The sequence below is a fragment of the Pelophylax lessonae genome, assembly GCF_965119305.1.
Source record: "Pelophylax lessonae genome assembly, chromosome: 4".
Taxonomy (NCBI): Eukaryota; Metazoa; Chordata; class Amphibia; order Anura; family Ranidae; genus Pelophylax; species Pelophylax lessonae.
This window is the reverse complement of record NC_138771.1, coordinates 672826466-672898554: the sequence shown is the minus strand read 5'-3', so window position 1 is coordinate 672898554 and position 72089 is coordinate 672826466. Positions and strand designations below refer to the sequence as shown.

Here is a 72089-nt window from a genome sequence, read left to right as displayed (position 1 = left end):
CTCCCCTGCAGTTCACCTATCCTTCTCACTCCCCTCCTCTGCAGTGCACCTCTCCTTCTCACTCCCATCCCCTGCAGTGCACCTATCCTTCTCACTCCCCTCCTCTGCAGTGTACCTATCATTCTCACTCCCATCCCCTGCAGTGTACCTATCCTTCTCACTCCCATCCCCTGCAGTGTACCTATCCTTCTCACTCCCCTCCCCTGCAGTTCACCTATCCTTCTCACTCCCCTCCTCTGCAGTGCACCTCTCCTTCTCACTCCCATCCCCTGCAGTGCACCTCTCCTCACTCCCATCCCTTGCAGTGCACCTATCCTTTTCACTCCCATCCCCTGCAGTGCACCTATCCTTCTCACTCCCACCCCCTGCAGTGCACCTATTCTTCTCACTCCCCTCCTCTGCAGTGCACCTATCCTCACTCCCCTCCTCTGCATTGCACCTATCCTTCTCACTCCCCTCCTCTGCATTGCACCTATCCTTCTCACTCCCCTCCCCTGCAGTGCACCTATCCTTCTCACTCCCCTCCCCTGCAGTGCACCTATCCTCACTCCCCTCCTCTGCAGTGCACCTATCCTTCTCACTCCCCTCCCCTGCAGTGCACCTATCTTTCTCACTCCCCTCCCCACCAGTGTGCCTATCCTTCTCACTCCCCTCCCCACCAGTGCACCAATCCCTCTCAGAACCTTCCCCATGCAGTAGACCTATTCTTTTCAGAACCCTCCCATGCAGTGCACCCATCCTCCTCACTCTCATCCCTTGCAGTACATCCATCATCCTCCGTCTCCTCCCCTGAAGTGTCCCCATCCTTCTCTCTCCCCTCCTCTGAAGTGTCCCTATCCTCCTCAGAACCCTCCTCTGCAGTGGACCTATCCTTCTCAGAACCCTCCTTTGCAGTGCACCTATCCTTCTCAGTACCCTCCCCTGCAGTGCACATATCCTTCTCACTCCCCTCCCCTGCAGTGCACCCATTGTATTTGATTTCCTCCTTTGCAGTGCTCCTATCTTACTTAGGTCCTCTCCTTCAGTGCACCTCATGGCAGGACAAGGTAATCACAGTGCCCAGGGTGAAAACTGTGCATCCCCCTTCCCCAGGAGGAGTTGGGAGAGGGGAATAGAGAAGCATAAGCAGCAATGAAATGTATGTAGCAATTGTGGCTGCAATATTACAACCTTATTATGGAGTATGAATTGATTTAGACTTAGTTTACACTTGTGGTGGGCAGGCAGTAAAAACAGGTGGTTGAGAAGCATATTTACCCCCCCCCACCCCACAACTACCCCCTAAGTTGCAAAAGCAGCTTTATGGTGGTGTACAGTACACATTACACGGTTTGGATGCTTGCCATTGTAACTTGGAAAAAATAAACCCCATTGGCTTCAGGAGCTGATAGGTCCTCCTGGAAACTAGCATTCAATCTAATGATCCACTTCTGTTGAGCAGAAAGAGCTACACACAAATCTAAATTTGGCCAGTTCCTGCTGAGACCCAGAAAAATTTCGGCATGTACGAGGCCAGGACAAAGGATGGGCAAAAGGGACTCTTGCAATGGGTGCATTTTTATTATGTGGGGGGGCGCGCATCGGTAACTTGCTGCACTGCCCCTTCAGTCTCCCCACTGGATCCTCCAAATGTCGCCTTGCCCAGGTCATGGGATCAGTCCTGCTTTTACAGGTCAGTTTGTGCCCCCCCCCCCCTGCTTTTACAGGTCAGTCTGTGCTGCTGGCTTCTCCTCTTCTTTCCTCCCATCAGCTTCATGTGCTGCAGCGGAGTCGCAGAGGGATTTAGAGATCCAAACAGATTCTCTCTGCTGTTCTGACCTCCACTGAACTGTCAACCTACCCTCATCAATCCCCCGCCTTACCGGCAGCGCTGCAGGTTGCTTTACTCCTCCCCCCAGCCCACTGCCTTTAGATGCTACTTGGGTGGGACATATTGTCAGGATGGAGAGTGGGTGGGGGCTGGTAAACTTGTTATGTTTACCAGCCTCTTCCTGAATGAATACAATGAATGATCGGTACCAGTGTTCATTTACCACTGAAGCATAGTAAACTGTTTGTGAATGAATACAAAGACTCAGCACAGAGCATTTCCTTTCCATTCATCTCCAGTGCAGTTGAGGCTGCAGAGAAATGGAAAAAGGAATCTGTATCCTCAGTCCGATTCTCTGTCTCAAAAAAGAGAAAACAGGGGTCTGTTTAGACCCCTGATTTTTCAACAAAGCACCCCCCACCGCCCAAAAAAGTAAAAGATTGTAAAACTAAAATTGTAAAGAAAGAAAAATTTAATTAAAAACATAGTAAGGCATCTTGCACACTGGGCATACAAAAAGCATGTGATGTCGTGTTTACCTACAAAGGGATGCAAAGCTGTACCGGGCATCTCCAGGCAGGCAGTCCCATTCATGACATTTGTTTATGTGCGTTAATAAGGATTTTAGTGTATTTTTAGCAACAATAGCAATTTGATAAACCTCTGCACAACTATTGTGGGGTCTAAAAAATCAGATCTGTGCTTTAAGACAATTTCTGGTCTGGAAGGTCTTTTACAAACTCTGAAAGCTGAAAGGAAAAAATACTAACCTTCAGATTTTTAGACTAATTGATTATTTACACTTTTGTGCACCTTCATTGTTCACCATTTCACAAAAAAATCTGCAACTTAAAAATATTTGTTATTTATTAACCACTTAAGACCCGGAAGATTTTACCCCCTTCATGACCAGGCCCTATTTTGCGATTCAGCACTGCGTGACTTTAACATACAATTGCACGGTTGTGCGACGCTGTACCCAAATAAAATTGACGTCCTTTTTTTCCCACAAACAGAGCTTTCTTTTGGTGGTATTTGATCACCTGTGCGATTTTTTTATCATGCACTATAAACATAAAAAGCGGGACAATTTTGCAAAAATAACAATATTTTTCACATTTTTTTTTTATATGAAATTCCCCCCCAAAAAATGTAAAAATCTAAATTTTTCAACATTTTAAGCCAATTTGTTTTCTGCTACATATGTTTGGTAAAAAAAATCGCAATAAGCGTATTTTGATTGGTTTGCACAAAAGTTATTGCGTTTACTAACTAAGGGAAAGATTTTTGTCATTTTTATTGTTTTTTTTTTGTTAACGTGTAATAGCGGCGATCTGCGTTTTTTTTTTTTTCTTGCGGGACTGCGACATTGCGGCGGACAGATCGGACCCCTGACTAACATTTTTGACACTTTTGGGGGTACCAGTGACATTACTGCAGTAATCAGTGCTATACATATGCACTGTTACTGTAAAAATGACACTGGCAGGGAAGGGGTTAACTTTATTGGAGAAGGAGGGGTTAAGTGTGTCCCTAGGGGCGTGCTTCTAACTGTTATGGGATGTGGCCATTTGTGTAACTACAGAGATATGCAATCCTACATAACAGGACCGTATGATCTCTGCACTTACACAGGGGAGAATGACAGGCAGCTTTGTTTACATTAGCCGCCTGCCTTTCTCCCTCTGTACCGGACGATCGCCGGTCACACGCGCAGGGAGCACAGTAAACGAGCAGGGGGAGGGAGCGCGCTCGCCCCCTATTGGCTCGCAGGTGAGTGACGTACCCATACGTCACTTCGCCTGCACGGGGCTGACCGCCGCAGTATATGTACTTGCGGCGGTCGGCAAGTGGTTAACTCAATACAGATTTAGCTTTTTTATTTAGTGGGAATTTTGCAGGAATTTTGTACATTTTGCTGTGTTTTGTCTGCTAGTAATGATGTTAGTGTATTTATAATGAAAATATATGTTTTGATAAACATTTATGCAGATATCACGGGGCTTAAAAAAAAAATCAGTAGCACCTTTTTTTTATTCTACTGGTCAGAAAATATATGGTTTGGGGGGTCTTTTACAAACTCTAAAAGCTGTAAGTGAAAAATAACACAATAAAAAATGAAAAAAAAATGTAAAAATGGTCCAGCCAAAGTGGAGTGCAGGGCCTGGCAGGGAAAGGGTTAATAAACTAGTTTGTGCCAGCTCCCCTGGTGCTAATGGTTCCTCAGCCATTCCTAACTTTGTATGTTTTGAAAAGAAAAAAAGGACTCCTCCTTTACCATGCCTGGACAATGCAGATTCTCCCCACCCCCTTAACCTCACCTCTCCCCACATTTTTCTGCAGGACAGAATGTTCATTGTGCTATAAAACTCACTGTGGTGCACCACAACCATTGGCGCTATTTTAGTGCATGCCCCAACCACTGTATGCATTTCATCTCAGCCCTGAATTCTGGGGGAGGGGTGCAGTTTGATATTTTTGCCCTGGGCACTGGATGACCTTGTCCCACCACTGGTCGCTATAGTAGGTTGTATACAGCGTACAGATGGGACACATCTCAAGCAGGGTCACCTGCACCCCCCATGCATAATATTTAATGGAATATTGCATTTTTTACTTTAAGCATTAATAAAATCATCACTCCTCGCCAAACTGAATTTTATTTATTTTTTCTTTCATACATGTTTCCCAGTGCGGGGCTCATGCTCTTTATTTGACAATCTTTCACCTTTTAAAAAAGATTTTTTAAATATTGTGCCTGGGGGGGGGGGGGGGGTCCCCTAGTGTGCCTGTAAAGTGGTACATCTGTAGCATGTATAGATCTTGCTACAGCAAAAGAAAAAAGGAAGCAGTCGACTTGTTTAAAACAACTTGCGGTTACAATTGTTACTATTAAAAAATTAAAGAAGAAATTGGCATGGGGGTCCCCCCAAGTCTATACCAGGCCCTTATCCAGACACGCAGCCTGGAAGGTCAGGAAAGGGGAGGGGATGATCGAGTGCCCCTCCCCCATTAACCATACCAGGCCACAGGCCCTCAACATAGGGGGGGGCTCTGGTTTTCGGGGTCTGCAGAAGGGGGGCTTATCAGAATTTGAAAGCCCCCTCTAACAAGGTGGCCCCCAGATCCTGCCCCCCCCCATGTGAATGGGTATGGGGTACATCATACACAGGAGTATTGCTAGGTAGGAAAAAGACCAGGGGCTTCAGCCCGAAGGTAAATTTTGATCCCACGACGCCCCTTTCCGACATCAGAAGGGGGCGTGAAGCTCAGCACCAGGGAGCTTTGCTCGGCGCTGGATTAAAGGTGAGTGTAACCCCAATTAGAGCATTTTGATGGGGCAACACCTCTGGAGCCCTTTACATTACACAGCCCCCCACACCTCTGGAGCCCTTTACATTACACAGGGCCCTCCCACACCTCTGGACCCCTTTACATTACACAGCGCCCCCCCCACACCTCTGGACCCCTTTTGCATTACATAGCCCCCCCACACCTCTCGACCCCTTTTGCAGTACATAGCCCCCCCACACCTTTGGACCCCTTTACATTACACAACCCCCCTCCAACAGCCCTGGACCCCTTTACATTACACAGCCACCACCATACACCTCTGAACCTCTCTTGCATTACACAGCCCCCCCCCCCACACCTCTGGACCCCTTTAGCATTTCACAGCCCCCACACCTCTGGACTCCTTTTGCATTACACAGCCCCCCCCACACACACACACACCTCTGGACCCCTTTTTCATTACACAGCCCCCCCCCCCACACACCTCTGGACCTCTCTTGCATTAAACAGCCGCTCCATACCTCTGTACCCCTTTAGCATTACACAACCCACCACACCTGTGGACTCCTTTTGCATTGCACAGCCCCCTCCACACCTGTGGACCCCTTTTGCATTACACAGCCCCCTCCCCATAACTCTGGACCCCTTTTGCATTACACAGCCCCCCCCCCACAGCTCTGCCCTTTCCTACCTGATTCAGGCATGCAGAGGGGGAGACACAGGAGAGTTGAAGCAGGGTGCAGTACAGAGGCAGAACTAGAGAGAGAAACACCAGAGTTGAATAAACAGCGGGAGCTGCTGGAGTTAACTTTCCTCTATTCAGCGCTCGTTTTCAAACTGCATACTGTAGCCCCATACCTCCCAACTTTTTAACTTCAGAATGAGGGACACTTGAGAGAGGTAGGGTGCAAGGTTCAGGAGCGTGTTGTACAGAGTGCAAGGTTTAGGAATGCGTTGTACAGAGTGCAAGGTTCAGAAGTGTGTTGTACAGAGTGCAAGGTTCAGGAGTGTGTTGTACAGAGTGCAAGGTTCATAAGTGTGTTGTACAGAGTGCAAGGTTCAGGAGTGTGTTGTACAGAGTGCAAGGTTCAGGAGTGTGTTGTACAGAGTGCAAGGTTCAGAAGTGTGTTGTACAGAGTGCAAGGTTCAGAAGTGTGTTGTACAGAGTGCAAGGTTCATAAGTGTGTTGTACAGAGTGCAAGGTTCAGGAGTGCGTTGTACAGAGTGCAAGGTTCAGGAATTAGATAAACCACAAAGACACCAATTAGTTACAGTAAATATTGCACACTTGTCTTAAAATCTAGATTAGCAGCAAACAGGAGCCGAGGTAAGAATGGCGGCATCAGGTGGAACATAAATGAGTTCAGCCTATAGCAGGACATGCAGCAGTGTATCATCTATCTGATATGCGGGGCTTTGCTCCTTTGTCCCGACAAACAGCTGGCATCGGCGGCGTTTATACATTTCTGGCCTGGAAGGAAGGTGGCAGGGGGTGGGACCAATTGTAACTAATGTATGGGCACCCGCAGTGGTGTATAATTCAGGTTTATTATACACCACTGTGGGTGCACATATGGTAGTTACAATTGGTCCTACCCCCCTGCCACATTCCTCCCCGGCCAGCGGCTGTTTGTCTATGCATGGGACAAAGGGGTGGAGCCCCACATATGGGCCCCGCCCATCCCAACATCAGTGCTTCAATTTAACAGCTCCAATAACTCTCATTGTGGCCGACTCCGGCGTGCCCAATGTAACGGAAACCACAACCCACACTGTACTTGTGGACTTCCATCAGTATATGTGGAAAGAAGGAGGAAGTGCTTGGCGCTGCCAATGTGTGCGTGAAATGGTAAACGTGCTTCACTCAATAGTGGGAGATAATAAGTGTAAATATCACAAATGTTATACACAGATAAGAAATGCAGTAGATATATAAATAAATGAGTTAATTCCCAAATGTTCAAAAGGTAAAAATGCAATGGTGTAGTATAAAACTTATATTCTAAAAGCCAATATTAAGTGTATATAAAAGCTTAATGGTGACATAAAATATCATAAATACACTGTGGTAAAAAGTAGTGCCCTTCAAGTGAGGGTGAGGTAGTGACGTTGGAAAATATATATACTGTAAGTTCAAAGTGCAGTGAATGGATGGTATAATAAAATAACAATAAATAATGATAGAATTAATGATTAAAAAAAAATATGTATTGATTAGAGTGACTTAGGTGGCCGAAGAGTGACGTGCTCAAAGAAAAAGTCTCAATCCCGAAAAAGGGGGGAGAGAGTGCCCAGTGGGGTCCCCCAAAACACAATGGGGTGAACCAAAAAAGTGAAAAGATGAAGAGACATTTCTCCTACTAGCACGCTTTTGTTTTGGAGATATTTTTTACAACAGACACCCAGTCACCATTTTTGTATCACATTTTTTGTATCCGTCTCTTCATCTTTTCACTTTTTTGGTTCACCCCACTGTGTTTTGGGGGACCCCACTGGGCACTCTCTCCCCCCTTTTTCGGGATTGAGACTTTTTCTTTGAGCACGTCATTCTTCGGCCACTTAAGTCACTCTAATCAATACATATTTTTTTTTAATCATAAATTCTATCATTATTTATTGTTCTTTTATTATACCAACCATTCACTGCACTTTGAACTTATATATATTTTCCAACGTCACTACCTCACCCTCACTTGAAGGGCACTACTTTTTACCACAGTGTATTTATGATATTTTATGTCAACATTAAGCTTTTATATACACTTAATATTGGCTTTTAGAATATAAGTTTTATACTACACCATTGCATTTTTACCTTTTGAACATTTGGGAATTAACTCATTTATTTATATATCTACTGCATTTCTTATCTGTGTATAACATTTGTGATATTTACGCTTATTATCTCCCACTATCGACTGAAGCACCTTTACCATTTCACGCACACATTGGCAGCGCCAAGCACTTCCTCCTTCTTTCCACATATCTAGTATAATCTCTAGCAGGTTATATTCCGGAGTGGGCTGCAGCCAATTGGATTTTATTTTATTGTATTTTATTTTTTCCCTACCATCTCCCCCCTCTCTTATCCTAAGCGAGGATTTTCCTTTACCCTTTACTCTTCCATCAGTATACGGCTTTCTCACAGTCATGAACATAGATATCAGATTTTCCAGCCGCCCCCTTACTTAGCTTGTATACGTTTTGGAACCTTCCAGAATAAGAACTGTTTATTCAAACACAGGCACAAAGTGATATACACTGTGGGACAACCCCCCCCCCCCCTTAGCAGCCAATCCACATACACATATACATTCCATAATCAGTGGTGTATTTAGGTTTTGTGCTGCCCTAGGCCTGACTAAACTCGTGCACCCCCTAATTTAAATATGACCCACCCCTTCCTGTCAAGGCGACACCCCTTTCTGTCTATGACCCATCCTGACATTTTCAAGTGGGTACACTTGTTCTGAGGGCCTTGTGGGGGGGGGGGGGGGGGCAAGCGATTCCCTTAAATTGCAGAGATTTAATCACACATCCTGTTTGGCTATGGGGCAGGAAATGAAGGGAAATCTCTGCAATGGGACAGGGATGGCGAAAAATAAACTCAGGACCCATAACACCATAATAGGTTGATCTGAAGGCAGACAAAAACAATAGAACAATGGGATACAGGCACTTACCAATAACAAACCCCACCCCACCTCACTATCTAGCAAGGGTCTATGAGAGACTCCAACAATATTCAAGAAATCTGCAAAGTCAAATTGTTTATCTTTATACGTATATTTTTTGAGGGATATTGTTCAGAAATATTATTGTCCCAAGTGAAAGAGCCCCTTCATTCTTTAACCACTTTAACACCGGAAGGATTTGCCCCCTTTCTGATCAGGCCCTATTTTGTGATTCGGCACTGCGTTATTTTAACTGACAATTGCGCAGCCATGTGACGCTGTACCCAAAATAAATTGATGTCCTTTTTTCCCCCACAAACAGAGCTTTCTTTTGGTGGTATTTGATCACCTCTGCGATTTTTATTTTTTGCTCTATAAACAAAAAAAGAGCGACAATTTAAAAAATAAAAAAAAAAAAAAACAATATTTTTCACATTCTTCAATATGACATTCTCAAAAAACAAAAATAAAATCAAAATCAATTTTTTTTACATTTTAGGCCAATTTGTTTTCTGCTACATATTTTTGGTAAAAAAAAAAAATTGCAGTAAGCGTATTTTGATTGGTTTTTGCAAAAGTTATTGCGTCTACTAACAACGGGAAAGATTTATGTCATTTTTATTGTTTTTTTTTTTACTAGTAATGGCGGCGATCTGCGATTTTTTGCGGGACTGCGACATTGCGGTGGACAGATCAGACCCCTGACTGACATTTTTGACACTTTTGGGAGGTCCAGTGACATTACTGCTATAAATATGCACTGTCACTGTACTAATGACACTGACAGGGAAGGGGTTAACATTATGGGTGATTAAGGGGTTAAATGTGAGCCTAGGGGAGTGATTCTAACTGTGGGGGGGCGTGGCTTCTAAAATGACCATAGAGACATGCGTTCCTCTATAGAAGGATCACATGGGCTCTGTGATCATCTCAGGGAGAAGAACGGTCAGCTGTGTTTACAACATCCGACCGTCCTTCTCTCTCAGCGGAGAACGATCGCGGGTGACAGGCGGCAATCAGAGCCGTCTGATCTGTGCATCGTAGTCTCCGCTGAGGAGTGGGGGTGGGAGAGCGTCGGCGGCGGCGCATGCTCGTTCCCCAGCCTCCAGCGAGTAAGCGACGTACAGCTACGGTGATTCACCTAGGAGCGGCTGCCTGACACCGTATAACTGCGGCGGGCGGGCGTAAACAGGTTAAACACAAACCACACATATAGAACCCAGGATAACCGGGTGACAGGAAATGCTGAGTCCGGTGTGGTTGTACAGCGAGTCTGATTAGTGCAGACCCAACTGGGGTTCTTGGTCACCCTGTACCCCTAATAGACACAGGGTGACTTACATATGGGAGTTGGCTGGGGAAGCTGGACAAGGAGTTTCCCGAACTCTCTATAGTAATCTGGGTTCCACGAGCCCCCCCAACCAAAGTGACTCCCGTCACACCCACCAAATCCCTGGATGCGCTGTATAAATGTTACACTACTGAGGGATGTATCCCCGAGTTCTCTGCCAACCCCAGGCCTAATTTTAAATGAGCAATACCAGACCCGGGGCTTTTTTTGGGGCCAACTCGGGGCTATAGCCCCAGTCAGTCCTCCCCTCCCGACATCACTGATCATACTTCTACCCATTCACCAAAAAAGTGTACAAAAAAAAACACGAGACAGTTTTTGACAAGTCCTTTATTAAAAGATAAAAATAAAAACATAACGCCCTCCAATGTGAATCCATTGTCAATCACGCCTCCCCGAAGAAAAAAAAAAGCTCCGCTCTCGCCAAACGCTTCCTGCGGTCTGCCTATTCGCGGTTTGACAGTTCTTATATAGGGAATTGGCGAGGCCACACTGGTGATGTCACCGGGTGGTCCTGTCCTATGTGACATCACGGACTGGTGCATGCTGGGTCGGTGCACCCCATGCCGTTTTTTTTCCTTAAATTTTATAATAGCCGAGTGTTGCAATTGTAACAGCGAGTCGTTTTTAAACACATAAGGACCGCTCACCTTGCTGCTACTGCTATTGGGTCTACGTTGCTGGATTCCTCCTTGTCTCGGCAGCACGCGCGCGCCGCCAGAGGCTCGCTCCCGCTGTATTCGGGCAGGAGGAGGAGAGGTGGTGATCACTGCTGCCCTTCCCCGATTGTCGGGGATCGAGTGAGAAGATCCGCCCACTTGTGTAAACAAAGCGGGTGGATCTCCTCTGTGACAGGCAGGGACAGATCACAGGATTCAGCATAGCTGAACCTGCAATCTGTGTCTGTGTCACACAGTCCCCTCCCCCCACACACGTCAGTAAGCATGAGGCACACATTTAACCCCTTTATCACCAACAGTGTTAACCCCTTGCCTGCCAGTGTCATTATTACAGTAACAGTACATATGTATAGCACTGATTACTGTAGTAATGTCACTGGACCCCCCAAAAGTGTCAAAAATGTCAGTTAGGGGTCCGATCTGTCCGCTGCAATGTCGCAGTCCTGCAAAAAAAATTGCAGATCGCCGCCATTACTAGTAAAAAAAAAAGAAAACAATAAAAATGACATAAATCTTTCCCGTAGTTAGTAACTTTTGCGCAAACCAATCAAAATACGCTTATTGCGATTTTTTTTTTTTAATATGTAACAGAAAACAAATTGGACTAAAATGTTAAAAACATTTTGATTTGTAAATTTGGGGGAATGTTATATATCAGAATGTGAAAAATATTGTTTTTTTTTTTTTTTTTTTTTCAAAATTGTCGCTTTTTTTTCAATATGTAGCAGAATACAAATTGGCATAAAGGCATGAAAAAAATAGATTTTTCTTTTCTTTTTCTTTTTGGGAATGTTATATAGCAGAAAGTGAAAAAATGTAAGTTTTTTTTTTTTTTTTTCAGAATTGCTGCTCTTTTTTTGTTTATAGCGCAAAAATTAAAAAACGCACAGATGATCAAATACCACCAAAAGAAAGCTCTATTAGTGGGGAAAAAAAGGATATAAATTTAATTTGGGTTACAGTGTTGCACGACTGCGTAATTGTCTTTTAAAGTAACGCAGTACAGAATCGCAAAATATAGCCTGGTCAGGAAGGGGGTAAAATCTTCCGGTCTTAAAGTGGTTAAAAATACACTCATTGGGAATTTGTTTGTCAAAGACATGTAGCTAAATACATTTTGGCCTAAATATATGACAAAAATTGAATATATTGGATATTTTTTAACTGTAAAGTAGAAAATGCCAATTTTTTGCAAAATGTTTGCTCTTTTTTTATTAATATCGCAAAAAATGAAAAGCATGGAGGTGATCAAATACCACCAAAAGAAAGCTCTGTTTGTGGGGAAAAAAAGGACGTAAATTTTGTTTGGGTACGGCGTTGCATGACTTCGCAATTGTCAGTTAAATTCGCACAGTGCCAAGTTGAAAAGAGTGGCCTGGTCATTAAGCAGCCAAATCCTCCAGGGCTGAAGTGGTTAATGTGATTTGAATCGTTTTTTTTTTCTTTAGAATTGTCATGCTGCAGAATGTTTAATGCAAGCCACAGATGTGCCACTTAACAGGCACATTAGGGGACCCCCCTTCAGGCACTCTGTTTTTTGCCCAATCAGGGCGCAGCATTGCAGGGTGTTAGTCGAGTAACTCATTCTTGGGCTGAACGGTTCGCCCATCCCTAGTTGTGAATACTACATTTGTCCTTAGATGGAATGATCCAGAACTTCAGGACGGCTCTGCAGCATTTCACACCTGTTTATCCACTTGCCGACCGCCCGCCACATATATACTGCTGCAGGCTGGCTCGGCTGCGTGAATTACCGTATCTGTACAGCGGTTCGCGGGAGCGGTCCTGGGGGCGAGCGTGCTAGGCAGCACGGATGCTGATCCATGGGACCGGCGGCACCGATTGCCGCCTGGCACCCTCCATCCATTTCAGCTGAGAGAAAACGACGGTCTGCTGTTGTAAACACAGCTGACCGTTCTTCTCTCTGAAATGATCACAGAGCACATGTGGTTCTTCTATATAGGATCACAGGTCTCTATGATAATTTCACAAGTCCCTCCCCCATACAGTTAGAAAACACCCCCTAGGCTCACACTTAACCCTTTGATCGCCCCTGAGTTAACTCCTTCCCTGCCATTGTCATTATTACAGTAACAGTGCATATTTTTAGCACTGGTTTGTCACTGGTCCCCCCAAAAGTGTCAAAAACATCAGTTAGGGGTCCGATCTGTCCGCTGAAATGTCACAGTCCCACTAAAATTCGCTGATCACCGCCATTACTAGTAAAAAAAAAAAAATGTAAACAATGTCATAAATCTTTCCCCTAGTTTGTAGATGCGATAACATTTGCGCAAACCAATCAAAGTACGCTTATTGGGATATTTACCAATAGGTAGCAGAATACAAATTGGCATAAAGGCATGAAAAAAATAGATTTTAATTTTTTTTTTTGGGGGGGGAATGTTAAATAGCAGAAAGTGAAAAATGTAGCTTTTTTTCAAAATTGCTGCTCTTTTTTTGTGTATAGCGCAAAAAATAAAAATCGCAGAGGTGATCAAAATCACAACACTGATCATGTGACCATCCTATACTTCACAACACTGATCATGTGACCATCCTATACTTCACAACACTGATCATGTGACCGTCCTATACTTCACAACACTGATCATGTGACCGTCCTATACTTCACAACACTGATCATGTGACCATCCTATACTTCACAACACTGATCATGTGACCATCCTATACTTCACAACACTGATCATGTGACCGTCCTATACTTCACAACACTGATCATGTGACCGTCCTATACTTCACAACACTGATCATGTGACCGTCCTATACTTCACAACACTGATCATGTGACCGTCCTATACTTCACAACACTGATCATGTGACCGTCCTATACTTCACAACACTGATCATGTGACCATCCTATACTTCACAACACTGATCATGTGACCGTCCTATACTTCACAACACTGATCATGTGACCGTCCTATACTTCACAACACTGATCATGTGACCGTCCTATACTTCACAACACTGATCATGTGACCGTCCTATACTTCACAACACTGATCATGTGACCGTCCTATACTTCACAACACTGATCATGTGACAGTCCTATACTTCACAACACTGATCATGTGACCGTCCTATACTTCACAACACTGATCATGTGACCGTCCTATACTTCACAACACTGATCATGTGACCGTCCTATACTTCACAACACTGATCATGTGACCATCCTATACTTCACAACACTGATCATGTGACCGTCCTATACTTCACAACACTGATCATGTGACCGTCCTATACTTCACAACACTGATCATGTGACCGTCCTATACTTCACAACACTGATCATGTGACAGTCCTATACTTCACAACACTGATCATGTGACCGTCCTATACTTCACAACACTGATCATGTGACCGTCCTATACTTCACAACACTGATCATGTGACCGTCCTATACTTCACAACACTGATCATGTGACCGTCCTATACTTCACAACACTGATCATGTGACAGTCCTATACTTCACAACACTGATCATGTGACCGTCCTATACTTCACAACACTGATCATGTGACCGTCCTATACTTCACAACACTGATCATGTGACCGTCCTATACTTCACAACACTGATCATGTGACCATCCTATACTTCACAACACTGATCATGTGACCGTCCTATACTTCACAACACTGATCATGTGACCGTCCTATACTTCACAACACTGATCATGTGACCGTCCTATACTTCACAACACTGATCATGTGACCATCCTATACTTCACAACACTGATCATGTGACCGTCCTATACTTCACAACACTGATCATGTGACCGTCCTATACTTCACAACACTGATCATGTGACCATCCTATACTTCACAACACTGATCATGTGACCGTCCTATACTTCACAACACTGATCATGTGACCGTCCTATACTTCACAATACTGATCATGTGACCGTCCTATACTTCACAACACTGATCATGTGACCGTCCTATACTTCACAACACTGATCATGTGACCGTCCTATACTTCACAACACTGATCATGTGACCGTCCTATACTTCACAACACTGATCATGTGACCGTCCTATACTTCACAACACTGATCATGTGACCGGTGTCAGACTGGTGTTACACATTATAAAGACTGACTTCCTCCCCCCCCCCCCCCCTTCACATTGCACAACAAGACATTCCAAGGACAGGAAACCACAGTTTATACTTATAACACATTTCTGCAAAGTCTTTCTAGCACAATAACCTGAAATTATATAAACAAGATAAAAATAAAATAATACAGAAAATCATAGTTAAAGGGAGAAGCGGAACAAGGAGTTAATAATAGTGGAATAGGGTAAAGAGAGAGTTAATAATGGTTTAACAAGAAACAAATGTTAAAAGGCAAGTACGTTTTTTTTTTATTATTTTTTTTGTAATTGTACTTACCTAGGTGGTGCAGCATTGATGAGATGCTGAATCTGTCCCCTGCGGCTTCTAAGAGAACTCACTGTGAGTCACCGCCTCTCTGCTTTGCCCCTCCAGCACTTAGTGGAGCGCCTGACTGTGGAGGGGGGCGGGAGTGGCTGGCTCAAGCTCTTAGCGGGAAGTGGCTTTGTATCTCTATATCTGATCAATGTTTATAAACAATGTCACTTTGTATCTCTCTATCTCCTGTCTGGTCAATGTTTATAAACAATGTTACTTTGTATCTCTCTATCTCCTGTCTGGTCAATGTTTATAAACAATGTTACTTTGTATATATATTCCATCTGATCAATGTTTATAAACAATGTCACTTTGTATCTCTCTATCTCCTGTCTGATCAATGTTTATAAACAATGTCACTTTGTATCTCTCAATCTCCTGTCTGGTCAATGTTTATAAACAATGTTACTTTGTATCTCTATATCTTTCTATCTGATCAATGTTTATAAACAATGTTATTTTGTATCTCTCTATCTCTCATCCTATCAATGTTTATAAACAGTGTTACTTTGTATCTCTCTATCTCCTGTCTGATCAATGTTTATAAACAATGTTACTTTGTATCTCTCTATCTCCTGTCTGATCAATGTTTATAAACAATGTTACTTTGTATCTCTCTATCTCCTGTCTGATCAATGTTTATAAACAATGTTACTTTGTATCTCTCTATCTCCTGTCTGATCAATGTTTATAAACAATGTTACTTTGTATCTCTCTATCTCCTGTCTGATCAATGTTTATAAACAATGTTACTTTGTATCTCTCTATCTCCTGTCTGATCAATGTTTATAAACAATGTTACTTTGTATCTCTCTATCTCCTGTCTGATCAATGTTTCTAAACAATGTTACTTTGTATCTCTCTATCTCCTGTCTGATCAATGTTTCTAAACAATGTTACTTTGTATCTCTCTATCTCCTGTCTGATCAATGTTTATAAACAATGTTACTTTGTATCTCTCTATCTCCTGTCTGATCAATGTTTATAAACAATGTTACTTTGTATCTCTCAATCTCCTGTCTGATCAATGTTTATAAACAATGTTACTTTGTATATCTCTATTTCCTATCTGATCAATGTTTATAAACAATGTTATTTTGGAACTATCCATCCTCTGAGCAATTCTTTGAGCAGTGATTGTATCTCTCTTCATCTGCAATTCTCAGTATCTGTCCTTATTCTGTATGTATGGACTCTGCACAGTACCACTTCTCCTGTCCTGTATGCCGGGTGTAATTCTCGGTATCTGTTCTTATTCTGTATGTATGGACTCTGCACAGTACTACTTCTCCTGTCCTGTATGCTGGGTGTAATTCTCAGTATCTGTTCTTATTCTCTATGTATGGACTCTGCACAGTACTACTTCTCCTGTCCTGTATGCCGGGTGTCATTCTCAGTATCTGTTCTTATTCTCTATGTATGGACTCTGCACAGTACTACTTCTCCTGTCCTGTATGCCGGGGGTCATTCTCGGTATCTGTTCTTATTCTCTATGTATGGACTCTGCACAGTACCACTTCTCCTGTCCTGTATGCCGGGTGTAATTCTCGGTATCTGTTCTTATTCTGTATGTATGGACTCTGCACAGTACTACTTCTCCTGTCCTGTATGCCGGGTGTCATTCTCAGTATCTGTTCTTATTCTCTATGTATGGACTCTGCACAGTACCACTTCCCCTGTCCTGTAAGCTGGGTGTAATTCTCAGTATCTGTTCTTATTCTGTATGTATGGACTCTGCACAGTACTACTTCTCCTGTCCTGTATGCCGGGTGTAATTCTCGGTATCTGTTCTTATTCTCTATGTATGGACTCTGCACAGTACTACTTCTCCTGTCCTGTATGCCGGGTGTAATTCTCAGTATCTGTTCTTATTCTGTATGTATGGACTCTGCACAGTACTACTTCTCCTGATCTGTATGCCGGGTGTCATTCTCAGTATCTGTTCTTATTCTCTATGTATGGACTCTGCACAGTACTACTTCTCCTGTCCTGTATGCCGGGGGTCATTCTCGGTATCTGTTCTTATTCTGTATGTATGGACTCTGCACAGTACTACTTCTCCTGTCCTGTATGCCGGGTGTAATTCTCAGTATCTGTTCTTATTCTGTATGTATGGACTCTGCACAGTACCACTTCTCCTGTCCTGTATGCCGGGTGTAATTCTCAGTATCTGTTCTTATTCTCTATGTATGGACTCTGCACAGTACTACTTCTCCTGTCCTGTATGCCGGGTGTCATTCTCAGTATCTGTTCTTATTCTCTATGTATGGACTCTGCACAGTACTACTTCTCCTGTCCTGTATGCCGGGAGTCATTCTCAGTATCTGTTCTTATTCTGTATGTATGGACTCTGCACAGTACTACTTCTCCTGTCCTGTATGCCGGGTGTAATTCTCGGTATCTGTTCTTATTCTCTATGTATGGACTCTGCACAGTACCACTTCTCCTGTCCTGTATGCCGGGTGTAATTCTCGGTATCTGTTCTTATTCTGTATGTATGGACTCTGCACAGTACTACTTCTCCTGTCCTGTATGCCGGGTGTAATTCTCAGTATCTGTTCTTATTCTGTATGTATGGACTCTGCACAGTACTACTTCTCCTGTCCTGTATGCCGGGTGTAATTCTCAGTATCTGTTCTTATTCTCTATGTATGGACTCTGCACAGTACCACTTCTCCTGTCCTGTATGCCGGGTGTAATTCTCGGTATCTGTTCTTATTCTGTATGTATGGACTCTGCACAGTACTACTTCTCCTGTCCTGTATGCCGGGTGTAATTCTCAGTATCTGTTCTTATTCTCTATGTATGGACTCTGCACAGTACTACTTCTCCTGTCCTGTATGCCGGGTGTAATTCTCAGTATCTGTTCTTATTCTCTATGTATGGACTCTGCACAGTACTACTTCTCCTGTCCTGTATGCCGGGTGTAATTCTCAGTATCTGTTCTTATTCTCTATGTATGGACTCTGCACAGTACTACTTCCCCTGTCCTGTATGCCGGGTGTAATTCTCAGTATCTGTTCTTATTCTGTATGTATGGACTCTGCACAGTACCACTTCTCCTGTCCTGTATGCCGGGTGTAATTCTCAGTATCTGTTCTTATTCTGTATGTATGGACTCTGCACAGTACTACTTCTCCTGTCCTGTATGCCGGGTGTCATTCTCAGTATCTGTTCTTATTCTCTATGTATGGACTCTGCACAGTACTACTTCTCCTGTCCTGTATGCCGGGTGTCATTCTCAGTATCTGTTCTTATTCTGTATGTATGGACTCTGCACAGTACTACTTCTCCTGTCCTGTATGCCGGGTGTAATTCTCGGTATCTGTTCTTATTCTCTATGTATGGACTCTGCACAGTACCACTTCTCCTGTCCTGTATGCCGGGTGTAATTCTCGGTATCTGTTCTTATTCTGTATGTATGGACTCTGCACAGTACTACTTCTCCTGTCCTGTATGCCGGGTGTAATTCTCAGTATCTGTTCTTATTCTCTATGTATGGACTCTGCACAGTACTACTTCTCCTGTCCTGTATGCCGGGTGTAATTCTCAGTATCTGTTCTTATTCTCTATGTATGGACTCTGCACAGTACTACTTCTCCTGTCCTGTATGCCGGGTGTAATTCTCAGTATCTGTTCTTATTCTCTATGTATGGACTCTGCACAGTACTACTTCTCCTGTCCTGTATGCTGGGTGTAATTCTCGGTATCTGTTCTTATTCTGTATGTATGGACTCTGCACAGTACTACTTCTCCTGTCCTGTATGCCGGGTGTAATTCTCAGTATCTGTTCTTATTCTCTATGTATGGACTCTGCACAGTATTACTTCTCCTGTCCTGTATGCCGGGTGTAATTCTCGGTATCTGTTCTTATTCTCTATGTATGGACTCTGCACAGTACTACTTCTCCTGTCCTGTATGCTGGGTGTAATTCTCGGTATCTGTTCCTATTCTCTATGTATGGACTCTGCACAGTACCACTTCTCCTGTCCTGTATGCCGGGTGTAATTCTCAGTATCTGTTCTTATTCTCTATGTATGGACTCTGCACAGTACCACTTCTCCTGTCCTGTATGCTGGGTGTAATTCTCAGTATCTATTCTTATTCTGTATGTATGGACTCTGCACAGTACTACTTCTCCTGTCCTGTATGCCGGGTGTAATTCTCAGTATCTATTCTTATTCTGTATGTATGGGCTCTGCACAGTACTACTTCTCCTGTCCTGTATGCCGGGTGTAATTCTCTGTATCTGTTCTTATTCTGTATGTATGGACTCTGCACAGTACTACTTCTCCTGTCCTGTATGCCGGGTGTAATTCTCAGTATCTGTTCTTATTCTGTATGTATGGACTCTGCACAGTACTACTTCTCCTGTCCTGTATGCCGCGTGTAATTCTCAGTATCTGTTCTTATTCTGTATGTATGGACTCTGCACAGTACTACTTCTCCTGTCCTGTATGCCGGGTGTAATTCTCAGTATCTGTTCTTATTCTGTATGTATGGACTCTGCACAGTACCACTTCTCCTGTCCTGTATGCCGGGTGTAATTCTCGGTATCTGTTCTTATTCTGTATGTATGGACTCTGCACAGTACTACTTCTCCTGTCCTGTATGCCGGGTGTAATTCTCAGTATCTGTTCTTATTCTGTATGTATGGACTCTGCACAGTACCACTTCTCCTGTCCTGTATGCCGGGTGTAATTCTCGGTATCTGTTCTTATTCTGTATGTATGGACTCTGCACAGTACCACTTCTCCTGTCCTGTATGCCGGGTGTAATTCTCGGTATCTGTTCTTATTCTCTATGTATGGACTCTGCACAGTACTACTTCTCCTGTCCTGTATGCCGGGTGTAATTCTCGGTATCTGTTCTTATTCTCTATGTATGGACTCTGCACAGCATTCTTTATAATGCTCAGTGTGTTGGATTTCACTGATGTTTTCCAGCAGGAAGTTGTAATAATGAACAGCCGTGGCCAAAGGTTCTGAGAATGACACAAATATTAATTGTCACAAAGTCTGCTGCCTCAGTCTTTATGATGGAAATTTGCATATATTCCAGAATGTTATGAAGAGTGATCGGATTAATTGCAATTAATTGCAAAGTCCCTCTTTGCCATAAAATGAACTTAATTCTATAAAAAACATTTTAATTGCATTTGTGAAGAAGGCTTCAGGGCGCCCAAAAAAGTCCAGCAAGCGCCAGAACCGTCTCCTACAGTTGATTGAGCCGTGTGATCGGGGCACCACCAGTGCAGAGCTTGCTCAGGAACGGCAGCAGGCCGGTGTGAGAACATCTGCAGGCACAGTGAGGAGATAACTTTTGGAGGATGGCTCGGTGTCAAGAAGGGCAGAAAAGAAGCCACTTCTCTCCAGGAAAAACATCAGGGACAGACTGATATTCTGCAAAAGGTACAGGGATAAGGACTGGGGGAAGTCATTTTCTCTGATGAAACCCCTTTCCAATTGTTTGGGGCATCCTGAAAAAAAACTTTTCTGGAGAAGAAAAAGTGGGCACTACCATCATCCCAACAGTAAAGCATCATGAGACCATTCATGTGTGGGGTTGTTTCCCAGCCATTGGAGGGGGTTCACTCACAATGTTGCCTAAGAACATCGCCATGAATAAAAAAAGGTGCAGGAACATCCTCCGAGAGCAACTTCTCCCAACCAATCAGGAACAGTTTGGTGAGGAACAATGCCTTTTCCAGCATGATGGAGCTCCTTGCCATAGGGAAAAAGTTATAACTAAGTGGCTTGGGGAACAAAATATCGATATTTTGGGTCCATGGCCTGGAAACTCTCCAGATCTTAATGTCATTGAGAACTTGTGGTCACTCCTCAAGAGGTGGGTGAAATAACCCCTGACATTTTGGGTCCATGGCCTGGAAATAGCGATGGACGAACATCGGCTGGGGCCGCATATTTTCTCAAAAGTCCGTGAACCACAAGTTTGCGGAGGGCCCCATTGACTTTAATGGGAGGCGAACTTTAAAAACCTTTAGGTCATATTTGCAGCCACAAAAGACTTACTAACTGAGCACAAATAGTCCCAGCACATGGACAATGTCATAACAGAAATATTGCAATTGAAAAAGTTGCCCTAAATTTTTTTTTTTTACAGCAAAAAATATATATATATTTTTTCATAAATCAACCAGAACTGACAGCAGCCGGTAAATACATTGTCTAATACATATAGGGTCCATTCACACATCTGTAAAATGGGTCCGCATCCATTCCACAATTTGGCGGAACCTTTACAGACCCATTGATTTTCAATCCCAGTCTGAAAAATTAGGCATTCACAGGATAAAGAAGTAAGTGTCGGCCATTCCAGGCCCCAAAAATTAGCCCACATGGGTTTACCTGACAGCTAAGAACAGTGTATTCTGTGGCTGAAGGTACATTAGGCATTCACAGGATACAGAAGTAAGTGTCGGCCAGTATTGGCCCCAAAAATTAGCCCACATGGGTTTATCTGACAGAAGAACGTAGTATTTGGTGGCTGGAGGTACATTAGGCATTCACAGGATACAGAGGTAACTGTCAGCCTACATAGGCCCCAAAAATAAGCCCAAATGAAGTGGCACTCTGACGGGGACACACTGGATATAAAGCGGCACTCTGACAGGGACACACTGTCAGCCTGTGTCCCCCCTCATTCAGCCTGTGTCCCCCCTCATCCAGTCTGTATTCCCCCGTCATTCAGTCCTTGTCACTGCTGTCATGCCCGTGTCCCCATCAGAGTCCTCCTTTACATGCAGTGTGTCCCTGTCAGAGTCCCTCCTTTACATCCATGTCCCCATCAGAGTGCTCCTTTACATCCAGTGTGTCCCCATCAGAGTGCCCCTTTATATCCAGTGTTTCCCCATCAGAGTGCCCCTTTATGTGTCCCGCTCAGAGTTCCCCTTTATTATTCCTGTCAGAGTGCCCCTTTAATATTGCAGTCAGAGTGCCCCTTCAATATTGCGATCAGAGTGCCCCTTTAATATTGCAGTCAGAGTGCTCCTTTAATATTGCAGTCAGAGTGCCCCTTTAATATTGCGATCAGAGTGCTCCTTTAATATTGCAGTCAGAGTGCCCCTTTAATATTGCGATCAGAGTGCTCCTTTATTATTCCCGTCAGAGCTGCAGCAACGCTCAGTCACCACACCTGTCACAATGCTGCACAGTGCACAATAATACTACTAATCCACTATAATATGCTTTCTACAAAGTACGTTATACTGTGTATTACCCCCCTCCCCCCCGCCCAACCCCCCTTTTTAGTGCACTGCACACCAATACCAAAAAAATTGCAGCCCTTTAAATGACTTTTGTGGACATTAACAGAGCAATTTGTGTCACTGCTGCCGATCTCTAACTGCCCCTAATGCACAGACTGGATACCTGACCCTAACCTGAAAAGATACAAGTAGACCTATACTTAAATACCAGCCCTGAAAAGGACTTTTGTGGATCTTAACAGAGCTATTTGTGTCTGACAATCTGTCCCTGATGAGCACAGCAGACCTCTCCCTACACTGGCAGAAAGCAGAATGTGAAATGGCCGACAGCTCAGGTCTATTTATAGGGTAGGGGGTATGTCCATGTGCTGGAATGTTTCAATTGGCTGTCCCATTCCACCTGACGGCTGTGTCATGGGTCAAAGTTCTTCTGAATGAAAAAGAAAATGGCGGCGCGGACATATTCGCGAACATCAGCAAAAGTCCGACTTTTTGCGAATTTGCGAACAAGCAAAAAGTTGCCGCGAACCGACCGCCGGGCGAACCGCAAGGCCATCTCTACCTGGAAACTCTCCAGATCTTAATCTCATTGAGAACTTGTGGCCAATCCTCAAGCGGTAGGTGAAATAACCCCCCCTCCCCCACAAATTGTGAAAAACTTCAAGCAATGATAATGCAAGAATGGGCGGCCATCAGTCTGGATGTGGCCCAGAAGTTGGATGACAGCGTTCCGGGGGGAATTGCAGAAGGGTCATGAAAAAGAAGGGTCAACACTGCAAATATTGACTCTTTTTGCATAAACTTCATGTAATTGTCAATAAAAGCCTTTGAAGTTTATGAAATGCTTGTATTTATACTTCACTATCCCATAGTAACATCTGACACAAAGATCTAAAAACACTAAGGCTGCATTCACACTTGAGCGTAGCGTTTTTTACCGCGATTTTACCGCGATTTTTACCGCGATTTTGACCGCGATTTTACCGCGATTTTTTCAGGCGTTTTTCATTGACATCTATCAAAAACGCTGGTAATCAGCCCAAAAAGAAGCTCATGTACTTTTTTCAGCTACAGGCGTTTTGCAAAACGCTCAGATGTGAACAGGGGCTATTTAAATGAATGGGGTTTTACTTGTTGGGCGTTTTGGAAGCGTTTCTTTTGGGCGTTTTTGGAGCTGAAAACGCCCAGGTGTGAATGGAGCCTAAACCAGCAGACATTGAGACAATTCATATTTGTGTCATTCTCAAAAACTTTTGGCCACAAAAAAAATTGTTACAAAAAAAATGTTACTTTGCCACAGTAGGGAGGGAAAAGTTTCAGATTACATCGTTCTCACTCTTCCTGCTATTTCATTAACTTGGCTTCAGCTCTGAGAAAGAGGAAGTGAAACTCCAATAATACATGAGACTACAGAGGAGAGACAGCAGAGAGCCGAGGAGACTCCACCAGGAGACATCAGACCACAGAGGAGAGACAGCAGAGAGCAGAGGAGACTCCACCAGGAGACATCAGACCACAGAGGAGAGACAGCAGAGACCGGAGGAGACTCCACCAGGAGACATCAGACCACAGAGGAGAGACAGCAGAGAGCAGAGGAGACTCCACCAGGAGACATCAGACCACAGAGGAGAGACAGCAGAGACCGGAGGAGACTCCACCAGGAGACATCAGACCACAGAGGAGAGACAGCAGAGAGCAGAGGAGACTCCACCAGGAGACATCAGACCACAGAGGAGAGACAGCAGAGAGCAGAGGAGACTCCACCAGGAGACATCAGACCACAGAGGAGAGACAGCAGAGAGCAGAGGAGACTCCACCAGGAGACATCAGACCACAGAGGAGAGACAGCAGAGAGCAGAGGAGACTCCACCAGGAGACATCAGACCACAGAGGAGAGACAGCAGAGAGTGGAGGAGACTCCACCAGGAGACATCAGACTACAGAGGAGAGACAGCAGAGAGCAGAGGAGACTCCACCAGGAGACATCAGACCACAGAGGAGAGACAGTAGAGAGTGGAGGAGACTCCACCAGGAGACATCAGACCACAGAGGAGAGACAGCAGAGAGTGGAGGAGACTCCACCAGGAGACATCAGACCACAGAGGAGAGACAGTAGAGAGTGGAGGAGACTCCACCAGGAGACATCAGACCACAGAGGAGAGACAGCAGAGAGTGGAGGAGACTCCACCAGGAGACATCAGACCACAGAGGAGAGACAGCAGAGAGTGGAGGAGACTCCACCAGGAGACATCAGACTACAGAGGAGAGACAGCAGAGAGTGGAGGAGACTCCACCAGGAGACATCAGACCACAGAGGAGAGACAGCAGAGAGTGGAGGAGACTCCACCAGGAGACATCAGACCACAGAGGAGAGACAGCAGAGACCGGAGGAGACTCCACCAGGAGACATCAGACCACAGAGGAGAGACAGCAGAGAGCAGAGGAGACTCCACCAGGAGACATCAGACCACAGAGGAGAGACAGCAGAGAGTGGAGGAGACTCCACCAGGAGACATCAGACCACAGAGGAGAGACAGCAGAGAGCAGAGGAGACTCCACCAGGAGACATCAGACCACAGAGGAGAGACAGCAGAGAGTGGAGGAGACTCCACCAGGAGACATCAGACCACAGAGGAGAGACAGCAGAGAGCCGAGGAGACTCCACCAGGAGACATCAGACCACAGAGGAGAGACAGCAGAGAGCCGAGGAGACTCCACCAGGAGACATCAGACCACAGAGGAGAGACAGCAGAGACCGGAGGAGACTCCACCAGGTAGACATCAGACCACAGAGAAGAGACAGCAGAGAGCAGAGGAGACTCCACCAGGAGACATCAGACCACAGAGGAGAGACAGCAGAGAGCAGAGGAGACTCCACCAGGAGACATCAGACCACAGAGGAGAGACAGCAGAGAGTGGAGGAGACTCCACCAGGAGACATCAGACCACAGAGGAGAGACAGCAGAGGGGAAGGTTGCCCCAGTATATCAGAGAGGTAGGATGGAGTAGATATATGAATTCTTCTATATGTCCGGAGAAGACAGGAGGGGGTCAATGCCCCCTTACTCAGGCACTTTGTAGGGCTGAAATGTTTTGTATTTTGTGGGTTAAGATGTATAACATGGATGGGGGAATCTAACAGATTAATTTTGTTTAGCCTGCAGGATATGTATGGCTCACATTAGGAATAGAAAATATTCCTCTGAAAGATTAAAAACAAATAAATAAAATCAAAGTTTAGAAAATATAATATACTAGACATAAGATATAAACTCCAACTATATGCAGCTGCAAATGTCGGGCGCATGCACAGTTGTGTTGAAACATCTTGCCAAAAACTATAACTCTCATGCACAGTGAAGAACACTTCATTGACTCTCGCGGCCAGGCAGTGGCGTAGCGTGGGGGGTGCAGGGGGGGCCGGCCGCACCGGGCGCAACATCTGGGGGGGGGCGCATGATCCGCTCGGCGCTCCGCAGTGTCATGTCAGTTCAGTTGTCACACACACTGTCTTAGGCTGGCTGCCGCCGCCCGCTCGCACTCGCAGCTCTCTGCCCTGGCTCACTCACTCTCTCACTGCAGTCACAGTGCTGGCTGTGGCTGTGCAGCTCGGCTCCGAGCCGCCGGGTCGCCCACTGTGGGGGAGGGGGGGGTTTGGAGAGACAGTTCCTGCACGCCTGGCCTATCTGGGGGAGGGACTAACCCCTGCAGCGGCCGCCCAGCGCATCGCTGAGCGCGGGAGAGAACCACCAGGCCAGGCAGCAGCAGAAGAACCTGGCAGCGGTGGCAGATGAGAGGCCAGAGAGGAGAGAGCCAGTGGAGACGACGGTCAGACGGCACTGCAGGAGGAAATCCTAGGGGGACTCGAGGAGAAAACCTAGCCTGCTGTGATCGGGTCCGGGACAGGTGAAAAAAAAGGTAGGAGTGTGTGAGAAAAACACTGACAAAGCTGAAAAGATCTATCCCCCTTACAGCAGGCCAGGGTGAGGTTGGAACACTCTGGGGGCCCCCATATAGATCCCCCCCCCCCTACAGCAGGCCAGGGTCCGGACCTCACCTCACCCTGGCCTGCTGTAAGGGGGGATCTATATGGGGAACCTGCCCTGGCCTGCTCTAAAGGGGGATCTATAGGGACCCTGCTTTAAAGGGGATCTATGCCATAGATCCCCCCTTTAGAGCAGGATCCCCATAGATCCCCTTTAGAGGAGGCCAGGGTCCCCATAGATCCCCTTTAGAGCAGGCCAGGGTCCCCATAGATCCCCCTTTAGAGCAGGGTCCCAATAGATTCCCCACTTTAGAGAAATGTCCCCATAGATTATATGGAGACCATTCTCTAAAGGGGGATCTATGGGGACCCTGCTCTAAAGGGGCATCTATGGGGACCCTGGCCTGCTCTATAGGGGATCTATGGGGGACCCTGCTGTAAAGGGGGATCTATAAGGGCCCTGCTCTAAAGGGGGATCTATGGGGACCCTGCTCTAAATGAGATCTATGGTATACATTGATAATTGTTTAATTAAAAATGTTTTAATACCGCTTAAATGTTTATTTATAAAAGTGTGTGTGTATATATTCACATATATATATATATATATATATATATACACACATGTGGTTGAGGTGCACACCCTAATGCCATAGGCTGCACACCTATGCACTCTGTCTGACTCTGACATAACAGTTCGCTCAGTCAGTTTAGCAGCGAGTGAGCAGAGTCAGCAGTCTGGTGCTGTCACAGATTTCGCTCCTCCTAGCCAATCAGGAAGCAGGATCCGCTTCCTCATTGGCCGAAAGGCGAATGCATGCAATTGGCGGGAGGACTCGAGGAGACGCCGCCGCTGCAGGTAAGTCTCTCTGCATTGAAAGGGGGCACGCTGGTCTCTCTGCATTGAAAGGGGGCACGCTGGTCATTCCGTATTGAAAGGGGGCACGCTGGTCATTCCGCATTAAAAGGGGGCACGCTGGTCATTCCGCATTGAAAGGGGGCACGCTGGTCATTCCGTTTTGAAAGGGGGCACGCTGGTCATTCTGTATTGAAAGGGGGCACGCTGGTCATTCTGTATTGAAAGGGGGCACGCTGGTCATTCCGCATTAAAAGGGGGCACGCTGGTCATTCCGCATTGAAAGGGGGCACGCTGGTCATTCCGTTTTGAAAGGGGGCACGCTGGTCATTCTGTATTGAAAGGGGGCACGCTGGTCATTCCGCATTGAAAGGGGGCACGCTGGTCATTCTGCATTGAAAGGGGGCACGCTGGACACTTAGCAGGGCAACTAATCTAGTGGAAGAGACTCGAGTGCTAAAATCCACAGGTTAGGGGGCGCAAATTACTTGCCTTGCCCCGGGTGCTCACAACCCACGCTACGCCACTGCGGCCAGGGCATATTGAAATAAAAATAATAACATTATTCATAATAAAACATAATACTTTATAACATAGAAACATAGAATGTGTCGGCAGATAAGAACCATTTGGCCCATCTAGTCTGCCCAATATATCTGAATCCTATGAATAGTCCCTGGCCCTACCTTATATGAAGGATAGCCTTATGCCTATCCCATGCATGCTTAAACTCCTTCACTGTATTTGCAGCTACCACTTCTGCAGGAAGGTTATTCCATGCATCCACTACTCTCTCAGTAAAGTAATACTTCCTCATATTACTTTTAAACCTTTGCCCCTCTAATTTAAAACTGTGTCCTCTTGTGGTAGTTTTTCTTCTTTTAAATATGCTCTCCTCCTTTACCGAGTTGATTCCCTTTATGTATTTAAAAGTTTCTATCATATCCCCTCTGTCTCTTCTTTCTTCCAAGCTATACATGTTAAGGTCCTTTAACCTTTCCTGGTAAGTTTTTTCCTGCAATCCATGTACTAGTTTAGTAGCTCTTCTCTGAACTCTCTCTAGAGTATCTATATCCTTCTGGAGATATGGCCTCCAGTACTGCGCACAATACTCCAAGTGAGGTCTCACCAGTGTTCTGTACAGCGGCATAAGCACTTCTCTCTTTCTACTGTTTATACCTCTCCCTATACATCCAAGCATTCTGATGGCATTTCGTGCTGCTCTATTACATTGTCTTCCCACCTTTAAAGGCCCGTACACACGTACCGATCGTCGGCATACAAACGTCGGTGGACGAAGGATCTGCCGATTGTACGCGTGTTAGTATGGTGCCTCCGACAGATGTCTGCGCACAATCCGCGGACAAAAGTCTTTCTTGCAAACATGAAAATTTTTGTATGCCGACACCAGAACGGACGATTGTTCGCCTGTCAGTACACAATTCGGCCGACAGACCGCAGATTTGCAAGACTGGGCATGCTCAGAAAATAGAAAACACAGGGAAAGTTAACCATTACATGACATCACTTCTGTAGTCGGCGGACAAAATTCTTGTGCTGTCCTTGTGCTGTCTTTGCACTTTTCAGCAGACACCGACATCCCGGGGAGAAAAGAGGAACATTTGTATGCCGACCATCGGTACGTGTGTACGGGGCTTAAGTCTTCTGAAATAATTACTCCTAAATCCCTTTCCTCAGATACTGAGGTCAATAAAAAAAAATAGTCATGAATAATAATATAATACATAATATATACTTTATATACACTTATTTAATAATATAGACCATAGAATGGTCCATCATGAAATAATAATACTTTATTTGCATAAAAAAAAAAAGTTTAAATGTATTTTTCCTTTTACAAAAAAAAATAATAATAGAAGAAAATAATAATAATAATAATAATAATAATAATAATAATAATATATATGTATATTGGTAAGAAGAAGAAGTTCAGTGAACTTATTGTAGTTTGTGCAGTAGATGAAGAGTGATGGGGTGATGATGGGTGATAGGGTGATGATGGGTGATGATGGGTGATAGGGTGATGATGGGTGATGATGGGTGATAGGGTGATGATGGGTAATGATGGGTGATAGGGTGATGATGGGTAATGATGGGTGATGATGGGGTGTAGAGATGTCGGTGGGTGTATGTCCCAGTTGGTGATGAGTTGTAAAGGGGGGGAGGTTGCTGTGTATACATACATCAATGTAATGAATGGACGGCGATGATGAAGGTCTCGCTCCTCATTAATAACAATAGTCGGCTAATCCACATGCTCGGTCCACCTTAAGGGTCGTTGGCTTCGGGCATTTGTGCCCCGCCTCCCTCCAGGGGGGATAATCGGATTGGCCGGGGGGTGGGCCTGTCCGGTCCCTCTATAAATATTCATGAGGTCGGCATGTATCGTAACAGAGTTCATCGCTGGGAGTGCGGTGTGTGATCGGTGTGTGATCAGTGAGATCCCAGGGCTGTCAGTGTGGATTTATCGCACGTGTGTGGGAAGTTTGGTGGACTCTGGTGACTTGCTGGAACTTATGGCGGGGAGGTGATCGGAGGAGCCGGGACAGGTCGGAGAGACTGCTGGCTATGAAGTACCTGCTGCTGCTGTTGTTGCTTCTTTCGCTGTGTGCATGCTGGCATCATCCGACAGGCCTCTTCCTCCGGAGCCGCGCTCTTCTCCGCCACCGAGGTGAAGTACTTCTCCTTCCCCAGCTGGATCGGAACGCCAGCCAATCCTGAGGAGGAAGTGAAGTGGGCGGGGATCCGCTCCTGTGTATCACGCCCACCCAGCGCCGGCTCTCTGCGTCCCAACGGCTGTCCTGGGGCACATGCGCAGTAGCGCATTTCCACGGACACAGGGAAAGCGGACACAGAGACCCATGGCTTTTATTAATATAGATTAAAAAAATAAAGTATCAGAAGATTGAAAATTATTTCAGGTTAAATTGTAGCTGTCATCAGGTCAACCTCCTCCTTCTGCTTTCGAAATTGTTAAGGAATGTGGGCCACACCCTTAGCAACATGTGATGTCACCTAGATCAATGCATTTGCTATTATTGTAAAGCGCTGTGTAAATTGCTGGCGCTATAGAAATCCTTAATAATAATAATAATTTCCTAGCCAGGAATCTCTGGCCAAGTAAGAAAAGCAGCTTAGATATTTATAAAAATTGGTGAACCCCCCAATTTAGATTCTTCAGGTATAATATGAATTTACTAGGGGACCCCATGAAAATAAATGTTGTAGAATCCCCAAAGACACTATACCAGACCATTGGGGTCTGATAAAGATTTTATAGGGGAATCTCACAAGGAAAAAAAGCCCGGCACCCCACAAAATCCATACTAAATGCAAACATGCAGCCTAAGTGCATTCCCTCTCCTGATCATGCCCTCAACATGGAAGTTATCTTGCCAGAAAGGAAACCCCTGGCAAAGCAGCTTGTGCCCATGTTGATGAGGACAAGGGACTCTTCCCCACAGCCCTGGACCTTGTGTGAAAGAGTTGATGAGGGGGATGGCTTATCTGAATCTGGAAGCACCCAATACCAGCCAGGGGATACCCAGATTTCGCCCCTCCCCAACTCATTTCCCCCAAAAAATTAAAGGTAAATTAAAACACACATACTCTTTTTGACAAGTCCTTCATTTAAAATTACCCCCCCCCCCCAAAAGAAAAAAAATCCCATAATATACATGTAAATCCATCATCAATCATATTGTCCAGTGATGTGGATCAAACGTCAATCACAAAGAACAACTCTCATGAGCCAACCGAAAAAAAAAAACACGTTGATTTTGATCCATTCCTGATTTAATTCTCGCCCATGAATAACAGTTCCAGTGGATGAGAGCTGAGTAAACGCAGGAAAAAGTGATTTGGGAGGTGTAACTTTGTAAATACTTCCCTTATTGACTTCTTCTGTGTTTAAATAAACCAAATACAGCTTTTGACCGAATACTGGACCACTATATATGACAGCTTCCTTTGTTATTGGTTGTTAGGGAAGCAGCGCGTACCAGCACCTGCTGCATCATTAGCAACCATGACGTCATTAAAGTGGAGTTCCGGCCTCAAAACCGAAAAAAATCAATTTTGGACCATCCGCTTGTTGAGGGTCACCTGAAAAAGAAATGGATAGTCCCGATTTTTCTTTTTGTTCACTTACCTTGTTATAGAAGAAAATATACTCACCTTCCTTCCACTTCCTCCCTCTGCGGCCGCGGCCCGCGCTATCTCTTCCGGCTTGCGATGATTCCTGGGAGCTGAACGGCATCGCTCCCAGGATTCAATGCGCCTGCACCGGCCCCCGCTTGTCACTTCCGGTGCAGGCGTGTCATTGCCTGCTAAACAGCTTCTAGGCATGCCCAGACTCCGACGTCATCGAAAAGGCCGCAGAAGAGGACGCGCTGGCTTCAGCTGCCCACACCTGAGATGGCAGCGCTGGACAAGACATTTTCAAGGTAAGTATTTCTTCTGAAAGGTAAGTGCGACCCGGGACAGATCAGAGGCTATTCATTGTGGAATGTACTAGCCCTGACTGTCCCAGGGGTATTTTTATCTAAAATTCACCCCCGAGGCCGGAACTCCGCTTTAATTTCTGGCCAGGATTCCCCAGCCATTTAACCAAAGGGGCAGTTATAGTGTGACATCACTGACCACATGACCATGGCCATAGTTGGTCAATGACATTACTCTGTATTTACCTCACCCCTTGGTTTACATTCAGCACCGGGGCCCCAGGACACCTCATTCATGGCGAATATAGAAACAGAGTCAGGCCTGTACCTCAGTCACTGGGATTTTTCTTTTGGCAAGCTGGCAGGTGTCATTCATAGTAATTGATGAGAAACTGCATCACTTGGACAACATGACTAACAATGGATTACAGGGGGGCACATTTTTGGGGGTTTCATGTTTTTTCTGAATAAATGGGGGTACTATGTACTTCTTACTCATTCACTTAGGAGGACTGAGGGCCCCCTTGTTTTTAAAGGTGCTTCCAGATTCTGACAAGCCCCCTGCCCGCAGACCCCTGAAGGATCTAGTATTAAATTTGGGGCGCTCCATGTCATTTATCTTTTTGTACGTGGAATGCCCATTACCATCCATACCAGACCCTCATCAAGAATATGGACCCCATGTAAAATTTTAGGGAGAAACCCATGCCATTATTTTAACCCCCCCCATTAACATTTATATCAGACCCTCTTCTAGGATAAGGGTCTGGTATAGATGAAGGGAATTTCATGGGGTTTGTTTACAAAGAAAAGAGGCCAGGAACGTTCATTTACCAGCCATTTTGTTTTCTTAGTGAATGTCAGTGTTGCTGTAGTAGGTTGTATACACCGTACTGATGTGTCCCTTGGCAGGCAGGGCAAGGGCCCTTTAAACATTATTGAAATCGCTGCTCCTCACCAAATATAATTTTTTAAAAGCTTTTTTTTTGCTTTTGTATTGTATATTCCCCCCCATGACAGCTCCCAGTCCCCCATGACAATGCCCAGCCCCCCTTGCCATCTGTTTTACAAAGCAGAGGGGGGAGAGAGATTGGCGCAATCAGACTGTGCGGGAAACTGCAATAGTATATACTGTGGGCAGATGGTGGAGTGCAGTCCGATTGCTGGACACTTGGATGGCTGCAGGCTTGTAGAGGGTGAAGCGACCCTGTGTGAATCCAGGAGAGAGAGAGAGAGAGAGAGAGAGAGAGAGAGCCAAGCGCCGATCTAAGTGTAGCACAGCAGTACTTTATTGACACACAAGTAAAATATTACTCACAGGAGGTGCATAAAAGCAGGCATCTTTAAAAGCAGTAGGAGGGGGTCTCTGAAGTCACATCCTCGGTGGAAGAGTCGGTCAGGCGGTAGCGCTGTTGTGATGGAGGACAGCCGATGGCCTCATGTGGGAGGCGGGGGACGTGCCGATCCTCTGTCCTCGGAGCTCCGCAACGCATCGCCGTTCGATTCCCCTGGTGTCTCCGGAAGTGACGTCACAGCCATCCGACCGGCGGATCCACGCTGCATCACCATCACAGAGGATCGGCACGTCCCCCGCCTCCTACATGAGGCCATCGGCTGTCCTCCATCACAACAGCGCTACCGCCTGACCGGATCTTCCACCGAGGATGTGACTTCAGAGACCCCCTCCTACTGCTTTTAAAGATGCCTGCTTTTATGCACCTCCTGTGAGTAATATTTTACTTGTGTGTCAATAAAGTACTGCTGTGCTACACTTAGATCGGCGCTTGGCTCTCTCTCTCTCTCTCATCTGTTTTACAAACCCTTTCCTCTTACCCCAGAAAATGAGCAAGATTCATATTTAATATTTGTCTCCCATTGACTTCATTGGGGTTCAGATTCGGCACCCGAGCTTTAGTCATATTTGCTGAGACCATCTTGAACCACACCCGGGTACATTCCACTCATCCCCACCCAAGAGGTCCCTGTAAATGAGGACCAAGGAAACCAACAACCTCTTCTCATGGAGAAATGTTCTGGAAGTTTATTTGGAAGAGAAAAGTTAAAAGCAAAAGGGAGGGAGAGGGAGGTCACACATTTTCCCTTTTCCATGGATGTTAAGGGATGTGTCCGGCATTGGCTATGAGGGTTACAAATACTACATTTGGCCTTAAACGGGTTATAAATCCTGAAGGTGCATTCTATGCATCAAGGTAAAAAATCCTAATTTATGCTGCTGCCCCCATAGCCATCCTAATACTCACCCCGTCTTAATCAAGCAATGTGCGCGGGAGCCTCCGCTGTCCTGGGTCTCTATCTCCTCATTGGCTGAGACAGCACCCGGAGCCATTGGCTCCCTCTGCTGTCAACCACAGTCTGTGAGCCAATGAGGACAGAGTGGGGGGCTGAGCCGTGACTCTCTTATGAATGCACAGAGCAGGGCTTGGGAGCGAGCATGCACCAGTGTCCCCATAGTAAGCAGCTTGCTATTGGGGGCACTGGTCAAGGGGGAAGAGCCCGAAACAGCGGTGAGGGACCCGAGAAGAAGAGGATCAGTGCCGCCGTGTGCAAAACCATTGCAGAGCTTGTAAAAAAAATATATATATATATACAGTGGGTACGGAAAGTATTCAGACCCCCTTAAATTTTTCACTCTTTGTTATATTGCAGCCATTTGCTAAAATCATTTAGGTTCATTCTTCTTCCTCATGAATGTACACATAGCACCCCATACTGACAGAAAAACACAGAATTGTTGACATTGTTGCAGATTTATTAAAAAAGAAAAACTGAAATATCACATGGTCCTAAGTATTCAGACCCTTTGCTCAGTATTTAGTAGAAGCCCCCTTTTGATCTAATACAGCCAGGAGTCTTTTTGGGAAAGATGCAACAAGTCTTTCACACCTGGATTTGGGGATCCTCTGCCATTTCTCCTTGCAGATCCTCTCCAGTTCTGTCAGGTTGGATGGTAAACGTTGGTGGATAGCCATTTTTAGGTCTCTCCAGAGATGCTCAATTGGGTTTAAGTCAGGGCTCTGGCTGGGCCATTCAAGAACAGTCACAGAGTTGTTGTGAAGCCACTCCTTCGTTATTTTAGCTGTGTGCTTAGGGTCATTGTCTTGTTGGAAGGTAAACCTTCGGCCCAGTCTGAGATCCAGAGCACTCTGGAGAAGGTTTTTGTCCAGGATATCCCTGTACTTGGCCGCATTCATCTTTCCCTCGATTGCAACCAGTCGTTCTGTCCCTGCAGCTGAAAAACACCCCCACAGCATGATGCTGCCACCACCATGCTTCACTGTTGGGACTGTATTGGACAGGTGATGAGCAGTGCCTGGGTTTTCTCCACACATACCGCTTAGAATTAAGGCCAAAAAGTTCTATTTTGGTCTCATCAGACCAGAGAATCTTATTTCTCACCATCTTGGAGTCCTTCAGGTGTTTTTTTAGCAAACTCCATGGGGGCTTTCATTTGTCTTACACTGAGGAGAGGCTTCCATCGGGCCACTCTGCCATAAAGCCCCAACTGGTGGAGGGCTGCAGTGATGGTTGACTTTCTACAACTTTCTCCCATCTCCTGACTGCATCTCTGGAGCTCAGCCACAGTGATCTTTGGGTTCTTCTTTACCTCTCTCACCAAGGCTCTTCTCCCCCGATAGCTCAGATTGGCCGGACGGCCAGCTCTAGGAAGGGTTATGGTCATCCCAAACGTCTTCCATTTGAGGATTATGGAGGCCACTGTGCTCTTAGGAACCTTAAGTGCAGCAGAAATCTTTTTGTAACCTTGGTCAGATCTCTGCCTTGTCACAATTCTGTCTCTGAGCTCTTCAGGCAGTTCCTTTGACCTCATGATTCTCATTTGCTCTGACATGCATTGTGATCTGGAAGGTCTTATATAGACAGGTGTGTGGCTTTCCTAATCAAGTCCAATTAGTATAATCAAACACAGCTGGACTCAAATGAAGGTGTAGAACCATCTCAAGGATGATCAGAAGAAATGGAAAGCACCTGAGTTAAATATATGAGTGTCACAGCAAAGGGTCTGAATACTTAGGACCATGTGATATTTCAGTTTTTCTTTTTTAATAAATCTGCAACAATGTCAACAATTCTGTGTTTTTCTGTCAGTATGGGGTGCTATGTGTACATTCATGAGGAAGAAGAATGAACTTAAATGATTTTAGCAAATGGCTGCAATATAACAAAGAGTTAAAAATTTAAGGGGGTCTGAATACTTTCCGTACCCACTGTATTTTTACTTTAACCACTTGCTACCCGCCCACCGTCAAATGACGGCGGAGCAGTGTAGCTATTGTTCTGGGACGCCGTCATATGACGGCACACCAGAACAACCTCTCTCACGCACCCCCGGGGGCACGCGGAGCAATGATTGTGGCCGCGATGTGTTGCTAGGACACAGCGTGACCCCGATCTCAGTAAAGAGTCAATGATATGACTCTTTACCCATGTGATCGGCTGTGTCCAATCAGAGCTGGTCACATTTAAATTAGGAAGTGCCGTTATTCGGGTCTCCTCGCCTCACACTGTCAGTGTGTGAGGCGAGGAGAGCCGATCAGCGGCTCCTCCTCATAGGGGAGACAAAGACAGGTAATCAGTGCCCTGATTACAGAAATGTAGTGCCAATTACTGCCCACCATCAGTGCCCACCATCAGTGCCCACAATCAGTGCCCATAGTGCTGCCAGCCAGTGCCCATCAGTGCCTACTCATCCAGGCACTGATGGGCACTGACTGGCAGCACTATGGGAACGGATTGTGGGCACTGATGGTGCTGCCCATCAGTGTCCAGCAGTGCCACCCATCAGTGCTCATCAGTGCCACCCATCAGTGCCACCCGTCAGTGCCCATAAGTGCCGCCCGTCAGATCCGCCTCTCATTGCCCATCAGTGGCACCTCTCAGTGCCCATCAGTGCCACCTCTCAGTGCCCATCAGTGCCGCCTATCAGTGCCACCTATCAGTGCATATTAGTACCTCCTCATCAGTGCCCATAAGTGCCACCTCATCAGTGCCCATAAGTTCCACTGCATCAGTGCCCATCAGTGCCACCTCATAAGCGCACATCTGTGAAGGAGAAAAAGTATTTATTTTCAAAATTTACTCATAAAATAAGAAAAACATTTTTTTTTTTCAAAATTTTCGGTCTTTTTTTTTTTGTAAGAAATAAAAAACCCAGCGGTGATTAAATACTACCAAAAGAAAGCTCTATTTGTGTGAAAAAAATGATACAAATTTCATATGGGTAGAGTGTAGCATGACCGCGCAATTGTCATTCAAAGTGTGAGAGCGCTGAAAGCTGAAAATTGGCCTGGGCAGGAAGAGGGTAAAATTGTGTACTGTATAGAAGTGGTTAAATGATCTGTAACTTTAGGGCAGGTCTACAGAATCTCAAAGGGAAACCGGTTTATGATGATGTCATAGGATAGGTGGAAGCCAATGAACATTATAAGATCTAAAAAAGTTTGTCTGGTCAACCAATCAGCTTCCTCTGTGCCTTAGTAAATGAAGGAAAATGGGTAGTTCAAGGGAAGGCTATTATTATTATTATTATTAATAGTATTATTATTATTATTATTATTATTATTATTATTATTATTATTATTATTATTATTATCATTGTTGTTCATTTGTATTATTATTATTATTATTATTATTTTTTATTATTATTATTAGTAGTATTATTATCATTGCTGGAAATTTGTATTAATATTTTTTTATTAATATTTTTAATATTAATAATATAATAATAATTAGCATTATTATTATTATTATTATTATTAGATATTTTTTAATTGTTATTATTATCAATTTTTTATATTATTATTATTATTATTATTATTATTCTGTATACACCCAGTTGAATTTGTCACTGGTCTCTGGGACTGTAATAAATAACTCAGCACACTTTTTGGAAAATAACCAACATTGTGTAGAACTTGCTTGAAAATTGCATTCTACATCCTCTTCTCAATGTAAAATTTTATATTTCACAACACTTGTCAGGTGACGGGTGACACAGACCTGTGCTGCTGAGACTGACCCCCCCCCCCCCCCCCCACACTCATTGCACCACAAGACATTCCACAAACAGGAAAGCACAACGTATCCTGATAACACATTTCTGTAAAGTGATTCCAGCACATAAACCTGATATTATTATATAGAGAAATAATACAACCAATAATCCTAAGGAAAGTTATAGATATCTAGTCCAGCTCTGTGGGTGTGTCTGGTTGGTCTAAGTCCCGGGTCACACTGGGGCAACTGGTCAGACGACTTAGCCACCTGACAAGTCACACTCCATTCAGTGCAATGGAAGCGTTCTAATCAGAGCAACTCAAGTCACTCCGACTTAGAAAAAGTTTCCTGCACTACTTTGGGGGCGACTTGCATTGACTTCTATTAGAGAAGTCGTTTTGCAACCCACGCTGAAGTCGCACTGCACGGGGTGGCTTCAGAGTCGGGTGGCTTTGAAGCCCCCCCCCCCCAGTGTGAACCGAGCCTAAAGCATGAACAGGTTACCTACAAGCTCCAGGTGCAGGAGCAGCCATTGGACACTTTATCTGCCACCTCCTGACTTTTAAATAAATGAGATCTGGGCAGCTGTGAAGCCACAAGTCTGCTTTTACCTGACAGGTGAGTCTCCCCCCCCACCCCAATTCCTGGTGGTTCCTGAGCTTTCCTATCCCTCCCAGGAGCCAGGGACCACAACCCCCACCATCAGGATGGCGATGGGAGGAGATCACGGATCATCTGTTCCCCCATCTCCTCTACATAGTGTGCACATGTATGTATACCGTGATAGCGCCACACATGTATATGGATGTGAATGTCTCAGTACTACTACACCCATCATTGCTGGTTTGCTATAAACTGATGAGCTGTAGAGCACTTTAAAGCTTCCCCTATAATATTGGAGTTTGTCATTTTTAGCAATTTAGCGGGCGCACGCAGTTTTGAAGCTTTACATATTGGGTGTCTATTTACTCTACACATTATCACAGCTTTTATTATGTACAAAACATAAAGGTTACATTGTGTTTGTGTGCAATGCTATTCATTTTACTGCATTTTTCCCTGAATGTAGAGATTTCATAAACAGCTGCTCCAATATCGTGCGATACAAAAAATTGCACCTACCACAATTTTATTCTACAGGGACTCTGCTTTCAGGAAATATATTATGTTCTGGGGGAGTCTGAGGAATTTTATATCCAAGAAATGCAGATTTTAACCACTTCCACCCCACCGCACATTTACTGCGGCAGTCAGGCCCTCCTGGGCGAAGTGATGTAGTACTACGTCGCTCGCTCAGGAGACTCTAGAGGGCGAGCGCTCTCCCGCCCCCCGCTCGTTAGCTGGGGAGAGCCAGTGCATGTGACCGGCGGCTCCGATGGCCGTTGGCCACTCGCAATCTCCCACAGCTGAGAGAGAAGGACAGACGGATGATGTAAACTCAGCCGTCTGTCATTCTCCCTGAAGTGATCACAGAGGCTATGTGATCCTGCTATATAGGATCACATGTCTCTGTGATAACATCACAAGCCACGCCCCCTGACAGTTAGAATCACGCCCCTAGGGACACATTTAACCCCTTGATCACCAGTACAGTTCACCCCTTCCCTGCCAGTGTCATTAGTACAGTGACAGTGCATATTTTTAGCACTGATTACTGTAGTAATGTCACTGGTATCCCCAAAAGTGTCAAAAATGTCAGTTAGGGGTCCGATCTGTCTGCCACAATGTCGCAGTCCCGCTAAAAAATCGCAGATCGCCGCCATTACTAGTAAAAAAAAAAATAAAAATGACATAAATCTTTCCCATAGTTAGTAAACGCAATAACGTTTGCGCAAACCAATCAAAATACTCTTATTGCGATTTTTTTTTTTTTACCAAAAATATGTAGCAGAAAACAAATTGGCCTAAAAATGTTAAAAAATTTAGATTTTTACACCTTTTTTTTTTGAGAATTTCATATAAATAAAATGTGAAAAATATTGTTATTTTTTCAAAATTGTCGCTCTTTTTTTGTTTATAACGCAAAAAATAAAAATCGCACAGGTGATAAAATACCACCAAAAGAAAGCTCTGTTTGTGGGAAAAAAAGGACATCAATTTCATTTGGGTACAGCGTCGCATGACCGCGCAATTGTCCGTTAAAGTCACGCAGTGCCGAATCGCAAAATAGGCTCTGGTCATTGAGCAGCCAAATCCTCCGGGGCTTAAGTGGTCAATGTGTGCAAAAAAGGAAAGGAATGATGTAGAGGGGAAGTGGATAAGGGAAGAAGGAGAAAAAAGAGTTAATTAGGGCTGATTTGAATAAACTAAGGATTAAAAAGGAACAAATGTTAATAAGGAAAAGTTTATTTCACTTTATTTGATCATATCCCTATCTCCCATCTGATCAATGTTTATAAACAATGTTACTTTGTGTCTCTCTATCTCCTGTCTGATCAATGTTTATAAACAATGTTACTTTGTATCTCTCTATCTCCTGTCTGATCAATGTTTATAAACAATGTTACTTTGTATCTCTCTATCTCCTGTCTGATCAATGTTTATAAACAATGTTACTTTGTATCTCTCTATCTCCCATCTGATCAATGTTTATAAACAATGTTACTTTGTATCTCTCTATCTCCCGCCTGATCAATGTTTATAAACAATGTTACTTTGTATCTCTCTATCTCCCATCTGATCAATGTTTATAAACAATGTTACTTTGTATCTTTATCTCTTGTCTGATCAATGTTTATAAACAATGTTACTTTGTATCTCTCTATCTCCTGTCTGATCAATGTTTATAAACAATGTTACTTTGTATCTCTCTATCTCCCATCTGATCAATGTTTATAAACAATGTTACTTTGTATCTCTCTATCTCCCGCCTGATCAATGTTTATAAACAATGTTACTTTGTATCTCTCTATCTCCCATCTGATCAATGTTTATAAACAATGTTACTTTGTATCTTTATCTCTTGTCTGATCAATGTTTATAAACAATGTTACTTTGTATCTTTATCTCTTGTCTGATCAATGTTTATAAACAATGTTACTTTGTATCTCTCTTTCTCCCATCTGATCAATGTTTATAAACAATGTTACTTTGTATCTCTCTATCTCCTGTCTGATCAATGTTTATAAACAATGTTACTTTGTATCTCCCTATCTCCCATTATATCAATGTTTATAAACAATGTTACTTTGTATCTCCCTATCTCCCATTATATCAATGTTTATAAACAATGTTACTTTGTATCTCTCTATCTCCCATTATATCAATGTTTATAAACGATGTTACTTTGTATCTCATCTGATCAATGTTTATAAACAATGTTACTTTGAGGAAAGGGAATAATAATTATCACATACACCAAATTTGTAATGCAGATTAATGAAGGGATTCCTCTTATTAAAGATATGAAACCCAGTATTGAAGTCTAAGCCAATATTGTACAGGGGGATCAATAGAAATGTGGATGATGTCATGGCCATGGAATAGACAATTAAAGTGCTGAGAGGTCAGCTGAGGTTGGAAGTTCAGCATGGAGAAGTCATGGATTTGATGAAACTGAACATTCCATTGCCTTGCAGGACAAAATATAAAAGATAAAACACCAGACTGTGAGAGGCAAACCAGAGAAGAGGACTGTAATGAACATACGGATAGAGGACCATCTGTGGGATCTGCACATTGAGGAGGGTGGGAGACCATAAACTGGTCGGGTCTAATCACAGACACCAGATCTTCCCCAGAGCACCCGGCATGGAGATTACTGGTGGGTGTGCCAGGATGAGGCCCTCGGTCACAGTTGGCAGCTGGACAGGAATAGAACCAGAATGCAGTACACAGTCAGCAGGCGATGCCAGGGACAGGGACAGGCGATGCCAGGGACAGGGAGAGGCGATGCCAGGGGCAGGGAGAGGCAGAAGGTCGGGGAGGGCCATGGACAACCATAGTCAGATACAAGCTGCAATCAGTAACAAGAAACTGCAACACAGATTCAGCAATCAAACATCACCCATTAACCCTTTCACAGCTGGAGACTTTTTTTAAGAAGTTTTCGCACAAACATTAACCACTTAACGACCCACCGGGAGCCCCGAGTACCCAGCCGGCACGTCCGCCGGCTGGATGGAGTCCCGATGAATGCCGGAAACGGCATCGATCGGGTCTCTGATGACGTAACCCAGAGGCGGCGTCCATGACGTCACTTCCGGGTTACTGTGCTGCAAAAGGCGGCAGATTTGAAAAACGGCTGTATGCAAAAATGCCGTTTTTGGCATTTTGCATACAGGGAAGTGTAGTGGAGGGGTTTGGGGTCTTTTAGACCCTCGATCCCTCCATAAAGAGTACCTGTCACTATATATTGGTGTCACAAGGGATGTTTACATTGCTTGTGACAGCAATAAAAGTGATCAGATTTTTTTTTTTTTTAAAAACCTGTAATAAAGTTAAAAAAAAAAGAAAAAATAAATAGGAAAAAAAAAATAAAAATTTAGCCGCCCCCGTCACCATTAGCTCGCGCACACAAAAAAAAACGTATACGCAAGTCGAGCCGCGAATGAAATCGCTGTTCAAACCACACATGTGAGGTATCACCGCGATCGCCAGAGCGTGAGCAATAATTTAAAAAAAAGAGCTACACTCTAACTCTAAACTGGTAACCGTTAAATAAATTTAAAGCTTCGCAGATTGAGATCTCTATTGACCGTAGTTTGTCGCCATCCCACGGGGGGGGTGCAATTTTAAACCGTAACATGTTGGGTATCTATTTACTCGGCGTGACATCATCTTTCACAATATACAAAAAAATGGGCTAACTTTACTGTTTAGTATTTTTTAAATGCAGTGAAATGTGATTTTTCAAATTTTTTCCAAAAAAATGGAGTTTTAAAGACCGCTGCGCAAATACCGCGTGACAAAAAATTTAGCAATGACCGACATTTTATTCTCCAGAGTCTTTTCTAAAAAAATATATATAATGTTTGGGGGTTCTAAGTAGTTTTCTAGGAAAAAATACTGGTTTTAACTTGTGAACAAAAAGTGTCCGAAATAGGGCTGGGGGTAAAGTGGTTAAAATGCGCATTTTTGGTCTTAAAATTACTTAACTCCTTCCTCCTCCCAAAACTTGCCAAATTTTCTAAAAGCAGGCCGGTAGAAAAACAATATTCACACAGCTAATGATCAAATCCATCTTTTCAGTAAAATATTTACTAAAATGTATTATAATGAAGACGAACATTGTAAGCCCCATAGAGATAGAGATCGGATTTTGTTGAGTAAGTAGATACCAAACCTGTCAAGCCAAAAATTTGTGTGCGACAAACTGCAAAATCCAATATTTCCCATTGGTTCAAAATCTTTACAGCTCACCAGTTTAGAGTAAAAGGGGAACTTCTAGACCCCCCTTCCCCCACTGACTTTTTCTGAGTATTTGTTATCCCCTTCTTCCTGTCCCAGTGACCACCAGGGCATTGCTTTACTCCTAATTTCCTGCCAAGGTTACTCATAAACCTATTGATCTTTATTATATGTTGCAGGGTATTATGGCCGGATTTCCTGTTGCTCCACCCGGACTGGAATATCTTCTTCAGGTGAGACATGTAAAGAGTACCTGTATGGAGGGCAGATTACAGCCCCACACATTATATTTAAGGCAACAGCAGTTTCCATCACCCTAGGCACCCATCTACTCAACCCTGACACCCATCCATCACCCCAGACTCCCATCCCATCCTCCTAAGAACCTATCTGCCCAACCCTGACACCCATCCATCACCCCAGACTCGCACCCCATCATCCTAGGCACCCATCTACTCAACCCTGACACCAATCCATCACCCCAGACTTGCACCCCATCCTCCTAAGAACCTATCTGCTCAACCCTGACACCCATCCATCACCCCAGGCTCCCATCCCATCATCCTAGACAGCCATTTACTTAACCCTTAAACCCATCCATTACCCCAGACTCCCATTCCATCACCTTAGGAACCCATCTACTCAACCCTGACACCTATCCCTCACCCCAAACTCCCATTTCATCAGCCTAGGCACCCATCCACTCAACCCTGACACCCATCCCATCACCCTAGACAACCATTTACTTAACCCTTAAAGATAAAGATAAAAAGACAAGGCGCCTCTAAGTGCAGTAGGCTCTGAGTATTTATTAGGTTAAATGTATAAAAGCACTCACATTTAGTAAATGTGACATGGGCATAGCAGAGATCTGTCTTGTCTTGTCTTTTTATCTGTATCACTTTCAGAGCAGCTTCTCTCCTGCCGAAGTGCAGTGTCTCACTTAAAGCCTGCTGTATTCCGCGGAAGCGCCCATACAACAAACCCTTGTTCTCTTACTTAACCCTTAAACCCATCCATTACCTTAGGAACCCATCTACTCAACCCTGACACCCATCCCTCACCCCAAACTCCCATTCCATCAGCCTAGGCACCCATCCACTCAACTCTGACACCCATCCATCACCCCCGAATCCCATCCCATCATCCTAGGAACCTATCTGCTCAACCCTGACACCCATCTATCACCCCAAACTCCCATCCCATCATCCTAGACAACCATTTACTTAACCCTTAAACCCATCCATTACCCCAGACTCCCATTCCATCACCTTAGGAACCCATCTACTCAACCCTGACACCCATCCATCACCCCAGACTCCCATCTCATCTCTAGCCACCTATTACTCCAGACTCCCATTCCATCACCCTATGGACCCTAATACTCAACCCTAATATCCATCTATCACTCCAGACTCCCATCCCATCTCTAGCCACACATCTACTTATCCTTGCCACCCATCCATCACCCCAGACTCCCATCCCATCTCTAGCCACACATCTACCTAACCCTGCCACCCATTCATAACTCCAGGCTCCCATCCCATCATCCTAGACAACCATTTTCTTAACCCTTAAACCCATCTATTACCCTAGCCTTACATTCCATCACCTTAGAAACCCATCTACTCAACCCTGACACCCATCCCTCACCCCAAACTCCCATTCCATCTCTAGCAACACATCTACCTAACCCTGCCACCCATTCATAACTCCAGGCTCCCATCCCATCATCCTAGACAACCATTTTCTTAACCCTTAAACCCATCTATTACCCTAGCCTTACATTCCATCACCTTAGAAACCCATCTACTCAACCCTGACACCCATCCCTCACCCCAAACTCCCATTCCATCTCTAGCAACACATCTACCTAACCCTGCCACCCATTCATAACTCCAGGCTCCCATTCCATTACCCTAGGGACCCAAATACTCAACCCTAATACCTATCTATCTCCCAAGACTCCAATTCTATCACCCTAGGTACCCATTTACTCATCCCTGACACCCATGATTCACCCCATACTCCAACCCCATCACCCTAGGCACTCATCAACTCAGCCCTGACACCCATCCATCACTACAGACTCCCATCCTATCACCCCAGGCACCTGTCTACTCTTCCCAGTGACCCTCCCCCCCAGGGATTCCCTTCCCTGAACCCCTCTATTTGCCCCAAACTCCTATTAGACATGGTAGTATTGATGAATATGGGATTGTTGGCATTGGTTATGGTAACTAGGAATATGCTGTTGACTCATCTTTGTTCTGTTTAACAGGTCAATGGACTCTTCATGAAAGAGACGAGTAAGTGCTGTTATTTTTTTATTTTTTAAACTTGAATATTTCCTTCTTCCACTATTCCTTCCTTTGCTCCCGGTCTCAATTAGTCTTCCACCAATTACCAGGATCCACTACAAGTGTAGCGAGTCTTTCCTTCTTATGTACAATGAAATTATCAGTTTAAGGGTCCTTCCACACAAGCTTTCCGCCCGGCGTACTCCGTTTTGCTCAGCAAGGATCCACCCAACTATCCCCGCTGAGCAGGCGGATGACAGGTCCATCTCCGCTTACTATGCAGAGACGGAGCTGTCAGATCCCAGCTCCACTCTATGGGAGATCGGATGAAAACAGACTGCCTGTCCTTTTTCATCCGATCCTATCTGATCTGATCCTCCAGACTGTTGGAAAATAGGGTTTCCATCCCTCTGGATTTCACAGACCACATCAGATCGGATAGCAGCGGGGTGTCAGCTGACATCCGCTGCTCCATAGAGGTACAAGGAGCATCTGATCAGGTCCGCCTGAAAAACTGACAGGGAGCTGATCAGAAAAACCAGGTGAAAGGGGGCTAACTGAGAACTTTTCTTACTGCTCTTACTGGCAGAGCTGATTAGAACTCCAGATATAACCCATTAATAGTTTTGTTTTACATAGAATGTTTCTTTTGCTAAATATTTTGCATTCGATTTTATATTGATTATTTAAAGAGCGTGCCAGCAGGTGGAGCTGTAGTGTTCATTTCTTACCTAGCTCCTCCCACCAGTAGGATGTATTACCAAAGAAGGACATAACATTTGATATATTCTGTGTTTCTTCAGATATTTGGATAATAGAAACAGAAGATGAGAAACATTGCATCTATTTTAGTTGATTATTGCAGAATCCCAGACACTATTGATCTCATTCAATAAATTCTTCTTATAATTCTGTCATTTCAGGGAGCGGTATATTCCAGAGCTATAATACATATGATTTTTATGGCACCGATGGCCAACTTGTGTACCAAGCCGCTGAGCAGCGGGAGTGTTGTGGTCCTCGAATTGATTGCAGGGTTACCAACACCCAAGGATATAATGTCCTCAACCTTCTTGTGCCTTCAGAGTGCTGTAACTGTGACACCAAGGTATGAAACACTGACTTGCCATACAGTGGAGACCTGTGAAATGAGTGACAATCCTTTAAGTAGCAGTGATTGTAAGCTCCGTGTCTAGGCTCATTTCCCATAAGCTACAACCCTCTAATAACATACAAGACATGGAACTCTAGAACTAGTTGCAGACCCCTACATCCACTGGGCCATGAATGTGGTGATGAGGCTCTTGTCAGCAACAACATGGTGACAAGGTGCCTTGCCACAGACCTTCACTGCCCCCCTTTCCTGGCTGCTGTAGCTGTGATATCAAGGTGTGAAACACTGATTAGCCACACAGAGTGGACCTGTGAGATCAGTGACAACCCTTTTAGTAGCATACATTGTATGTCCCATGTCTATGTCCCATTTCTTATACGATACAACCCTATGGTAACATACAAGGCATGGACCTCTAGGATTATTTGCAGATCCCTTTATCCACTGGGCTAGGGATGGGGTAATGAGGCCCTTGTCCCCAGGAACAAGGGAACAAGATGCCTTGTCACAGGCCCCCTTCCTTGCAAGGTACTCTCCCAATGTTAAGGGCATGTTGCCTGGTATGATACCAGAGGAAGGGGGTGCACAACCACTGTCCCCTTTTCCTGGCCAGTAGAATGTATGGCTAGATATGATTTTTTAGGGGAATCCCATTAAAAATCTATATGAGACCCATATTTAGGATAGGAGCCTGGTATGGATTTTGAGGACAAACACCATTTTTCTTTGGTCTGAAGGGCATGTTGCCTGGTATGTTTTAAACCTTTCCAGGCCACCTAGGCTGTATGCCTTGATAGGGGTAGGGATTTTGGTTCAAGGCGTGGACCTCTGTGAGATACAAGACATGGCCTTCTAGGATTATTGAGATACAAGACATGGCCCTCTAAGACTGGTGAGATACAAGACATGGCCTTCTAGGATTATTGAGATACAAGAAATGGCCCTTTAGGACTGGTGATATACAAGACGTGGCCTTCTAGGATTATTGAGATACAATACATAGCCTTCTAGGATTATTGAGATACAAGACATGGCCCTCTAAGACTGGTGAGATACAAGACATGGCCTTCTAGGATTATTGAGATACAAGACATGGCCCTCTAGGACTGGTGAGATACAAGACATGGCCTTCTAGGATTATTGAGATACAAGACATGGCCCTCTAAGACTGGTGAGATACAAGACATGGCCTTCTAGGATTATTGAGATACAAGACATGGCCCTCTAAGACTGGTGAGATACAAGACGTGGACCTCTAGGATTGGTGAGATAAAAGACACTGCCCTCTAAGACTCATAACTTTTAAGATATAACAGCGGAAATCAGGGTATTGGAAAATACAAGATATTTACTTCTTAGGTAAGATTCAAGACATGATCCTCTGACTGGTGTTATATAGGTACGGTCCTCTAGGACTAGTTACAGTAGATATGATGTATGGTTAGCTAGTTGGATGATCTTCATCAACTGGTGAGCTAAAACCTGAGGCACTAAAGCTTTGATGACAAAAGTCTTGGTCTTCTAAGACTAGTTAGATATAAAGCACAAGTATATAGAGCTGGTAATATGAAAGCCATGGACCTCTTGGACCGGTAGGAAGTCCAAGGCACAGGCCTCTAGGACTGTTGTGATACAATATATGGTCCTCTGAGACTGGTGAGAACTAATGCACAACTTTGTGGACTATAGAAACTGATGAAATATAAAAAATAATGGTCATCTAGGTGGAGCTGGTTACAAGATGTGTTCCACTAAAGCTGGTTATATATGTTCCTTTTCTTTAGGACAAGTAACGGGCCGAAATAAACTTTCTGGAAAGTCCAAGTACAGTTCTGGATATGGTGACCAAACTTATTAGACAACCTCGTGTGACAATGTATTATTATAGTTGCAGGTCTCCAGTTCCTCCGGGGAGCTCCTCGGCTACATAATCAAAGAGTGGTCAAGTTTTTCCTTAAGCTTCGACATCTTGGATCCATCAGGACTTGTTTGTCTGAAAGTGAAAGGTCCAGGATGGGGGGAAGGCTTTATGTCTGACCTCCATTATAAGGTCAGTCTATCATCAAGTATGAAATGCATTCTTCTTTAGAAATAATACTTGTAGAAAATGGCGTGTGGCTGAGGTCTGAATATCTGTCATGCTTCCTGCCCACTGTGGCCTTCTCTTGTTTTGTTGTCCATGGAAAGGAGGAGAAACATCTTCACCATTCATTTTCCACACAAATCCCCCATTTTTATAACGACTCAGATTTAAAAACTACAAAAACATTTTAAATGCCTTCATGGGTTTTTTGGAGTCTTATTTGTTAACAACATTTGTAGCCTTAGCTGGGAAGTAAAGAACAAGTTGATTATTCTTGAAATGTTATAGCGCAAGGCAACAACCAACAGCAGCTAGTGGGCATGAGCAGTTCTGTAAGAGCTCTCTCTGCTGTATAATAGAGCAATCTGTGTATTACTGTAGACTATGCACTGCAGCCTTCATTTAATGAATGGGCTGGAGAATGTTGGCTGTGGTGTGCACAGCCCTGCAGAGAATATGCGGTCCACTCTCCATTATAAATAGGTGTCCAAGTCCTGTAGCCTCCAGGTGAAGTCTCCATGCAGCTGGCTTAAAAACATTGATTGTGAATTGATTATGACTACTGGGAGAGATTATAACTCCACCCAGCCTTGCTGTCAGGACAGCATTTAACTCAAGTTCCTGACCTGTCCCACTACCTGCTGTGGTCACTTGTTACCGGTTACCCCATCTATTGTGTTCCAGTCCATCCCTGTTCCCCATTGTATGTATGTTATATGGTCAGTTGTACTTGAAACCTCAATAAATGATTGCATTTAGGTGTCTCCAGTAAAGGGTCCTGTTAATAATACATGGTAAAAGGCACTGTATAATACAATTACAATTGTGTTCTTCCAACCTTGTGGTAACAGTTTGGGGAAGACCCTCTTATGTTCCAGCATGACTGTACCCCTGTGTACAAAGCCAGCCCCATAGAGATGTAGTTTGACCAGTTTGGTGTGTAGGAACACAAGTGCCCTGAACTCAACCCTACTGAACACCTTTGGGATGAATTGGAGCACTGATGGTGAGCCAGGTCTTCTCATCCAACATTATGGACTGACTTTACCAACATGCACAAATTTCCACAGACACCCTTCAAAATCTTGTGGAAAGATTTCCCAGAAGAGTAGAGGAGGTATAGCCACAAAGGGGCAACTCCATATTACTGGCCATGGAGAGAGTGGGATGATTCCATATTAATGGCCATGGAAAGAGGGGGATAATTCCATATTACTGGCCATGGAGAGAGTGGGATAATTCCATATTAATGGCCATGGAGAGAGTGGGATCATTCCATATTACTGGCCATGGAGAGAGGGGGATAATTCCATATTACTGGCCATGGAGAGAGTGGGATGATTCCATATTAATGCCCATGGAAAGGGGGGGGGTAATTCCATATTGATGTCCCTTGGGGAGGGGATGGGTAACTCCATATTAAATGGCTGTGGAGAGAGGTTAATAATTCCATATTACATATCATGGAGAAAGTGGGATAATTCCATATTACTGGCCATGGAGAGAGTGGGATGATTCCATATTAAGGGCCATGGAAAGAGGGGGGTAATTCCATATTGATGTCCCTTGGGGGAGGGGTAACTCCATATTAAATGGCTGTGGAGAGAGGGTAATAATTCCATATTACATATCATGGAGAAAGTGGGATAATTCCATATTACTGGCCATGGAGGGAGTGGGAAAATTCCATATTGATGGTCATGGGGGGAAGGGAGCAACTCCATTTTAATAGCCTTGAATGTGGGGGTGGGGTGCAACTCCATTTTAAAGGTTATGGTTTTGGAATGGGATGTTCAACAAGCTCATATAGGTGTGATGGTCAGGGATCCAGAAATATTTGTGTTATATAGTACAGTCATATTCAATTGCCAGAATGCACTTTCCAGTTCTCTGTGTTGTTCACCATTCTGGTCACCTCTGAACCTTCAGGTTTGGTACTTTTTGGAATGATGTCCATTGAAGATAATCAGTAAAAAGTTGCAGTCACCTCCACCACAGGAAACATGTTAATGGCAAAGTCAAGAAAATGTTATGAATACCAAAACATTGAGTTGAGAATAGAGGAATAGAGGGGAAATCTTCCAAAATGAAGATTTTTGACTTTAACTCGTCAGCTTTAACCTTCTTCTCCAACATTATAATGTCCTTCATTGTGTGAAAGGGAGGAGAAGGAAGTATGGAGATTTATAAAGGAGGGAAGCAGTCTTACTCATGGACATTGCTCTGAGAGATTTTAGAAAGGAGAGATTAATTAATGGGGGAGGGGCTCTATAAAACTGAATGCGTCTCCCCAAAATGGGATAATTATGAGGTATGGGAATCCTTTATGGAAAGTTTCTGTAAGATCCTGGTACTTTCAGTACCTTTCTAGCCTCTTACTTCCACATTGCGTTCCACCATTCAGGTAGGTAGAACGCATATAGCTGCATGTCTCTTTAACATCTGATGACGTCATCACTAGGCGCCCCTCTGAGCGGCTATTTCAACCGACGCTGTGCACTCACAAGGTGTTGGTGCAACCGCTCATTATACATCCCTGTCTGACGCTGCCGAATCCTCCAGCTATCTTCCTATACCTGGATTGACCGGAGCCTCGCTACCTGATCCTTTACCTCGCTTACCAGCTAGTGATAAGTACCCCGCAGGGGATCCCTTCCTATCGAGTCATGCTATCCATTCTTGCATATTAAGAACTGTTGCTAAACTCTAGGATATATGCACTACAATATCTATCACCTGCATCGTTACTTAGATTGCTAGCTCTTGAGCCTACTACCACCTGTAACTTATATCCTTGCATTAACTTAGCATCTCCTGTACACTTCATCTGCTATCCCCTACCACCTGTTACTTGTACATGATTGCTAACCCTCCTGCATACTATCTATCACCATCTGCTACCGCTCCTGCAACATTACTACCTGAGTGCCTATCATTAATTGCTATCACTACTCAAGCCTATTCCTTCAGTATATCACCTCAATACTATTGCATAGATATCTATCACTCCAGCAACATCTTATCTGAGTGATTGTGTATGTGCATACTGAAGCGGGCTGAGCCACTATGATGAGTCAGGAGAGTTGGATAAGGTGATTCAACACATCTCTACAAGACTACTGAGTGGAAATTCTGCATCTGCAAATCCAGTTCACTAAATCAAACCCCAGAGCGTTACAGTTTCACACTTAGTCCAGTATATGCAGTTTCAGATATATTTGGAGAGTTTACTGGGAAGAGGAACTGTAATATTTAAACTTTTATATAGGAAAAGTGTGATGTCCTCACCTCTTATGGTTGAGGTTCTCCATGTAGACACTCCGGTGGTCATCATTATCCCCTGTCTTCTCTCTCCAGGTTCTATCTGCTGACAAAACCACACAAATTGGGGTCATCACACGTGTGTGGCGGGGGTTATCCAAGGAGATATTCAGCTATAAAGACAACTATGCTATCAATTTCCCGATAGACCTCCATGTCTCAATGAAAGCCATGCTGATGGCCTGCACCTTGCTCATTGTGAGTCTGAGCCTTAAAACACTGCAATGTGTGTGAGGATTGAGATAACACTGTGTTATGTGTCCCGTGTCTTCTGTACATTTCCTGTGTTATCTTTCCCGTGTCTTCTGTACATTTCCTGTGTTATCTGTCCCGTATCTTCTGTACACTTCCTGTGTTATCTGTCCCGTGTCCTCTGTACACTTCCTGTGTTATCTGTCCCGTGTCCTCTGTACACTTCCTGTGTTATGTGTCCCGTGTCCTCTGTACACTTCCTGTGTTATCTGTCCCGTGTCCTCTGTACACTTCCTGTATTATCTGTCCCGTGTCCTCTGTACACTTCCTGTGTTATCTGTCCCGTGTCCTCTGTACACTTCCTGTGTTATGTGTCCCGTGTCCTCTGTACACTTCCTGTGTTATGTGTCCCGTGTCCTCTGTACACTTCCTGTATTATCTGTCCCGTGTCCTCTGTACACTTCCTGTGTTATCTGTCCCGTGTCCTCTGTACACTTCCTGTGTTATCTGTCCTGTGTCCTCTGTACACTTCCTGTGTTATGTGTCCCGTGTCCTCTGTACACTTCCTGTATTATCTGTCCCGTGTCCTCTGTACACTTCCTGTGTTATGTGTCCCGTGTCCTCTGTACACTTCCTGTGTTATCTGTCCCGTGTCCTCTGTACACTTCCTGTGTTATGTGTCCCGTGTCTTCTGTACACTTCCTGTGTTATGTGTCCCGTGTCTTCTGTACACTTCCTGTGTTATCTGTCCCGTGTCCTCTGTACACTTCCTGTGTTATGTGTCCCGTGTCTTCTGTACACTTCCTGTGTTATCTGTCCCGTGTTCTCTGTACACTTCCTGTGTTATCTGTCCTGTGTCCTCTGTACACTTCCTGTATTATCTGTCCCGTGTCCTCTGTACACTTCCTGTGTTATGTGTCCCGTGTCCTCTGTACACTTCCTGTATTATCTGTCCCGTGTCCTCTGTACACTTCCTAAGTTATGTGTCCCGTGTCCTCTGTACACTTCCTGTGTTATCTGTCCCGTGTCCTCTGTACACTTCCTGTATTATCTGTCCCGTGTCCTCTGTACACTTCCTGTGTTATCTGTCCCGTGTCCTCTGTACACTTCCTGTGTTATCTGTCCTGTGTCCTCTGTACACTTCCTGTGTTATGTGTCCCGTGTCCTCTGTACACTTCCTGTATTATCTGTCCCGTGTCCTCTGTACACTTCCTGTGTTATCTGTCCCGTGTCCTCTGTACACTTCCTGTGTTATCTGTCCCGTGTCCTCTGTACACTTCCTGTGTTATCTGTCCCGTGTCCTCTGTACACTTCCTGTGTTATCTGTCCCGTGTCCTCTGTACACTTCCTGTGTTATCTGTCCTGTGTCCTCTGTACACTTCCTGTGTTATGTGTCCCGTGTCCTCTGTACACTTCCTGTGTTATGTGTCCCGTGTCCTCTGTACACTTCCTGTATTATCTGTCCCGTGTCCTCTGTACACTTCCTGTATTATCTGTCCTGTGTCCTCTGTACACTTCCTGTGTTATCTGTCCCGTGTCCTCTGTACACTTCCTGTGTTATCTGTCCCGTGTCCTCTGTACACTTCCTGTGTTATCTGTCCCGTGTCCTCTGTACACTTCCTGTGTTATCTGTCCCGTGTCCTCTGTACACTTCCTGTGTTATCTGTCCCGTGTCCTCTGTACACTTCCTGTGTTATCTGTCCCGTGTCCTCTGTACACTTCCTGTGTTATCTGTCCCGTGTCCTTTGTACACTTCCTGTGTTATCTGTCCCGTGTCCTCTGTACACTTCCTGTGTTATCTGTCCCGTGTCCTCTGTACACTTCCTGTGTTATCTGTCCCGTGTCCTCTGTACACTTCCTGTGTTATCTGTCCCGTGTCCTCTGTACACTTCCTGTGTTATCTGTCCCGTGTCCTCTGTACACTTCCTGTGTTATCTGTCCCATGTCCTCTGTACACTTCCTGTGTTATCTGTCCCGTGTCCTCTGTACACTTCCTGTGTTATCTGTCCCGTGTCCTCTGTACACTTCCTGTGTTATCTGTCCCGTGTCCTCTGTACACTTCCTGTGTTATCTGTCCGTGTCCTCTGTACACTTCCTGTGTTATCTGTCCCGTGTCCTCTGTACACTTCCTGTGTTATCTGTCCCGTGTCCTCTGTACACTTCCTGTGTTATCTGTCCCCTGTCCTCTGTACACTTCCTGTGGTCTTTGTCTTGTGTCCTCTGTACACTTCCTGTGTTATCTGTCCCGTGTCCTCTGTACACTTCCTGTGTCCTCTGTACACTTCCTGTGGTCTTTGTCCTGTGTCCTCTGTATACTTCCTGTGTTATCTGTCCTGTGTCCTCTGTACACTTCCTGTGTTATCTGTCCCATGTCCTCTGTACACTTCCTGTGTTATCTGTCCTGTGTCCTCTGTACACTTCCTGTGGTCTTTGTCTTGTGTCCTCTGTACACTTACTGTATCTGAGACAGTTGTCACCAGAACTGGTGTCCCCATTATGTGATTCCTCTCTTTTCCTTTTCTGGTGACAACTCAAAATATGGGATTTTCCCATCACTTTACCAGGACAAATTTGGGGGGGGGGGGAGAGAATCTCCTCACGGGGGACAGTCACCATCCTGACAGAGGGTCCAACCCTGCCCTGTTCCATCAAAAAGAAACACAATTTTTCCTTTAGATTAAAACCCCCTAAAGTTGACATTTGGAAGTTATTGGATATTTATATCAGGTGACCGGAACTCCTCTGTTTCTTTCAGGACCTTCTGATTGAAGAGCGCAGGCGCCAACAACAGTCCCAAGCTGCGAGCAATCACTGATTGGAGGATATCCCAGCCAATCCATGGACTTTTCTTTTATAATGGATCATATGAAATATGTACCTGTCATACATAGAATACAACAAAAGAAAGGGGTTCCCCTAAGGGGTTGGGACTTTGAAGGCACTCAGAGTAGTATAAAACAGGTAAAGATATAAGGTTTTTTAGATAAAATGTCAAAATTTTATTAAATAACAGTAGGGGTCTAAAAACAACAAGATATTGAACATGTACATAGAATATAGGCAGGCAGAAAATACAATACAGTACAGCTACAGAGACGTGCAATTAGATTCACAATCAAATACCCAACGCGTTTCGAAGCTGTTCGCTTCTTCTTCAGGGGTAATATAAAATATTTCACATAAATTTCTATAATAGAAACATAGAAGTATGTTAGGAACAATTAGATATATCTAATTATATATATCTAATTGTTCCTAACATACTTCTATGTATGTTGGGTATTTGATATTGAATCCAATTGCACGTCTCTGTAGCTGTACTGTATTGTATTTTCTGCCTGCCTATATTCTATGTACATGTTCAATATCTTGTTGTTTTTAGACCCCTACTGTTATTTAATAAAATTTTGACATTTTATCTAAAAAACCTTATATCTCTACCTGTTTTATACTACTCTGAGTGCCTTCAAAGTCCCAACCCCTTTCTTTTGTTGTATTTGCTCTCCCAGGATGTGGCACCTCCCCCTATAGGGGGCTTTGGCTGAGGATAATTTTTGTCATACATAGAATGAACAGAATGTATGAAGATGCTCTGGTTTTAACTTTCCTAATTATCTGAGAACCCTACAAGGGAAAAGGGTGTGGGGTCAATTTTATTATATATAATATCACACATAACAAAGGACCCCCAGAGCTCTGTGTCTTAGCTAAAGAGACCACACAGTATAACTGCTTGCTTTGAGACTCGTCTGTCTGATTGAAACTTCCTATCATACAATAAGGGAGAAGTCAGTGCTGTGATGAGGGTGGAGTCAGTGCTGTGATGAGGGTGGAGTCAGTGCTGTGATGAGGGTGGAGTCAGTGCTGTGATAAAGGTGGGGTCAGTGCTGTGATAAGGGTGTATTCACTGCTGTGATAAGGGTGGAGTCAGTGCTGTGATAAAGGTGGGGTCAGTGCTGTGATAAGGGTGGAGTCAGTGCTGTGATAAAGGTGGAGTCAGTGCTGTGATAAGGGTGCAGTCAGTGCTGTGATAAGGGTGGATTCACTGTTGTGATAAGGGCGGAGTCAGTGCTGGGATAAGGGTGGAGTCAGTTCTGGGATGAGGGTGGAGTCAGTGCTGTGATAAAGGTGGAGTCAGTGCTGTGATAAGGGTGCAGTCAGTGCTGTGATAAGGGTGGATTCACTGTTGTGATAAGGGCGGAGTCAGTGCTGGGATAAGGGTGGAGTCAGTTCTGGGATGAGGGTGGAGTCAGTGCTGTGATAAGGGTGGAGTCAGTGCTGTGATAAAGGTGGGGTCAGTGCTGTGATAAGGGTGCAGTCAGTGCTGTGATAAGGGTGCAGTCAGTGCTGTGATAAGGGTGGATTCACTGTTGTGATAAGGGCGGAGTCAGTGCTGGGATAAGGGTGGAGTCAGTTCTGGGATGAGGGCGGAGTCACTGCTGTAATGAAAATATGAACTGTGTAAATAATGGGAATTTCCTTCAGCACAACTGAGAAGGATGGAAGGCTTACCTAGGAAAAGAATACTAGATCGCCACCTGCTGGCTGAAAATAAAACCAACATATTCATCTATGATGTGTCATTGATCTGATTAATAAAAGGAAAATTTGTATATTTTATATATGTATATATATATTTTTTTGTTTTGTTTTGATCAGAATAAATAAATAAAAATTTGTGCAATTGCTGCTCCACATGATGAAAAGAAAAACCTGTTATTTAGACTAAAACATGTAGAGGAGGGGGGACAGTCCCGATTCGGAGGGGACAGTCTAGATTTTGGTCCTCTGTCCTGCAGTGTGTGTGCATGCCAGGGGCCTGGTAACAGCAGGAGATTAAAGGGGCGAGGGGGGCGGTATATCAGAAATAACGCTGTGCATCCGGAAAGTATTCACATCGCTTCACTTTTCCACATTATGTTATGTTACAGCTTTATTCCAAAATTAATTAAATTCATTATTTTCCCTAAAATTCTACAAACAATCCCTCATAATGACAATGCGAAAGAAATGTTTGAAATTTTTGAAAATTTATTAAAAATAAAAAAAACGAAAAAATCCCAAGCACAAAAATAATTTACAGCCTTTGCCATGACATTTAGAATTGAGGTCAGATGCGTCTTGTTACACTGATCATCCTCCATCAAGATGTTACTACAACTTGATTGGAGTCCACCTGTGGTAAATTCAGGTGATTGGACATTATATTGACAGGTGTGTGCCTTTCCAAATCAAGTCCCACAGGTAACAGTGCATGTCAGAGGACAAACCAAGTCATGAAGTCCAAGCAATTATCTTTAGACCTCGGAGACAGGATTGTATGGAGGCACAGATCGGGGGAAGGGTACAGAAACATTTTTGCAGCATTGAAGGTCCCAATGAGCACAGTGACCTCCATCATCCGTAAATGGAAGAAGTTTGGAACCACCAGGACTCTCCCTAGGGCGGGCCGCCCAGCCAAACTGAGCGATCGGGGGAGGAGGGACTTAGTGAGGGAGGTGACCAAGAACCTGATAGTCACTCTGACAGAGCTCCAGCATTTCTCTGTGTAGAGAGGAGAACCTTCCAGAACAACCATCTCTACAGCACTCCACCAATTAGGCCTGTATGATAGAGTGGTCAGACGGAAGCCATTCCTCAGTAAAAGGCACATGACAGCAACACCTGGAGTTTGCCAAAAGACACCTGAAGGACTCTGACCATGAGAAACAAAATTCTGGTCTGATGAAACAAAGATTGAACTCTTTGGCTTGAATGTTAAGCGTCATGTCTGGAAGAAACCAGGCACCGCTCACCACCTGGCCAATACCATCCCTACAGTGAAGCATGGTGGTGGCAGCATCATGCTGTGGGATGCTTTTCAGTGACAGGAACTGGGAGACTAGTCAGGATCAAAGGAAAGATGAATGCAGCAATGTACAGAGACATCCTTAATGAAAACCTTCTCCAGAGCACTCTGGACCTCAGACTGGGGTGAAGGTTCATCTTCCAACAGGACAACGACCCTAAGCACACAGCCAAGGTAACAAAGGAGTGGCTACGGGACAACTCTGTGAATGTCCTTGAGTGGTCCAGCCAGAGCCCAGACTTGAACATCTCTGGAGAGATCTAAAACATGGCTGTGCATCGATGCCCCCCTATCCAACCTGATGGAGCTTAAGAGGTCCTGCAAAGAAGAATGGGAGAAACTGCACAAAAATAGGAGTGCCAAGCTTGTAGCATCATACTCAAAAATACTGGAGGCTGTAATTGGTGCCAAAGGAGCTTCACCAAAGTATTGAGCAAAGGGTGTGAATACTTATGTACATGGGATTTATTTCATTTTTTATTTTTAATAGATTAACAAAGATTTCAAACCAACTTCTTTCATGTTGTCATTATGAGGGATTGTTTTTGGAATTTTAAGGGAAATAATGAATTTAAGTCTCCGTTCACACTGGGGCGACCTGTGAGGCGACTCTCGGAGGTCGCCCGGGAAGTCGGATCGCCCCAGTGTGAACGGGGCCTAATCCAGTGAATACTTTCCGGATGCACTGCAGAGGATGATAAGCGCATCAACAAAGGGTCTGTCCGGGAGTGACATACAAAATTTGACACCCATATTATTTAGGAACCAATAGGGAGGATTGGTAAGGTGTAGGCGGAGGGTATAGGAATAGTCCAGATGTTGCTTTAGCTGTCAGTCTGTCTGGATCTACAGAACACATCCACTAAAGGAGGTTTCTGGGTATTTAATTGTATACTCAGAAGGGACTGCCCGGGTTTGTGACGAGTTCACTTTCAAAGAAAAGGCCACTTTCAGTATCTTTCCCAGTCCCCTCCCCTGCAGTGCACCCATCCACCACAGTCCCCTCCCCTTCAGTACACCAATACCTCTCACTCCCCTCCCCAGCAGTGCACCTGTCCTTCTCAGGAACCCTCCCCTGCAGTGCACCTATCCTTATCAGAACCCTCCTCTGTAGTGCACCTATCATTCTCAGTCCTCTCCCCTGCAGTGCACCCATTATCCACAGTCCCCTCCCTTTCAGTACACCAACACCTTTCACTACCATCCCCTGCAGTGCATCTATCCTTCTCAGAACCCTTCCCTGCAGTGCACCTGTTCTTTTTAGAACCCTCCCTTACAGTGCAGTTATCCTTCTCAGAACCCTCCCCTGCAGTGCACCTATCCTTCTCAGAACCCTCCTCTGAAGTGCACCTACATTTTTCAGAACCCTCCTCTGCAGTGCACATATCCTCTGAACCCTCCTTTGCAATGCACCTGTTCTTCTCAGAACCCTCCCCTACAGTGAAGCTATGCTTTTCAGAACCTTCCTCTGCAGTGCACTTATCCTCAGAACCCTCCTTTGCAATGCACCTGTTCTTCTCAGAACCCTCCCCTACAGTGCAGCTATGCTTTTCAGAACCTTCCTCTGCAGTGCGCCTATCCTCAGAACCCTCCTCTACAGTGCAACTATCCTCAGAAGCCTCCCCTGCACTTCCGGTTCCGGCGCCGCATGTGAGGGAGTGTGAAGCAACGGCTACGGCTGATCCAGCCTATGAAATTGGTACAACTGACCTGCTGTACGGTGGGTGAGTCTCGATCCTTTACCTACTGTCACACAAACTTCTGGGGCTGCTGGCGGATGGACAAATTTGCGCTCCATGGCCCCCCTGCTGCCACTACGAGCGCCCGCACAGACCACTCCTCACAGGGCCCGACTCCTGCCATCATGGCAGACGTAGTGGATGCTTCCCATGGCCGGTCAGCCCCTCAAGATCAAGCACAGCCAGCAGTCATGCCAACAACACCTCCCAAAGACCAATATGCAGGCATAGCTCAGGCAGTGGCAGCTCTCTTGTCCCCTACCATAACATCTGCTGTGGACAGAGCCATAGCAGCAGGGATCACACAGCTGAGGAAGCAGTAAGGTGAGCATGCCATGCTGCCCTCGGAGCTGGAGCACAGAGTCTCAGAGATAGAAGATGAGGTGCAACATTCCTTTACCACAGAACAACAGACTAAACAGACGCAGCAATACATATTGGACAAATTGGATCACTTGGAAAAATCAATCGAGGTGTAATAATCTGCGAGTAATAGACCTCCCAGAATCATTCAGTGCGGATACACTAACTAATATATGGGCTACACGCATACCCAGGGCCTGGGGAAAGAGTCCACCGTTTAGGAGCACCCTCCAATGAAAGGCGCACTCCTCGCCCAGTCATTGTTAGATACTTGAACTACTCTGACAGAATTAACATTTTGAAATCGTTCAGGAACTCCAAATCTCTACAACTGGGTGGATTCAAACTGCAAATATTCGCCGACTATTCCCCCAAGAGGTTTCAAAGAAACTCTCTGGTAACCCGAGAGATCAACATAGCCCAAGAAAATATCCGTCCAAGAAACTGCGTCTCTCTGGCTCCCTAAGCCGCAACAATGTTACATGCTGACATGTTATATTAGAACCCCAATATTATCCAAGTTTGTCTTCCCCTAGCAGAGAAACCTGGCCATACACTGCTGTCAGGGGCTCCTTGTAGGGCTAAATAGCTCGGTTAATTTCTCCCGTTGTTCTAGGCTTTCATCCAGTATGGTTGTCTGTTACGTTTGATATTTGTTTTTGATTTTTCTTATTTTCCCCCTTTTGCACAGGTTCTGCATAACCACGGGACGCCATATTCTGCCTCTCCCAAATTCTAACCATCGGAGCTGTTTCCGGCTCCGTTCTTCCTCTGTCTGCTTGATCTGACTATTGCTGGGACTCACCCGCCGCATGTGGGCAAGAATTACAGCTTCCCCCGTTAATGCTGCTTGTAGTGGTGTATTACATGTGGAAATAAGAGAAGTACGACCTTCACAGGGTTTGTACCCTTTTCTTTTGTATTAGCTTGCTGACTATGTACCGTTTAGTTATCCCTCTCACAACCCCCATCTCTCACTATTTTCTCTTTCCACTTACCCCTTCATACCATTTAGACACTACTTTTAGGCCAAGACCCGCACTTTCTCTTCATAGACATCACACTGTACCCCAACATGATAATAAGCCCCCCTGACATGATACTAAATTTATGAAAGTTATTTCATGGAATGTAAAAGGATTGAGATCACCCAACAAATGTATGGCAATTCTTAGACATCTAAAACGTCTGAAAGCGGATATAGTGGTTCTACAGGAAACACACCTTACCACCACTGACTTCCTTCGCATGCGTAAATTGTGGGTAGGGCAGGTTACTGGATCTCCTGCTTTGAAAGGCAAAGCAGGGGTCCTTTTCCTAATACATAAAAATCTTCCTTGTGAAATACTACAGACACATGCTGATAATGAAGGTCGAATCTTCACAGCTCACTTGTGGATATGTAACCAGGAATGGACTTTGATGACGGTATATGCTCCCAATTCCCCTACCAAACAGTTTTTTCAAAAGCTGATGTCCCACTTAGCCCCCCATATCCATTTACCCTCTATGGTAGCAGGGGATTTTAATTTGGTTTTAAACACACAGGAAGACAGATCCCCAGACGCCCACCGAACCACAATGCAATCCCCGCAGACTACATCTCACCTATTGCAGTTGTCAGACAGTCTGCAACTTCTAGACATTTAGAGGATATTGCATCCTACAGACAGAGAATACTGTAAACCTTTTTCTCCCCACCACATAATTCACTCTCCAGGATCGACTACTCCTTCCTAAACCCTCTTCTGAACAAAGCTTCGGACTCCTGTCTCCACGACATGGTCATCTCTGACCATTTACCAATCTCAGTCACGCTCTTAGGTTTATCGCCCCGGACTCCCTTGAAGACATGGTGGTTCCCCTGGTACTTGGCACAAGAGGAAACACTCAGGCTAATTATCAAGGACGCCTGGGAGTTATACACTGACACAAACTGCGAGCATATCAATAACCCTATTCCCTTTTGGGAAACAGGAAAGGCGGTACTGAGGGGTAAAATAATCTTGTGTGCCTCTAACCATAAGAAGAAGATCCAAAAAGAATATCTGGAGGCGAGTAAATCTCTGCGCCTGTCACAGGCTTCACTGGCCATTCATAACTCGCATGAACATAGAGAAGATTGGCGTAAGGCCAAAGACCGATTCGACTTATAGGCAGGGGCACAGGAGAAAATTCACAGATATTTTCTAGATCTCAAGTACAATAAAATTGGCAATAAACCAGGGAAATTACTAGCACGACTTTGCAAAGGCCCCCATACCCCCCGCCCACATCGCAAAATTGAGAGGTAATCTGGGCAATTTGGTTGATACCCCTAAAGACGTCAACTCAATTCCGAAGCAATTCAATGCCACGTTATACGGGAAAGACCCAATTAATGAACCCCTTGCTAAGCAATTTCTAGACGAAGTTTCCCTCCCCTTTATCACTGACTCGCTTCTAGCTACCCATGGATGAAATCTGTAAGACTGTTAAAGCCTTGTCCCCAGGTAAAGCTCCGGGCCCTGATGGTTATACACCTGACTTCTACAAATCGACGCTTGACACCCTGGCACTGACTCTTCAATCTGTATTTCAAAATATCCCTGACGGTCACTCTTATTTACCTACTGGTCTGCAAGCACACATCAAACTTATCCCAAACCAGGGTAGAGACCTGACAGATCCAGGGTCCTACCTACCTATTTCCCTCCTCAATCTAGATTCTAAACTGCTCTTTAAAATCATTGCTAACAGACCGGCACATATCATGCCTTCCCTCATTTACCCAACACAGGCAGGTTTCACACAGGGCAGAGCTGCGTCTTCAAACATCAGAAAAGTTTTAACTGTTCTCGAAATGGCTAGAACAAATCCAACGAGGGATATGGCCATCATCTCAATGGACCTCGAGAAAGCCTTCAATAACATCAGTTTTCAGTGGCTTGACCTGGTCTTATCGAAATTTGGCTTTTCAGGTCCTTTCATCCACCTTATTCACACATTGTACTCTGCCCCTTCAGCTAGGATAGTGGCTGACGGGCTTGTTTCCAACACGATTAGGTTACACAAAGGTACCAAGGGAAGGCTGCCTCCTTTCCCCTTTGCTATTCAATGAGGCCATAGAACCCCTTTCCAGATATTTACTCTCCAACCCTGACCTCCATGGTGTTAAGTTGGGTTATCAGGAGCTTTGCACGGCACTATTTGCAGATGACATACTGATTTCTACATCTAATCCCTCAGCAGATATGTTGCACATCCAAAATATTTTTTGACACTTTTCGCCATTGCTCGGGCTTAAAAATTAATTACGCAAAAAGTGAAATTCCCCCACTCTATCGATCACGTACCCCAGATTGGGTCCCGTCGTCGGTCTTCTCTGTGGCCAAACAGTGTATTACATATCTGGGAATAAAGATAGGAAAATCCTCCTCCCCCCTATACCAACTTAACTTAACTTCCTTCCGTCATACACAAAATTACCTCCGAATTGGAAAAATGGTCAGAGCTTCCCTTGTCTCTATTCGGTAGGAATCATCTTTATAAAATGGTTAGCTTCCCAAAACTTTTGTACACCCATCAAACCATACCTCTTTTGTTGAAACACAAGGACATACAGAAATTACACAAGGCTCTGTCGACCTTCTTGTGGAAAGGTCGCAAAACCCGCATAGGCCTACAAAAATTGGAATTGCCTAAACATGCAGGAGGGGTTAATCTTCCCAATGTTAGACTCTACAATCTTGCTTGCCTTCTGAGAGCGGGGTTGGACTGGATTAACAAAACCTCTAAACACTCAAACTATGATATTGAAGCTCAGTTGTCTAGCCCTTACGAGTTATCCGCATTGTTGCATTGCAGGATCGGAGATGTACCTCTGCACTTAAAACAAACCCTCATGATCCAATACACTGTTATAGTTTGGAGAGAAATTGCTGGGGATTTCCCCTCACATGTCCATCCATCTTCCAATCTGTGGTCATCCTCTGTTTCCGCAAGCCCAACAATACTCACCTTTTGCCTCATGGACACAACAGGGCCTTTCAGAATTTGCCCAGCTCTTTGATATCCCAATTGGGAAACCTCTACTCCCCATACAGACTCTATCCAGATTTGACCTACCTAGATCACATCTACTCTACATTCTTCAGGCAACAAGCAGAGCGTCAGCTTTGTGCCCACCCAGAGACCAACGCTTCAAAAGCTCAATATTGGACACCTTTGTAGATAGAGGCTTTCATAAATTATCAGAACTCTACAAATCGTTGTCCAATACCTTGTTGTCTACCACGACCTATATTTTCCCTTCTACCTGGATCAAAGACCTACAACACCCGGATACCCATAAGTTCATACTCTCGGGTTACAACACCACCTGCAATATTGTATCCAACTAATTCCTGGGAGAGCAGCAGTTTAAAATTCTCCACTGAAGCTATATACCATATTTACGCTCTAAAGAGGCCCCTGAACCTTCACTTTGTCAACTGTGTGGAGATCATAAACCGTCCCTCCTTCATAAACTCTGGTGTTGCTCATAAATCCGGAACTTTTGGAAACAAGTAGAACTATTTGTCACCCCCATCAATTTGTCACCCCCACAACTTATTTCTTCTGCTGTTTGTCTCATTTGACAATGTGAAACACTACCTTTCAGTCCCTCAACTCAGAGTTCTCCATCACAATAAAGCATGGATCACTACATGCTACATGTCAGCCAGGAGGACTATTCTCAAAAAATGGATTTCCCAGGATTGCCCCAATATAAACGATTTAAAAAATGGATCTCACAAACCTCCTCGGATTGGAGAAACTGGACTTGCTATTTGCCGACCAGCGCACACGTCTTAGATTCCAGCATAAATGGTCCCCATTCTTGGATAAACTTTTTCTTACAGTTGCTCTATGAACCATGCCATAATGTCCTGTACTACACTACTGTGGATCTCTCTTGGACCGCGGTAAAGGCCAAGCATAGAACCTCTACAAAGTCTCCCTGCAGTCCAAGCTCCTTCAAAGCACCTTTAAAGTACCATCAATACTAGACTCTTGATATTTTCCTATCATAGCAACTTTAAACTATGCTATCCCCAAGTCTGGACTTCCTATCGCTGCAAAAGTTCTGCACTAGGCCAGTACTAGCTTCTTCATGTTATATTCTTTCAAATCCACATTCCATACTTTTTCTAATAATGCAATAATCTAACCTGGTACACTTCCTATGAGAGATCCTCTCAGATATCTTTATGTTCAACATTTTAAGTGTTTTTGAAAGTTCAAGTGTTGGCTAATTTCTTCTGGGGTTTCCTTTCTCTTCCCCTCCTACCCTTCCCTCCCTCTTCCCACTTCTCCAACCTCTTGTTATCTCTTTCCCCTTCATCATTTATTCCTTATTATATCTGCCCTTTCCCTCCATCTTTCCCTTCTTCTACAGGTTTATCCCCTCTTCTTTCCCTCCCCCTCCCTCTTTGGCCACTCACTACCCTCCTTTCTTCTCTCCCCTTTAGAACAGAATCCCAAGCAGTACATGTATTGATTAAATTCTTCTGTGATGTTTGCCTGCATTCTAAGCTTGTTTAGCGTTTGTTGTATTATCACTTGCAAAATGTAATAAAATTTATCGCAAAAAAAAAAGAAAAAAAAGAACCCTCCCCTGCAGTGACCCTATCCTCCTCCGAACCCTCCCTTGCAGTGCACCTGTCCTTCTCAGAACCCTTCCCTGCAGTGCACCTGTCCTCAGAACCCTTCCCTGCAGTGCACCTGTCCTCAGAACCCTCCCCTGTATGGCACCTATCCTTCTCACTCCCCTCCCCATCAGTGCACCTATCCTATTCAGTGTCCTTACCTTTGGTGCACCGATCCTACTTAGGCTCCTCCTCATCCATCCTTCCGAATTCCTTCCCCTCCAGTGAACCCAACCTTATCAGCCCCCTCTTCCTCTCAGTTACATTGTTCCCAGTTATCTCTGAGGACTACAGAACACATACCCTATGTTATGGAGATGAAGAAAGGAGGCTATGCTCTATAGTCCTGTCCCCAGGTGACTGCTCTTGTATAGAGTATGGTGAGTGAGTGTTGTCATTTTAGGACAGGATGTGTATCACTGGCAGAATAATCATGTAAAAATAAAGAAAAAAATACCTGAAAAAGAAAACGAATGCAGTCACCCATGTAAGGACAGGTAAGACATAATAAATGACATATTTGTTCTTGGGGTTCGTTTATTGCTTTAAGGCGCCATTCTAAACACAACACACTACATTACACATAATGTGCATTGAAATGCATTGTGCTGACATGCTGGTTACCAAGAGGCATCTTTGTGGTAGTTCAGTCCTTAAACATGTCCCTCCCCCTTCTTCCTCCCCGCCTTCCTCCCACATTCAGATGTTGTTGTGATGAGCCCCTTCTTCTTCATGTACCTCCAGGAGGGTGAAATGAAATGGTCTTCAGAATCTTTGGTTTGGTTACCACTAGATTGAGATAATGCTGACCAAGAGGAGAAGGAATTATGGAGGCAGCATGCTGTAGAGACCCAGGAAACCCAGCATAGGGATGGTGGGAACCCCTCATAATGGGCACAGCTGGTGTGCACACCCTGGATCTCAGAACAGGGATGGTGGGAACACTTTCATAATTGGCACAGCAGGTGTACAGACCTGGGAACTCATCACAGGGATGGTGGGAACCCCTAATAATGGGCACAGCAGGTGTACAGACCTGGGAACTCAGGACAGAAATGGTGGGAAACTGCAACTCTACTTGCCAGTGAGGCGTGAGGTTGCTGGTTCCTTAGCTCGTTTTCTTCCAGAAAACGGGGGCCAGAGTTGCTTCTCTGTCCCAGGAGGGATGCTGGATCCTGGGGAGGACCCTGGCGGGGGCCCCCTAGATAGGCCCTGCGACTAGGCCTCAGTCCGTGGAAGATACTAGTTATGGCCCAAGGGGAGATGAGTCACTGTCTGCCTTTAGACGGAGGATTGTTTATAAGCTGATGCGGATTGATAAAGAGGATGAGAAATTGGCAGCTTTGAAGGCTGAATTTAACCACTTGCCGACTGCTCACGTTGCTGCTACTGCAGCAGAGCGGCTCGGCTAGGTCTGGCGATGTAGACCTACGTCACGCGCATTCACGGCTCCAGGGCACGCTCCCGTGTGCCCTGCGAGCTGATCCTGGTGTGATTGGTCTCAGAACTAATCAGTCACAAGATGCAGACCAATTATTTTTGGTCTGGATCTGGTGATCGGTCCTGCCCAATGGCATCATGTCCCCTGCCTGTGTAATGTAAACACAGGCAGGGGAAGTGATGTAATTTTCCCTCCTGGAGCCCTTTTGGTTCCAGGAAAAGACAGAGAGACATAAAAAATGTGAGTTCCACCAACACCACACTAACACCACCTCACATAGACACACTTTGACCCCTTGATCACCCCTGATCACCCTCCAAACCCCTCACAGTGTACACTATATACAGTGGTATACAGATCTTTTACTGATCACTGTATTTAGTGTCACTTGTGACCCTAAATCGCGCTTGCGCTAGGCCCAAATAGGTTTAGGGCACCCACCATCTATCCCCTAATAAAGTTTTAACCCCTTGATCGCCCCCAGTTAACCCCTTCACTCCCTATCACGCTGTGCACTAAATACAGTATATAGGTAACTACTGATCACTGTCTTTAGTGTCACTTGTGACCCTAATTTGCACTTGCGCTAAGCCCAAATAGGTTTAGGGCACCCGCCATCTATTACCTAATAAACTTTTAACCCCTTGATCTCACCCAGTTAACCCCTTCACTCCCTATCACACAATGCACTAATATATACAGTATGTCAGATAACTACTGATCACTGTATTAGTGTCACTTGTGACCCCGGTTTCGCTTGCGCTAGGCCCAAATAAGTTTAGGCTACCCGCCATACATCCCTTAAAAAGGTTTAACCCCTTGATCTCCCCCAGTTAACCCCTTCACTGTCCTGTCACAGTGTTCACTATATACAGTGATTATCGAACACTGTATTAGTATCACGGGTGATGCTAGTTAGGCTAGTTAGCGGCAGGGTCCCACCACACCACCGTTATTTAGTGTCAGTTAGAGTCAATTACACTAACACACATACACACACACATACATACATACATACACACACACATACATACATACACACACACACCTCCATTACTAGTATAGCGTTTGAACAGATCAATATCTAATCAGAACTATACTAGCGTACCCATAGTTTAGTGTTCCCAAAACGCGGTGTTTGCACGATCAGCACTGATTCCTGCCAGCACCTGCATTTAGCCCCTCCTCCCAGCCCACCCTACCCAGGCAAGTGCAGTAATCAATAGATTACTGTCACTTACAAAAAACACAAATCACACAAAACCGCTGCGTTAGCAGAGTCAGGCCTGATCTGATGAAAAATTGCAACATCCACCATTTTATTCTGTAGGGCCTCTGCTTAAAAAAAAAATATATATATATATATAATGTTTGAGGGGTTCAAAGTAATTTTCTAGTAAAAAAAAAATATTTTTTCATGTAAACAAAAAGTCAGAGAAAAGGCTCGGTCTTCAAGTGGTTAAAAGAGTGGGTGATGTGTGGCTAAGATTGAGCATAAAATGCCAGGACAGTTCAAACACTCCCCAAATTACCCCTTTTTGGAAAGCAGACACCCAAAGCTATTTGCTGAGAGGCATATTGAGTCCATGGAGTATTTTATATTTTGCCCTAAGTTTCAGAAAATGACAATTTGTTTTTTTTTTTACACAAAGTTGTCACTGAATCATATATTGCTCACGCATGCCATGGGTATATGTGAAATGACACCCCAAAATACAATCTGCTGCTTCTCCTGAGTACAGGGATACCCCATGTGTGAGACTTTTTGGCAGTCTAGCCGCGTACAGGACCAGTGGTGTATTTAGGTTTTGTGCTGCCCTAGGCCTGACAAAACTTGTGCACCCCCTATTTGAAATATGACCGACCCCTTCCTGTAAAGGCAACACTCCTTCCTGTTTATGACCCGCCCTGTCATTTGTTAATCACAAACCACAACCACAGTCTATCAGAGCCCATCAGTGCAGCCTCCTCACTGGCCAACAGTGCAGCCCCATCAGTGGCCACCAGTACAGCCTATCAGTGCATCATATCAGTGCCCATCAGTACAGCTTATCAGTGCCGCCTCATAAGTGGCCATCAGTGCAGCCTATTAGTGCCCATCAGTGCAACATATCAATGCCCATCAGGGCACCGTATCAGTCCAGCCCCATCAGTGAAGCTTATCAGTGCCGCCTCGTGCCCATCAGTGCAGCCTCATCAATGCAGCCTCATTAGTGCCCATCAGTGCAGTTTATCAGTACCCACCATTGGCAACTCATTAGTGGCCATCAGAGCAGCATATTAGCGACCATTAGTGCAGCATATCAGTGCTGCCATATCAGTGCAGTCCCATCAGTTCTTTTAAAATATTTGAACTTGTGTTTGCTGCCACTGATTGTAATCCTAGGATTATGTAACTTATTTGTATAATAAATAGAAAGTCCATAGTCCCTATACAAATAAGTGAAATAATCAGTGGCAGCAAACACAAGTCCAAATTTTTTGCTGCCCCCCTACAAAGTGCTGCCCTAGGCCTGGGCCTTGTTGGCCTAGGCCAAGATACAGCACTGTACAGGACCCCAAAAACAAATCACCACCTTCAGACTTTCTAAGGGCGTAAATTGTTGATTTCACTCCTCACTACCTATCACAGTTTTGAAGGCCATGAAATGCCAAGATAGCACAATCCCGTACACAGCTAGGCTCCCAAAGAGTATCACACATGGGGTATCCCTGTACTCAGGAGAAGCAGTAGAATGTATTTTGGGGTGTAATTCCACATATGCCCATGGCATGCGTGAGCAATATATCATTTAGTGACAACTTTGTGTTAAAAAAAAATATATAATTTTCACAAAACTTGTGGCAAAATATAAAATATTCCATGGACTCACCATGCCTCTCAGCAAATAACATGGGGTGTCTACTTTCCAAAATGGGGTCATTTGGGGGGGGGGGGGGGTTTGTGCTATTTTGATATTTCAGGGCCTCCGAAGCCGTGATAGGCAGTGAGAAAGTGCAATGAGAAATTTACGCTCTTTAAAATTCTGAAGGTGGTGATTGGATTTCGGGGTCCCGTACACAGCTAGGCTCCCAAAAAGTCTCACACATGTGGTATCCCTGTACTCAGGAGAAGCAGCAGAATATATTTTGGGGTGTAATTACACATATACCCATGGAATGTGTGAGCAATATATCATTTCAATGACAACTTTTTTTTAGTCATTTTTCAAACACCTGTGACAAAAAAATGAAATATTCAATGAGCTCAACATGCCTGTCAGGACATTCCTTAGGATGTCTACTTTCCAAAAAGTGGTAGTTTGGGGGGGGGGGGGGGGTGGGGGTTGTACTGCCCTGCCATTTTAGCACTTCAAGAAATGAGATAGGCAGTCAGAAATTAAAGCTGCGTAAATTTCAGTATTTACACCATAGTTTGTAGACGCTATAACTTTTGCGCAAACCAATAAAAATACACTTATTGAAATTTTTTTTTTGTCACAGACATGTAGCTAAATACATTTTGGCCAAAATATATGACAAAAATTGAATATATTGGATATTTTTTAACTGTCAAAGTAGAAAATGTCAATTTTTGGCAAAATGTTTCCGCTTTTTATATTAATATCGCAAAAAATAAAAAGCGCAGAGGTGATCAAATACCACCAAGAGAAAGCTCTGTTTGTGGCAAAAAAAGGATATTAATTTCGTTTGGGTACGGCGTCGCATGACCGCGCAATTGTCAGTTAAAGTCGCACAGCGCCAAGTTGAAAAAAGTGGCCTGGTCATTGAGCAGGAAAATCCTTCGGTCTTAAAGTGGATAAACTGATAAAAATCACAGCAGTGAAGAATAGAAGTCCCTGACATTGAAGATCCGTATAATACTCCCAAAGGGGTGGTAACAATAAAGTCTTCAGGGGGCGACCATACCCAACATGTTTCCGGCAAAATCCATTCGTCTGGGGCTCCGTTTTGGGGTTTCTTTTCCATCCCCTTAATTCTGTATTCAAAATGATGTGGGGGGAGCGTCACTTCCACTCCCTGCGCCATTTTGCCGTAGCCTTTCTGTGACACCATAGACACAGGGACATTTTTCTTTCAGTGACACCATAGACACAGAGACATTTTTCTTTCAGTGACACCATAGACACAGGGACATTTTTCTTTCAGTGACACCATAGACACAGAGACATTTTTCTTTCAGTGACACCATAGACACAGGGACATTTTTCTTTCAGTGACACCATAGACATAGGGACATTTTTTCTTTCAGTGACACCATAGACACAGGGACATTTTTCTTTCGGTGACACCATAGACACAGGGACATTTTTTCTTTCGGTGACACCATAGACACAGGGACATTTTTTCCTTCGGTGACACCATAGACACAGGGACATTTTTTCTTTCAGTGACACCATAGACACAGGGACATTTTTTCTTTCGGTGACACCATAAACACAGGGACATTTTTTCTTTCGGTGACACCATAAACACAGGGACATTTTTTCCTTCGGTGACACCATAGACACAGGGACATTTTTTCTTTCGGTGACACCATAGACACAGGGACATTTTTTCCTTCGGTGACACCATAGACACAGGGACATTTTTTCCTTCGGTGACACCATAGACATAGGGACATTTTTCTTTCAGTGACACCATAGACACAGGGACATTTTTTCTTTCGGTGACACCATAGACACAGGGACATTTTTTCTTTCGGTGACACCATAGACACAGGGACATTTTTCTTTCAGTGACACCATAGACACAGGGACATTTTTTTTCTTTCGGTGACACCATAGACACAGAGACATTTTTTCTTTCAGTGACACCATAGACACAGAGACAT

At 44.5% G+C, this 72089-nt stretch overlaps 1 protein-coding gene and 1 long non-coding RNA gene across 2 annotated transcripts; both read left to right on the top strand.

The window, feature by feature from the left end:
- Nucleotides 1-25281: 25281 nt before the first annotated feature.
- Nucleotides 25282-55828, top strand: LOC309553413 (phospholipid scramblase 3-like). The gene is made up of 8 exons (XM_082254600.1): nucleotides 25282-25491; nucleotides 43365-43418; nucleotides 45467-45498; nucleotides 46413-46593; nucleotides 48488-48649; nucleotides 52040-52201; nucleotides 54951-55089; nucleotides 55766-55828. The coding sequence occupies exons 2-7, from the start codon at nucleotides 43371-43373 to the stop codon at nucleotides 55008-55010; spliced, it is 645 nt and encodes a 214-aa protein (XP_082110726.1). The 5' UTR covers nucleotides 25282-25491; nucleotides 43365-43370; the 3' UTR covers nucleotides 55011-55089; nucleotides 55766-55828.
- A 46-nt stretch (nucleotides 55829-55874) lies between these two features.
- LOC309553418 lies at nucleotides 55875-56814 on the top strand. The gene is made up of 2 exons (XR_014225163.1): nucleotides 55875-56277; nucleotides 56369-56814. It is a non-coding gene; the product is annotated as an uncharacterized lncRNA (long non-coding RNA).
- The last annotated feature ends 15275 nt before the right edge of the window (nucleotides 56815-72089 follow it).

Bases quoted from the DNA above. Each gene is read 5' to 3' on its own strand.
- LOC309553413 (XM_082254600.1), top strand. From the start codon at position 43,371: ATGGCCGGATTTCCTGTTGCTCCACCCGGACTGGAATATCTTCTTCAG. The intron at 45,499-46,412 runs GTGCTGTTATTT...CATTTCAGGGAG, and splicing joins TTCATGAAAGAGACGAGTAA to CGGTATATTCCAGAGCTATA. The intron at 52,202-54,950 runs GTGAGTCTGAGC...TGTTTCTTTCAG, and splicing joins TGGCCTGCACCTTGCTCATT to GACCTTCTGATTGAAGAGCG.